Source organism: Tachypleus tridentatus, chromosome 6 (assembly GCF_004210375.1).
Source record: "Tachypleus tridentatus isolate NWPU-2018 chromosome 6, ASM421037v1, whole genome shotgun sequence".
Taxonomy (NCBI): domain Eukaryota; kingdom Metazoa; phylum Arthropoda; class Merostomata; order Xiphosura; family Limulidae; genus Tachypleus; species Tachypleus tridentatus.
Genome location: NC_134830.1, coordinates 13,718,086 through 13,790,174, shown reverse-complemented (window position 1 = coordinate 13,790,174; position 72,089 = coordinate 13,718,086). Strand labels below are relative to the sequence as shown.

Here is a 72,089-nt window from a genome sequence, read left to right as displayed (position 1 = left end):
ATATGCTCGCCCTTTCAACCGTGGAGGCATTATAAAGTGACGGTCAATCCCAATAATCGTTGGTAAAAGAGTAGCTAGTCTCAGAGTCGGTGATGAGTCGCAGTTGATGATGACTAGTTACCTTCTCTTGTCTTACACTGTTAAATAAAGAACGGCTAGCGTAGAAAATCCTCGTACATAACTTATCGTGGCGACCTAGCAACATGTCCTTACAAAACGCGTCGTCTGGTGGTACATTTTGGAAATATGACGTTTTATCTCCAATGTCATCACCCCTCATTCCTTACCCTCTCTGAGACAGATATTTACTGGGAGTCTGCATCCTTTGATGCCGATATACCAATATAACTAATACCGTTATATTTTTGTTACATTTTTATCTAATTTTGTTTATAACTTTTTCTAAAATGTCTTTTTTATCTCTAGTGCTGACAAGTATATTGTGTTTTGTTTCATAAATATCTTTATGATGAGGTTTCTAACACTTGACTGTTGGATTAGGTTTGTTGATGACACGACCTAAACAATGATGATCGTTTTAAATCTGCCTAGTTTATATTTCAGTTTGAAAAAAGATAATTGTTTAATATTTCTCAGAAGTACTTATTAAAATGAATACCAGTGAGACGATACTCACCCACTGAAACTATACTTAGACTCCATGCCTCTATATCAAATATCATGTAACCAATTTTCTCAAAAATTAGCAATTTAGCATACTTATATAGACAGAGCATTTCGAAAACGAATTGAAACATATAAAAACATTACTAATGATATATTTTATTGTGGTGTTATAAATAAACGTTCAATACAGAAAAAATACAATTAATCTTTTATCAATGTCCTAAAGTAAAACTAGTTAAAAACGTATCCATAAAACATAACTTTTTTCCTATTTTAATACGACTAAAACAATAATTTAAACGTATTCAAATATATAGAGCCTTTAAATGTTGACCCTCAATTAATACAAAATCCTTTGGGCATTTTAAACTTTTATTCTATTTTTTCATTTTATAATTTTATACAATTTTTCGACACGCATAGCAAATTGCATAACTCAGCAGATGGCGTATAACCTTTAGCACTTTTAACATTAGGGCTGTAACAAAACCATGTGAAAGTAACATTTCGATTTTCCTTAGGTGTGGGTAGTAAAAGAAAGATGTATTTGTCTGACCTTAATCTCTCCATAATTTGTTTGTTTGTTTTGGAATTTTGCGCAAAGCTACTCGAGGGCTATTTGCGCTAGCCGTCACTAATTTAGCATTGTATGACCAGAGGGAAGGCTGTTCGTCATCACCACCCACTACCAACTCTTGAGCCACTCTTTCACCAACGAATACTGGGATTGACCGTCACATTATAACGCCCCACGGCTGAAAGGGCGAGCATGTGTGGTGCGACGGGGATTCGAACCCACGACTCTCGGATTACAAGTCGAACGTCTTAACCCACCTGGCCAGGCCAGGCCAGGCCTTCTTCTCCACAGACTAGCACAAAATCTATGATTTCTGTAAGCTTTACTGTTGTAACTGCTTTGAAATATTGCCTTCCCTGAAATATATTCAAAATAGTGCACACCTAAATGACAGTCAAAATTTACGTTTACATTTACAGATTTAATTTCACCCAACATTGCCAAAACTTATAACTACCCACATAAATTTCTTCGGCAGAAAACAATTAGATTTGTTTGTTTGCAATTACACACAAAGTTACACGACTGGCTGTCTGTGTTACGCCCACCACGAGTATCGAAACACGGTTTCTAGTGTTTTAAGTCCGCAAACATACCATGGTGCCACTGGGGGGGAATGAGTTGCTTTACTACATAGAGTTTTATATGTTTTATAAATCTCTTCAAATTACGAGATAATTTATCACGTTTATTAATTAGTTATCCACAAAGAATAAATTAATTTAATGACATTGAAATGTCAAAAATTTATTCTTTATTTTGGGCCAAATCATGAAAAACAAGCAGTCGGACATTATGTAACATATATTTCACCTCTGTTAAATTCAGTGTAAATATCGAGAATATTAAAACTTACTGATGTTGTCACTTTGCAACAAAGATCTCATTAACCTATATTTAAACTGTTAGATACGAAATAATCAGAACAAACATAGAAAGTAGAAAGTGCACTCAGAAGTGTGAAATGTTCGTTTCTCTAAAGAAGTACGTTACTGGTCAACTCGAATAGATTTGTTCAGTGATTGGCTATAGTGAAGCAAATAATACGCTGTCTTACGAGATTGATTAGATGGGTCTAGGCGAGCTACTGGCGTGAATGCATTATATCATTCTGAGACGAAGAAGCATACGATGATGGGTAATTCTCGTTCAAAAACAATTTTTCCTGATGAAAACAACAAAACCAAACAGGAATGCTCCAGTCTGGTCTACCAAACGTTTCGTAAAATTAACTATTACTTTGGTTTCATGGGAGGGTGCTTCTTACTAGACTTAACACGGAGTGGTCGAGAAGACTTACGTTCGAAAAGATGCAGTTTTCTGACAATCTACTCGATGTTCCTATGGATATTTGGGCTATCTTACGGTGTTTATACAATATATTTATTCCAAATATCCTCTTTTGAGTTTACAAAATACATACGATTACTGAATTTTGTAACTTTCACATCCCTCCTGTTGAGTTCCACCTTTCTACTATAGTTTCATGGTATAAAGGAACTCATTGCAGTTTAATTTTGAAAAGATTGATTGTCCTGGAAAAAGAAATTAATTTTATTCCAAAGCAAAATCAAAAATACAGTATCTTTCAAACATTGTAATGTGGTTATATACTGTAATATGTCTTTCTTTCGTATTGCTTTCGGTAACAATCCGTTTTACCTTAACCCTTTGTTTAGTTTCCATCTCAGAAATATACCTATTATCTTTGCATTTTTGTCTTTCACTTACTTTTGATAGGATGGGAGCAGTTGTACAACATCTATATTATTTATTTTGCTTTTTTCTTAGCAATTTATTTGATTCATTGAATACACGCGTCCGAGAAATAATAAACACTAGAGATAGATCAGTTTCTTCGGAATTTGAAAATTTGAGAATACTTCATGTTAGGTTATGTGAGCTTGTGAAAGATACAGATGAATTTCTTTCTCCTGGCATACTTATTATGTTTTTCAACAGAATTTTGTTTTGTTGTGTTTCTGGAACATTGATGGCATACTCCCAAAAATATGGAATGATGATTCATCTGGTTACCTCTTTCATAGTTCTTTTCACTGGAATGTTCATCGCTTGCCTGTTTTCAGAAAATATGGAAAATAAGGTGAGATTAGTAAGATATACGTTAAACGAGAATATAACCATAGTTATGACGTTTTAATATTAAACTGATAAAATACTATAATGTTAATTTTAAATGTTTCTTCAAATTGAAAAATACCTTTATACTAGAGTGAAAATATTTACCTGTCTGAAAAAATATTATTAAAGTAAGTGTATGAATATTTATATCATTAAATATATGAGTGTAGACAAAACCTCACAAGTAACACGAACGCACTTTAAACACTAGAACAGTTTATTTCAGCAAGCACTGTAAACCTCAACTACATTTTCGTGTCAACAGCATGATAAAGGTCATCGTCAATGGCTACCAAAGTCTTATCAGGTGGTCAGTGGATTCCTGAAGATAGGTACTCTTGGGCCTTAAAACAAATTGTTAGTGTACCGTACATTTTAACCCAAACAAAAAAATAGAGATTCGTTTTTTTAATGTTGAATATTCTTCCGAACACCAAAATCTTCATGGATTCCTCATTACACCCGTTATTTACCACTTCTGTAAGAGGTTAGGATAAAGAGTCATTATCTACATTAGATATACTGAATCTAATATTTTCTACCGTACTATTGCCATATCATATTGTTTAGTTTCGGAAATATTACTTTACGTAAAGCTTTCGATCGCTTGGCTTAATTTTAAACCCGGCAACGTCGTTGCACCTATCATGTGCAAAAAAGTGAATTTAACTATTAGTTTGGTTTCTTATGTTTATGTTAAAATATATAAAATGTGGAAGACAGCTTCCACCACCATTTTGTATGGCATTGAAAACGTATTATACGACATTGGTTAAAGATCATATAAAATAAGGTTATCAGCTTTAATTTTTTTAAACTGTTTTGCTCTGACTGACCTTTAAGTGTTCTGTTATTCTCTGTAGGTGTCTCCAATAAATGTTGAATTATAGCTCTTGCCTGATTATGACAAAAAATCGTGTTTTATTTTTCTGTATACTAATTTGGGCAACCAGTTCTTCACAATTGTTCAAATTTTTCAGACAAAGCAGATTCATTTGAAATGTCTGCAGTAATTAAGTAAAATTGTTGGGAACTTCTATCTATGAAACTGGTTTAGTTTGAATTTCGCGTAAAGCTGCACGAGGGCTATCTGCGCTAGCCGTCCCTAATTTAGCAATGTAAGACTAGACTTAAGGCAGCTAGTCATCACTGCACACCGACAACTCTTAGGCTACTCTTTAGCAACGAAGAGTGAAATTGACTGCCACACTATAACGCCCCTGGAAGGGTAAGCATGTTTAGTGTGACAGGGATGGCAACCCGTGACCCTCGGATTACGAGTCGAGTGCCTTAAATACCTGTCCATGCCAGGCCGTCACAAAGAGAAAGAACAGTCTTCATGAATAATTCCTTTTTGTCCTGCATATCTAGCCCAGATTAAAACTTTGAAGCACGTATAAATTTTCCCGCATTTCATAACGTTACAAAAGAGACTGCAATTGTTTATATATCGCTTATATATATATATTTGTATGTGCATATTATAAATAAATAAATATATGTATTGCACTGGGACTAATTCATTTTAAATCCATTTTTGCTACGTTTTAAAGTCCAACGATGTCTAAACTTTTCCACTGGGTATAATATTGAGTTGAAATGAATGGTAGATATGGACTGTCTTCTATTAAAATTCCTCCTAAATTATGCATTTTGTGATTTATTTTTGTGTTTTGCTCTGAAGATGTGAATACAATTAAACTATATTGTAGTTGCATGTTATGCTGTTACTGTCTCATTGAATAGTAAAATTTGACTATAACTCTTTAACTGTACACACACACAGCTACCAAAGTTTCAAACACGTATATGCGGCAAAATGATGCAAACCACGAATGAAGGTTCAAAGTCTGAGTACAATCATAAAACCTGCTAATAACAGATTTAACACTTTGTAAACACTTTATAACAAGTGTAAGTGACTTGTCACAAGTCATCTTGTCATATGGGTTTGACGTACATTAAATGTGTAATACTCTTAAAAGCTGGTGCGAAAACCTTTTATGTTTATCTATCTCTTAGAAATGCATGGAAGTAGTTCTTTACTTGTTCATTTAATTGCCCAATAGATCAAATGCCACCAATATGTCTACATGTGTAATTTTCGTTAGGAACACTTTAGCTTAAACCCAGATATGAATATAAATTTATATATATATATATTGATAAAAAATGTGAATGTGTACTTTATTCCTTTAACATTTATGGTAGGTTTAATTGTACATTGGAACGACAATAATTACCATAGGGAAGAGAACCATACTCTCATTTTAATGACTTCATAGTTCCTGCTGGTCGTCCTTGCATTATTGAATTATTATTGTCATATAGTTTGAAATATGTTATTTTACTAAGATGATATGTAATTTTTGTACAGTAGCTTCCATGAGGTCGATAACGTTACCTATCTATTAGGATTAAAATATTAATAATTAGGACTTAACAGTAAACAGAAAGTAATGCAGACACGTTATAAACTTTTTAAGTTAAAATCTAACACTCTTATTTTTATATCAAATGGCATACAACTATTAAGTTTACCAATAATATAACTTTTTACACAAAATGAACAAATATCCCTGGTCACTTTCTACATTACAAAAAACACAGTAAATGTTCTACCGTATTCAAATATAGAAAATTCGATTTATATTTTCGTTCTTTCCATTACTTAAATGGTAACATTAAAGCTTAATATTCTGCAGCATTATGTGTTATAAACAAGTAATCATTGTAATTTCAAATAACCAGACAATAAATATCAGCTTCCATCACCTGTACAATATGGCACCTGTAATATTTCACGTATAATGTAAGGTTTTACTAATTACTCCACATTCGACCTCAATAAATATTTCAAGAAATATTATATTCACAAATAGATCACCTCCTAAGTACTATAAGAATCACCAATCCAAAATATTTTAAATAGTTTTCCTTATGTAATAAAAAGTAGCTAATGTTAACTAAACATTCTAGTGTAATATGAAGCATTTTAAACATATTTCCAAATAATTCTGTGAAAAGAACTTTAGGCCAGGTGGGTTACGGCGTTCGACGCGTAATCTGAGGGTCAAGGGTTCGAATCCGCTTCGCACCAAACATGCTCACCCTTTCAGCATAAGGGTGACGTTTTATGCATTATGGAATTCTTTCATGGCATATCATTATATGCCACAGATATAATGTGGCAATCAATCCTACTAATCTTTGGTAAAAGAGTAGCGCAAGATTTGGTGGTGGGCGGTGTGACTAGCTGCCTTTCCTTTAGTCTTACATTGTTCAATTATGGACGACTGTCGCAGATAGCCCTCATGTAGCTTTGCGCGAAATTCAAAACAAACAAATACCTCAGTTAACATACGGTTAATGTATCGAGAATGTTAAACCTTACTGATGTTGTTACTTCACAACAAAGAACTTATTAACTTATATATACGGTTAGTTACTAAATAATTAGGACAAGTATAGAACGATGACAATGTGATGTCTATTACCTTAAAATAAATGCTATTGATTTACTCGGCTAGACATGTTTTATGATTGGCTATAGCAAAGCAAAGTCTGCGCTGTCATACGTGATGACAGAAAAGGACTGACGCATGGTATTCCGTTGAATCCTAAGCACACTATATCACTCCTATTCGAAGTATAACATGGCGGACTCTTCTCATTTACCAACAATTTTCCTTAGTGAAAACAACAAAACCAAACGGGAATGCTTTAGTCTGGTTTACCAAAGTTTTCGAAGGATTAGCTGGTTTTTCCGTATCTTGGGATGGTACTCTTCAGCAGAGTTAACACAGAGCGGACCAGAAGATGTCCGTACAAAAAGATGTAATTTCATGGTAATCTACCCAGTGTTTCTATGGATACTTGTGTTGTCTTGTGGTATTTATATGCTCCCTTTATCTCAAGCCCCCTCTTCTAAATTTAATGAATTCTCACGTATACTCAACTATGTAAACTTTACAGTCTTTCTATCGAATTGTATGGTTTCTACTATGGTTTCATGGTATAAAGGACCACACTGCATTTCAATTGTGAAAAAGCTAATTGTCATGGAAAACGAAATTTGCTTCCTCAGAAAGCAAAAAATTAAAACTAAATATTTTTCGAACATAATAATGTTGTTTTTGTTCGTTATAGTCCCTTCTTACGTATTGTTTGTGGTTTTATTCAACCTGTATTTAAACTCTATGCTTAGTTTCGATTACCGGAGTATATCTTTGTTTATCACAAGTTTTATCCTTACTTATTTTCTTATAGGCTGGGGACAATACTATGTCACTTACGTTTCTTATTTTTCGTTTGTTTTCAGCAGTTTATTTGATTTTCTGAACGAAAGACTCCGAGACATAACAAACACTGTAGATGTAGCGGAATTTGAAAACTTGAGAATACTTCATGTTAGGTTATGTGAGCTTGTTAAAGATACAGATAAGTGTTTTTCTCCTGGCATACTTATTATGTTTTTCAATGGAATTTTGTTTTGTTGTATTTGTGGAACACTGATGGCATACTCCTCAAATAATGGAATGGTGATTGAACTGGTTACCTCTTTCATAGTTCTTTTCACTGGAATGTTCATCTCTTGCACGTTTTCAGAAAACATGCAAAATAAGGTAAGCATCACTAAGAAATACGTTAAATGATAAAATCATTGTAGTTGTGAGGTTTTACATTAAAGTTTAATGTTAATTTTAAACGTTTTGAAATAAATATGCAAAAACGACTCGTTTGGGTTGAGAAAATATTTTACATAGAAGAGCGAACAACGTTTTGTTCGGTTGGTCGAGATCTTTATATTATAGTCAAAATATTTATTTCTCTAAAAATATTATTATTAAAGTGCTTCATAAACTTCTATGCCAATAATTGCCACTATCCTATTAGTTGGAGTCGAGATGCCACTAAGAAAGGAGATTTCAAGCCTTAACTATAAATTGTTATTGAATACTAGTGTACCACACAGTTCGGCATAAATGAACAAAAAAATACCAAATGTTAACGTGGAACATTTCTCTTATCATCCAAAATTAATTACTTCTCGATACATCCAACATCACAGCCATTGTTCACTATTTAGATGAAAATCAAACAATGCAATTGGCCTGTCTGAAATCTCATCTTGAATCCATCGTAACCGCTCAGGGCGGTATATAACAACGAGTAAGTTGACGCTAATTAACATCACTTTTTATTAACACAAAACCTGTCCTCTATTGACCAAATCCTTTGGTTAATATCTCTTAAAGTAGAATGACATTTTTGCTGTTTTGATAAGATAGTATCAATAAATATGAGAACTGTTGTAAGGGTATATTTTTTCATCTAGGACGTTCTTGTATCATTTAATAATATGTAATACACTATGGCTAAAGAGTATTGGTTCTGTAGTTAGAGCTATTCAACCTCATAGCTTTCGATCGCTAGATTTAACAACAACTTCGCAACGTTGTTACCCCTATAAAGTAAAAAGAAATGAATTTTATTATTAGTTTTATTTCGTTTGTTTATGTAATAAAAAATGAAAGAAAAAGATATAGGAGACTACCTTTACCAACAATTTGTATGGTATTAAAAAGGTATTATACGAAATATAATATAACAATGCCAGGTGTGTTAAGGCGTTCAACTCGTAATCTGAGGGTCGCGGGTTCGAATCGCAATCGCACCAAACATGATTGCCCTTTCAGCCGTGGGATCGTTATAATTTGACGGTCAATCCCATTATTCGTTGGTAAAAAGAGTAGCCCAAGAGTTGGCGGTGGGTGGTGATGAATAGCTGCCTTCCTTCTAGTCTTACACTGCTACATTAGGGACGGCTAGAGCAAATAGCCCTCGAGTAGCTTTTAGCGGAATTCTAAAACAAACAAACAGCCCTCTTTTAACACGAATTGTGTTATCACCTTAATGTGTTATGCTTTTGTGCTGTGATCTTTGTGTGTGATCGTTTCCATGTGTGTATACAATAAATGTTGAATTATAGTTACTGTCTTGTTTTTGATTAAAAACATGTTTTATTTCTGTATTTTAATCAGGGCAGCCAGTTCTTCAAGATAGTTCAAACATTTAAGACAGAGCAGATTCCTTTGGAATCTTTGCAGCAAGTAAGTAAAATTGATAAGTTTCTAACATAATATCAGGATAAGCTAGAACACCTTAACATAAGAGAAGACAAAACATTATGATAATTATGATAGGGCAAAAGTTTTCGTAAAATCTTAGTATTACATTTCTAAAATCAAAATATATTACATGATATTTATATTCCTCCATCATTACTATTCAGTTTCATGGGAGAAATTTTGACTTTTCTTTGATATTCCAATGTCATCTGCTTTTCTGCACTTTAGATTACACGTATAAAATGTTCACGTATTGCTTTAATTATGAAGAAACACGCACTATTAATAGTATATTCTATTTAAACACACTTCATATTGTAACGTATGATAATATTAGACAGTAATACGGAATGAATCTGAAAACTGAATTATTTTTAATACCTAGAAATACTTGTGTAGGTCTAGTATAGAAAATGCGAAGACATTTATTGGTCATAAAATGAGAAATAAAATGAACAATAAAAAACATCTTAATGTAAAAGACGTTAATAGGAACTAGACTGTTAAAATACCAGTGGCATATTTTCCGCGTCACCATCTTTCCCGGACGTAAACCAGCCCGCGGAGAGTTTTTAAAAAATAGTGCTTTAGTCGTTATAAAAATATTTGAAACATGTATGACCAGTACTAGCACAACTATATAATTACTGCAGTTTAGGAAAAGCAGTGACACAAGATGTTATTTATGTTTTAGTTATGTTTTACGTATAGTTGTGATAAAACAAATCTCCCGGCCAGCACACACCACTGTAAAATACATATTTCAATCAGAAGATATTTACTTTCTTTCTAAAATACTATTATTCAACGTTCAAAAAGTCCCCACCTGGTACAGCGGTAAGTCTTCGGATTTACAACGCTAAAATCAGTGGTTTGATTCCCGTCGGTAGACTCAGCAGAAAGCCCAATGTGGCTTTGTTATAAAAAAAACGCACATATTCTAAAGATGGTTGGTATGGGTATTAAACCTTTAATTAAAATAAAGCACAGAACAACGGTTCGACCTGTCTTAGGTCAGCTGCAGGTTAACTATCGTTATTTGTTTTCTAAAACCTCCTTTTTTATAAATATGTTTACACTTTCATAATAAAACGTAGGTAGTTAGCAAAGTCAGTAATCAATGTAGATCAACCCCTTAAAGGATTACAATATACTTAGTTGACAAACTAAATAATAGATGAATGAATGAATAGATAGTAAGTTTGGAAATTCAAGCCCGTCGACATTGAAATAAATTATCTTCTATTTTGAGAAAAAACTATTCGAGTTTTTCACAGTTTTATTTAAGAACAGAAGCTAATTTAAAATTGTTATCTTTTTCTACTTGATGTCGTTTCGCTGTAAACTATGTTATTAACATTAGTAACAAAACATATTTCACGTTTCGCTTCAAACTGTCTCTTAATATCGGATAACTTTTTTTGTTTTATTTTTTCCTTGTTTAGACTTTAGGAGTATTATATGTTTTTATTTTTATTTTTTTTACAGATCATTGGGGCTATTATAACCTACACTGTTATCATGATCCAGACTGGAGGAATATAAATCATTAATTATAAAAATGAACAACTCACTTCAAGAACGATTCTTAAAATTTTGAAAATTCATAATTATTCAAAACAATTATTATAATTGTTCTTTTAGAAATTTACTATACATTTAAAATATAATATTACAGTATTCATTATATTAAGAGCAACAATTTGCACTCACTCATACTTAGAGTTACTTGTAATTAAGTCACAAAAAGAAAAAACATTTCTTTATACAAAATTGTTCCTTCTTCTCCTGTACGTTTAAATAATATTATACATTTCTGCAATGCATAATGTTTATACTGTTACAAATCTTACTGCAGTTTCTTAATATTGTATTTATTTATATTGGTGTTTATGTTTGCATACTGTAAAGAAAGAATTTGACTTATCGTTTTGATATTATTTTATGGCATATTTTAATTCACTGAAGTCTAAAAATTTCTTCTCATAATATTGTTGAGATCTAAAAATAGTATATCTTGACTGTCCTGTACTTAGATTATTGCTGACTTGTGTGATCTGTATTTGTTTTTACACGAAGATCTGAATAACAATAAAGTGTACTGTAGTTATATCTTACCTGTTTCGAGGTTTTCGTTATTTTCGTTACTAATTGTACTGAACACATTTCGTTAACACGATAACAGCTCTTTCATTACTTTAAATCTAAAAAATCTTTTGGGTATTATCTGATATCATAGTTTGATAATTATTTAAGTAAAATCAAAATATAGTCTCTCTGTCATTTAGACATTAAATACATGTCTATCGTACTTAATAATCAGACGTACGTCAAGCTAAACTTCTGTGAAACAAACTGTTAAATAGGAAATGTAAAGCGTAGTTAAAAGCACCAAATATGCTCGCCCTTTCAACCGTAGGAGCGTCATAATGTGACGGTTAATCCCACTATTCTTTGGTAAAAATCTGTGACATCAAAGTTTGTACATGATAACCTGATGTATTCTTGATTATTTTAGGGCACGTGGCATTACATAAACTTTGGCCTTTCAAATTCGTCCCCACCCCTTAAAAATTTGACATAAAGCTGAAATCATTAGTGTTTGTATTCCTACTGCCCGGCATGGCCAAGCAAGTTAAAACGTGCGACTCGTAAACAGAGTGTCGCGGGTTCGAATCTCGGTTGCACCAAATATGCTCGCCCTTTCAGCCGTGGGGGCGTTATAATGGTTACGGTCAATTCCACTATTCGTTGGTAAAAGAGTAGCTCAAGAGTTGGCGGTGGGTGGTGATGACTACTGCCTTCCCTCTAGTCTTACACTGTTAAATTAGGGACGGCTAGCACAGATAGCCCGCGAGTAGCTTTGTGCGAAATTCAAAAAAACAAAACAAACAAACAAAATTTGCATTTCTTTAAGAAAATGCACGTAAAAGGAAAATCATTTTATTTTTCTTGTCTATTAAACTTCAGATACTAATGTTTTTAACCCATTATTTCAACGTAAATACAATAATTTGCAAAAAAATCACGATGACAAAGAAAACAAATATTTCAAAATATGTATTATTTTCTACTTTTTTTACAATATTAAATCTCATAGATTTTTGTTAATATTCGGCTAATTTAAATAATAACAACACAGTGTTCTCGATAGCTACAACATTTGAATTTCTTTATAGACATAAATAATGTAACGAATTTAACGTTAAACTTTTATTTTAACACCTACGCTTGTTTCAATATCATTTTACATTTTTGCATATGACATAGGCCCGGCATGGCCATGTGGGTTAAGACGTTTGACTCGTAATCTGACGGTCGCGGGTTCGAATCCGCTTCGCACCAAACATGCTCGCCCTTTCAGCCGTGGGGCTTATAATGTGACGGTCAATTCCACTATTTGTTGGTAAGAGTAGCCCAAGAGTTGGCGGTGGGTGGTGATGACGAGCTGCCTTCCCTCTAGTCTTACACTGCTAAATTAGGAACAACTAGCACAGATATCCCTCGAGTAGCTTTGTGCGAAATTCCAAAACAAACAAACAAGTTAACTCGATTATCGTAAATATAGTATGGTAACCGGAAACTCCTAGATAGTGTAGAAGAATTCTTTATTTTAGGAGTTTCGCCCAAGAAAGGAGATAACAGTACTCTCAGAATTTAATTTTAAGACATTAATACATAATCAGTTGAATGAATCAGTTGTTACCTTCCTTAAAGCAGGATATGAAATAAACATCTAATGATATCATTAGATATTAATAACAGAAAAAAAGGAGAGAAGAGATTATTTTCCACCACTGTTTTTTGTTCAATTTTTACTCCTTTAAAATAACAAAAGAAACAATGAAGAAGGTGGTTCGTTATTCACCATGACTCTGTACAGTTTTTTACTTCTTTAACGGGTATACTCTGCTAATATTTCGCGTATTAACTGTGACTTTCGTGAATTGTGTACTAAATTAACAAATGATGTTGTTGTGGTGCCTATATTCATTACTTGTTAACTGAGGTTACTGAAGTATACGTAATTTACTTAGTAACTTAGGACTGGAGTATTTCGTTATTTATGTAGGGAAGGGCAAAAGGAGGCTAGTAGTTAACTATTGACGTGCCCGGACTGTGAATTAGATGATTTTAGTTTCGTTCCGCACGTGTTATCCATGGTTTTAGAAGCGGTGGTTGTCAAACAAGATATTGTGGTAGATACTGTTGATTAACTTCCTTTCCAACAGTCTATAAGTTCAAAACTAAAGAGGGTCATCTGAAGATTATCCTTTGTGTAGCTTTTCGTCAAATTTCGGGGAAAAACTATTGATTTTTATTTAGAAAATGTGATATTTCCGGTAAAGTAGTTTATTTAGCATTTGATTTACTTTTATGCTTGAATTTCGTTTTTATATTGCTCTCCCAATGGCACAGCGGCATGTCTGCGAACTAACACTGCTAAAAACCGTATTTCCATACCCGTGGTGGGCAGATCACAGATAGTCCATCGTGTAGTTTTGTGTTTAATACAAACAAAGAAACAATTCATTCTATTCCCTCACTTACAATGTTCGTCTGTCTATCACACTGTTAAAACTATGTACATTTAGTTAATAAACTGCAATTCAAAGATTCGCTTTAAGATAATATATATGTACAACAAAAATTCAATCTATTCTACCTTATCAAAATGTTACTTACGTACGACCATTCTATACGTGCATTTATTTTTTTTTGTTTTGCTATTAAACACAAACTTACACAATGTACTATTTGTAGCGTGCCCACAACGAGTCTCGAAACTGGTATTTAGTAGTGTGAGCGGCGTCAAAGTGAAGTTTTTTTAGTTGTTTTTCTTTTTTAAATCAGTTCTGATGATACAATGCTGACAGTTAAGTCTATTTGATTCTTATTGGTAACTAATATCAGATTTAGATTATACATTCATCCCAGTGTTTCATAAATTTTAAGCTGACTCTACCATTGAAAAAAAAAAGTATTAATTTCATTCGTAATTCATGGAAGCATTTCTGTCACAGATATATAAAGATATATGTATTTGCCCTCAAACTCTTTACCCAAACACATGTATAGCCATCAAGAGGCCATTTTTTTTTTCTGCAACACGCATGAAAAAAATAGCTTTGAGCTGTTTTTAACAGTTTGTTATATAAGCGTTGATAGAATACTTTCGAATAATTATTTACTACTAAACCAGCAAGATGGTCAATGATATGAAGAAATGAGGTTAACGTTAATATCCCTAAAAAAAAGTAGAAAATGTTTAATCTGTTTTGTTTGTGCCCCGAAGTTATAAATTCCAGAGGCACCAAAATTAGGCTGGATATAATTCTCTGTTAATTCTAGATAACCAATTTTTGAGGCCGTCAGTATAAAAACTTTCAAGGTACGTTACTTGTTACTATTATATCCTGTTTAGTTTTTTTTATTTTTATCATTTCATCCAAAATTATATCGAAGGCTATCTGCTCTAACTGTCCCAGATTTCCCAGTGACAAACAAGCAGGACGGCAGATGGTCATCGCCACCCACCGGCAATTCTTGGAGTACTATTTTACCAACGAACAGTGGTTTTACCGTCACATTATAACATCCCACAGATGAAAGGACAATCATGTTCGAGAAAAAGATTTAAATTGTGACAGATTCATTATTGTATATTTGCCTTAATATCAATGTTTGTTTTTGTTAAATATGTACTTCGAAATGCATGTAACTTATAGTGCTAGATGTGTGTTGCGAAATTCCCGCCTATTCGAGTGTAAGAATCAACAATATGTTTTACATTGTTGCCAACTGAAACTTTTAGAATCTCGCAGAGAGACAGTTTTCATATTGTTGGTTTGATACAGTTAGTATACTATAAACCTCGGAAGTGATAAATGCTTATTAATCTGGAAACTGTGTATATCTGACCAGGAAAGTCTATAGATTCCGAACATTACAAATCGTTTAACTTCAATAAATTAACTTCGGACACTGATATTCCTACAAGGACATTTTATAATTTCGTCGGGCAAAAATCAGCTTTTAAACGCCGTGAGGCCAGCTAACAATAAAGAGCCAGCTTAGCTGGCCATTAAGCGAAGTGTTACAATATTAAATCATAATTAATTCGCTTATCGTTAACTGTGGATAAAATATTTAGTTCTAGAACAGAGAAATGACTCAGTATTGTTTGTAAGTACATAACACTTTTGTATAATAAATAATTGTTTTATTCGTTATTGTAAATTGTATTGTCGCTGGCATATTTAAATATATTTGCGTTAAGAAGGAAAATTGTGTGTATCAATCTTGTTGGCAAATATCATAAATTTGATATATATCGAAATTTAATTAACTTCTAAATTAAAAGTAAAATTTCTGGCTATTTTAAATCATAATGCATAACATAATTTACAATACGCAACAGAATATATAACTGTCAGACTGTGAGTTAGCTGCCCTAACGACCAGGCAATCCTGTTTAAAAACTCAACAAATTCAAATTATTGACAAATTATTTCTTTTCATAACCTTTTCTTAAGGCCAAAACTATATTTGTATTATTTGAAATAGTTTCAGAATTACTTAATTAGAATATCTTCCACTTTATAAACAATAAGATGCAACGGTAACTTGACGGACTTTATTACAATATTTACCACGTGTCTTCATATTTTTAGGCTCGGCATGGCCAGGTGGTTAAGACGCTCGACTCGTGATCTGATGGTCACGGATTCGAATCCCTATCGCACCAAACATGGTTGCCCTTTCAGCCGTGGAGGCATTATATTGTGAAGGTCAATCCCACTATTCGTTGATAAAAGAGTAGCTCAAGAGTTGGCGGTGGATTGTTATCACTAACTGCCCCTCCTCTAGTCTTAGACCACTAAATTAGGGATGGATAGTCCTCGTGTAGCTTTGCGCTGAATTCAAAGACAAATAAAGTATTTTCATATAGTCTAGTTTTGAAAAGAGGCATGATATTGTAGGTAACACCTACTGTTTTCTTTTTCACACCCGACATTTTAGTTCTGCATAGATCAGTGTGTGAAGTTTAATAATTGATGTATTAGTAGATGTATAAGTTAACGATCTATAACTAAATAGACCTGTTATAAATTACACATAACTCACACTTATCATAAGTTTCAAATCTAAGTAGAATTTATTCGTGTAATGTATGTATTAACGATGTGATTAGCGCTCCGGCTAGCAGACGATAGATATTATATCAATGAAAAACTGTCGTTTTGGGCATCTTCACGCGGAAGATGAAAAAGCAAGCAAATAAACAAGCAGGGAGATTTTAAGTTTTGTATATAAATTGTCACGTAAAAACCAAGTCGAGAACTTTCCCGTTTGATTTATGTGTGATTTTTGTCTTCTCAGATTCTCAAAAAACTTTTTCTGTGAGTTATAAAACCCAAAATATGTTACTATTACAACCCAAATATAATTCTATACTTCTTTCAAAAATTGCTAAGTTTACTAGCCAACAATAACAAGTTTTTGCTAAACGATTCTGCGAAACATTGGTGTACTTATGGTAAAATTTAGTACCTTTTCTAATTATTTGAACTCACAACTATGTGTTTTGTAACGGATTTATTTTAATATCTGCGTTTGTTTCAGCTTGATGTACGTATATGACGTATATTGTTGGATGTGTATTATGCAAGTCCCGTCTATTCTCTAAATTTGTAGAAGATTCTCGAGAGTAAGTAACAATCAACAATATTTATTTTACGAACACGTTAGCGTTTCTTCGAACATTGTTGAACATTCGAGAATCTCGCCTTAAAACATATAAATCGACGCGCCGAGAGACAGTTGATTATTGTTTGTTCGTTACAGTCAACGTAAACGTTGAGAGTGGTTATCACGTAATTTGCAGTCTGCATATTAAAAAACAAAACTTTTGATCTAACGTCCTCAACATTCTTCACTCTGAATGCAAGTATTAAATAATCGACTTTCAAGTCCTTTTCCACTTTTTTTTATCTACTTGCTAGAATACATAAAAGGTAAATAATCTTTGGTACCTAGAGGTACCAATCTCAGCTCAACCGGTTTCTATATTTATAAAATATCCAACAATCTAAAGATGGGTTTAATTTATTGTAAATATGTTTATTAAGATATACAGAAGCGTTTAGATTTGTAATTTTACTAAGTTTAGCTAAAAGGAAAACATAACACGTAATTGTCCAACTCACTGAAAGCAACGTTACTTCAAATATTTTTTTAGTCAAACATTGGTATTTGAGTAGAGATTACAGTACGTGATCCAATACTCAATGTATAAAAACTAAAATTTAGTAAATCGATAAATGGGTTTAATATGTTATGGTAATATTTGACGTGTAGTAATTAAGCTTCTATTTGTTTGACCATAGTTATTTTTAAATTTCCCATTTCTACTAGCTGTCCCCCTCCAATGGTACAATGGTAAGTCAGAAGGATTACAGCTGTACAAACTAGATTTCGATACCCGAGATGAACACAGCACATATAGCCCATTATGTAACTTTGTACGTAACAACAAAACGGACATTACTTGATGACGAGAAACCCACTTGAAATAAAAATGTATCTCAGAATGGATGGTATGAGTATTAACACTTTTATTGATAAGGAGAGAACAGCGTTTCGACCTTTCTCGGTCATGTTCAAGTAAAGAGAGTTTGAATATGACTTTGTCGGACACACACCACCTTTACTAAATATCTAATACGTCTAATGCAATATGTCAAAATGCTATTTTGTGTCGGTGTCTAACTATTTGTCGGTGAGTAAATAATAATGGACAATCTTAGATTTTAATCAAGTTGTCTGGAAAAACTAAATATTGTCTTTGACATTTTGAGGTTTGGATTTTTTTTTCATGATAACTTTAGTTATAAAATGTGTTTATTTTTGTACAAAATTTTGTAAATAGTTATATTAGCATAGTCATCCTATAATTTGGAACGGATAAACTAGAAGGAAAACAGCTAGTCAACAACACTCACCGCCAACATTTGAACTACTTTTATCTGACTAAGTAGTGGAATGGGATTGTTACTTTTATAATGAGCCTACAGCCATAAAGGGCGTATCGTTTTTTTTTTTTGTGGCATAACACAATGTGATTTATAAGCTCTCTACCTCACAGTAAAAGAGCACTAACCGTTTAATCGCACCTGACTTATATTAAAGAGTCAACCTTTCATTAATAATGTTTTTCGTTTAATTTCAAAACATCATCAATATAGTTTATTTTAGGACCAAGAATCTGTTAAAGGTATTTGTAAAGTGTGTTGTTGTTGTTTTTCATGTATAACTGAGCAGAACTTGCAGTTTCCTTTTCGCATATGCGTATGGCTGTATGCTTCGATTTTTGATTAAATCCTTAGAACATAATTTGATATTATTCCTATCTGTTGGATACTTTTATGTACCATCAGGTGTCTTTTGTAGTAAACAGGAAAATAGTTTAAAAAAAAACAGGTTTGCTCGCTGTTTTAGCCCTTAGGAAAGAGGTTAAGAGGTTAAGACTCATGAGGTAACAGTGTGAGAGAACGTCTTGACTTGTTTTTATTTTGAATTGTAAAGTAGGTTACAGACGAGCAAAAGAAATATTTGAATGGTTTGCAAAAAAATATGAACATAAAAGCTAATGTTACGATGAACTATGGCACAGTATTTCATTTCACGGAGCAGATGGTTTATCTAAAGCGAAACACTACAGCAAGTAGATACATTCTAAACTGTGTCATAGGTCACTACGGTTAATTTTGCAGTCAGTGCAGCTCAAACCCTTGATAGGTGAACGCCGGTAAGTGTACTTGTTTAATCCCCGCACATTTTGCAAACCCAAGCACATCTTATTCAACTAATCTATTAAATTACCATAGTTGCTCATGGGTGAACAAGGTTTGACAGTTTTATTCAGAAAAAATGTTCTCCAGTGTTTTGGACATTTAAATACCTGTATATAGATGTATACATATGTATAATGAATTTCTTTTTAGGCTTGTAATAAATTAATATGTATGAGCTTTCCTAACTAGAAATAATAGAACTTAAACATGTAAAATAAAATTATTTGTTGTCAATAGTTTAGTTCTAAAACGTCTTGCATATATATTTTTTACTGTTATAATTTTTCAAGTTTCTATTTCCATCCAACACACGATTTTATCTCTCTGTTAAATGTATTTTATGTTATTATTATCAGATCTCTTCTAATTAGACAATCTTAGTTGGTTCCACGTTCTCCAAGTTTCTTTTAAATTATGTATATTACCTAATAACAGCTGCGTCCACAAATATTTTAACATTATCGAAAGGGGTCACACATAAAAATATCATATTTTGTTTTACGTGAGAATTAAATATACATTAAAGGAGAACACTTCCCTTTAGCCCACTCTTTAGAATTCAACAAATGACTAAAGTTTACATTAAGAATACAAGCATTTCTCTAGTATAAATACGTTAAATAGAAAATTTAGGGAGTTCGTGACTTACTAAAGTGAAATCACCTGTTGCCCTAGTGGCACAGTAACAGAATTACTTTCTTACAGCTTTACAAAAACGTATTATTATAGTTGTAAACACAGACACAAAAACATAGATCATATCCAAAGAAATGACAGATTATAGTTCTGCCTAAGGTGGACATGTCCTTATATTGCTAACAAAGTTTATTTGTTTTATTAAATTTCGCACAGATCTAGAGGTTTATCTGAGCTAACCGCTCCTAATTTTGAAGTGATAGACTGAAAAGAGTGTATATTTTCTTTGAGCAAAGCCACATCGGGCTATCTACTGAACCCACCGAGTGGAATCGAACACCTAATTATAGCGTTATAAATCTGTAGACTTATCGCTGTACTAGCGGGGTGTCTTGCGTTCACCTATCTTGTTAAATGGTCTAGAAATAATAACTAGTAATTGTAAAAAACAAAAACTCTACAAATTAAATTAGAAATGAAAATCTAGTTTTAAAACTAATCCAATAAGAGTTACGAAACAGTAGTTGTTAAACAAAATTACTTTAGTTTACAAAGCATCAGAAAAACACACACATCAACCCTTGCAGTTCTTATTTTACCAGCGGGTTACGTTTTCCAGAATGTACCTCCGAGCTCAAGTTCCTTTGTGTGAGGTGAATATCAACTCATGAATCAGTTGACTTATCAAACCAAAATTAACTCAGAGTATTTTTGAAGACAACCTTTTCATTCCAAGCATTATGTAAATGTCATACATTGCTCATTAATTAAATACCTGAATAAATCACTGAAGGACTGACTGTAAATTCTTGAAAACCGCAGCATTCTGTCACGTTTTATGGCTATACAAATCAGTTTCATTTTGTACCTAAAATTTCCTGCTTATATTACTGCTGTTTATAAAACAATTAGATAACAACGGATAACTTTGTTTGTTTGTTTTTGAATTTCGCACAAAGCTACTCGAGGGTTATCTGCGCTAGCCGTCCGCAATTTAGCAGTGAAAGACTAGAAGGAAAGCAGCTAGTCATCACAACCCACCGCCACCTCTTGGGCCACTCTTTTACCAACGAATAGTGGAATTGACCGTCACTTTATAACGCCCCCACGGCTGAAAGGGCGGGCATGTTTGGTGTGACGTTGATTCGAACCCGAGACTGTCAGATTACGAGTCGAATGCCTTAACCGACCTAGTCATGCCGGGCCGTCATCATGTGTTTTACTTTTACAGAATTACAGATTTCTTAACGCATTTTATGTTATAGTTTATTAGTTATACTTTGAAATATTACACTAGAAAGATACAATGTACGAGTTTTGTATATTGTTTTTATTATAATAAATAAATCTTACATTAGATATGTAAATCAACATTTTAATGTCGTTTCATTTTAATTTGTGTAGTGAAATCAATCATAAGTCTAACTTTAGAGATAAAAAATTACAAAAACTCTCCCGAAGTTTCTTAGTATGCTCATTCCTCCAATACTACGTCGTAATACCACTTCAATATGTCATACACTACTTACATCTATGTAAGTATGTTCAGTCATCCAATACTCCATCGTAGTACCACTTTAATACGTTATAGAGTAATTTCATCTGTGTAAGTATCCCTAACCGTCCAACACTACGTCGTAATACCACTTTAATAAGTTATAGAGTAGTTACATCTATGTAAGTATGCTCAGTCATCCAATACTCCATCGTAGTACCACTTTAATACGTTATTGAGTAGTTACATCTATGTAAGTATCCCTAACCGTCCAACACTATCGTCAGACCACTTCAATATGTCATACACTACTTACATCTATGTAAGTATGTTCATTCATTCAATACTCCATCGTAGTACCACTTTAATATCTTATGGAGTACTTACATCTATGTAAGTATCCTCAGTCCTCCAATATTCTGTCGTTAGACCACTTTAATATATTATACAGTAATTACATCTCTATACGTATGCTAATTTCTCCAATACTACATCGTGAGGCAACTTTATTATGTTAAACAGTACTTACATCTACGTAAGTATGCTCATTCTTCCAATACTACGTCGTGAAACCACTTTAATATGTTATACAGTATTTAAATCTGTGGTATGCTCATTTCTCCAATACTACGTCGTGAGACAAAGTTATTATGTTATACAGTACTTACACCTATGTAAGTATGCTCATTTCTCCAGTACTACATCGTAAGACCACTTTAATATGTTATACAGTACTCACATCTGTTTAACTATGCTCAGACCTGCTATACCACGTCGTAAGACCATTTTAATATGCTATGCAGTTCTTATATCTGTGCAAGTATGTTCATTCCTCCAATACTACGTCGTAAGACCACTTTAATGTGTGGTATAAACATCGCTTTAACTCATATAAATATATAATCGAAAATAGACACTGTTTATACAGAGAACGGAATAACTATTTCTTTTCTATGTTTATGTTAATCTTTTGTTTCTAAACAATCAATACTTAACAAATTATGTTTCTATCTTGAATCCAAATTTATTGTGTTTTTCCAAGTTTTTTCCCTCATTATTTTCTATTTGATAAATGCAAAACTATAAATATCTTGGACAGTTCCAATACAATCCACGAACTAAACCGTAACAATATTTTCGTTTCAACGGCACTGTGTATTATATTTATCTACAGTATACAAAATATAGGCATTCTTGTTGTGTTATTCATCAAGTATTTAATTAAGAACGATTGATATTCTAAGTAATGAGTTTCTATGTTTAGAATTAAGCAAAAAACTGCACAATGGGCTACCTGTGCTCTGCCCACCACGGATATCGAAACCCGGTCTCTAACGTTGTATGATCGGAGAAATACCGCTGGATGGTGAGAGGGGAGCTATGAAATGGAACTGGAATTTTCAACCTGGATGATACCTTATGTTCATATGTGCTCTTTGACCAGGTCGAAGGCATGGCTAGCTGTCCATATTTATCAATTAATGATTAGAGGGAGTGAAACCAACTAGCATCACCCTTCGTCGCAATAGGCTAAGTCCAGCTCTTTGAACCGAATTCGTTAGTATTTTTTAATTCTCTCATAAATGAAAGTGACACATTACTTCTCGAGCCTCAGGCTAACTGATTCCGAAATTGGCACCGAAACTATTAGATCACGAATGGCCAAATATTATATGAATGACATTTCAGAATTAGCTTACGATATAATACTATTTTACCCTTTGTTTTTCATTAAATATGTCATTACAAAGTATCTTTTTCCATTAAAGGGATTAATAAAGATAAAATATTTTGGCATTTTATAATACAAAGTAACAGATGCTCCTAATGTCCCATTACGACTGAATACAATTGAAATTTTCGAAGTGAAACATTATTTAAAACGGCTTTATATTGTTCAATTTTGTAAAGGGTATAACATAAACCAATCATTTTGTAGAACTGTTTGTGACGTAGATACTTCCATAATAACTGTTACTTTCATACGAAGAGTCGAGTTCTTTGTATATATAGCACGTTATCTCGCTTTAGTAGGTCAATCATTAACTCGATCTCGCTTACAAGTGTCTATATAACTTTAACGTCCCTTCGAAACACTTTATTCAGAGTAACATATTGTAACCGATAATTATTGACGTAATAGTGTAACGTAAATAACCTGATAACTGAAGACAAGATATCAGTTGATATGAGAAAGCTACAAAGATTTATTTGTGTTTTCGTGTTGTTGGCAATGGTGACAGGCGGACCACTTGACAAGAACAAAGTTGACTCAGTAGTTCGTAGTCAAACTGGCCAAGAAATGGACAGCAAAAATGGAATGCCCACTCAAAAAACATTAAATGCACGCATCTCACCATCACCAAGTGAAGAGGACAAAACGTTACATTCATGGATAAATTTAGAAAAGATGTTAGGCGAGGCGATAGCTAAGGTTGTTCTAAAGCTCTTTCCAACACTAATACGTGTAGGTTTACAAACGAAACTTTCTAACGAGTGTCGAAACAGCATGCTGAAGACTATTCTAGGAATACGACATTTAAAGCCGTGGGCATTCAAAAGTAAGTAGTATTAAGCTTCGTCATGTAAAATGTTCGTGATGAAACTAAACTGTTAATTATTACAAAATGTTAACATATTTCGTCGTCAACTCATTTCTTTATTTTGTTAGGTAGCACTGAGGAACAAGTCATCAATATATTTCACTACGTCGAAAATTATTTGTTTCAACAATATGCTCAGTGTACGCCGCTGGGATCGAATTCCGAATTCTTGATAGCAGGTTAAACGACGACGAAAAATATTACTATTACAAGTTTCTTGTTTTAACTTTAATGGTGTTGATATTAGGTGATTTATCCTGATGGGAACCAAAAACATAAAGGTCCATTATAAAATAAAATAAAACATATGTACATAAATATCAAATTAATTACTTGTAATCATTAATCATGTTTCATATTAAGTACTTCTAATTAAAGATAAAAACAAGGCACATTCGGTTACTTACATTATTTATATGTTAATTCTATCCTTCTTTCCTTTTGATTGAATACATTTATTATATCTTCATAACTTATTATATCTTCATAATTTATTATAGTTTCATAGAAACTATTAGTCTTTATTTCCAGATTATTCTGCATTCTATCTGACAAGTCAGAAAAAACACTCGATTTCTCTAAATGATATATCAATAACAGACCGTATTTCTTGCACAAATTTACCAGTTCCACGTGATTTCCTCTGTTAACAGACTCCAGTGACTCATCATGACATATAAATGATCATTTTTGTTCACCCAAATATCATGTCGATTAACTTTTTCAAAATGTCTCTATTCATATTCATATTTTTATTGAGCTAGGCCTAGAGTTGAGAATATATAAATGGAGGAATTTTCATATTTTATAATCGCCTTATGCGTATTATCTAAATTACCAAATCCGCTTGAGTTTCATGTCTCAAATTTGCTGTCAAATAACAAACACGACCAAAAGAAAAGCTTTTGTAAGTTACGACAAACAGTTGACCAAACGCACTGTTATGTTCTTCGTGAAAAAGGCTAATATAACATTCGAGATTTGTTTGTTTTTTTTGATACGTGAATGAATTTGAATTTTTTATTCAGAAAATTAATTATGTAAGAAGCATTTTATAGTTTAAAGAACATATCATGTAACAAAAAGTTTTTAGTTAGAAATAAAGCTTTTTCCAGTAAGATAAAAATTAAAATCAAATCAAAACAGGAAACGTTGTGTGAGATGTCCAGAACCTCCCCAACAGTGCTTTAATGCATTCAAGGTGATAACTGATCATGTACGGTATAGTAGAATGCTTTAATATGAATCATTATTTCGTTTTTAGCTGATACTTAAAAATTACATTTTTGTAATACATATTGAGAAAGCTCGTTTTCTGAATTTCTCGCAAAGCTATACGAGAGCTATCTGCGCTAGCCGTCCCTAATTTAGTAATGTAAGACTAGAGGGAAGTCAGCTAGTCATCGCCACCCCCCGTTACTTCTTGGGCTACTCTTTTACCAACAAATAGTGGGATTAACCATAATATTATAACTCCCCTACGGCTGAAAGAGCGAGCATGTTTGGTGCGACTTGGATTCGAACCCGTGACCCTCAGATTACGAGTCGAACGCCTTAACACACCTCGCCATGCCGGGTCCATTGAGAAAGTGTGGTTTCGCTTGCTTTCAGGGACCTCATGCCTTTGGTTAATATCTATATCACACAGAAGTCGTAAATGATTCTTGTCAGAAATCATAAGGTTAGCAAAACTCTTTGACAACTAATTGTATTATATACTCAATATAACTGATATGCTACCAACTGAAAACAAAGTAAACATTTAATAGCCATGCGCAGATTTCAACTGACAACAGTTGTATAAACTTAAAAATAGTATAACAAAAGAATTGTCTTAAAAATAAGAAAATACAAATAAAACAAATCTTTTGTAATCTGTATAAAAACACCTATGGTATCAGACATAAAAAAAAATAATTTTATTTTTTTTATAAAATATAACGTCAGTTATTGTTATTAATAATTTGTATATATACAATAATATTGCAATAATTTGACTGAAGAACGCGTTTAAGGAAAAATGCAAATGAACAGTTACACGATGAAATTACTTCTTTCTCATTTACTCACTTTGTACTTTCAACTCGTTGTCTTTCTTTTAATAATGTATGTTGATTTTTATTTCGTTTTTACTTATGTGTGTTACATTACTGGAATTAATCACTACAGAAAAGTGAATATTTGGAGAAAAAGAAATAACGATGTCACCACTGTAATGAGGATATTTAATTTGGAAAACATATGTCTTCTATTACACACAAATATTGTTTAATTCACAAAATCTATCATGTAAGATATTGTAAAAATAGCAACATATAAGTGTATTTATGCACGATTTCAAGCCTGTATATAACCTATTTTTTAAAGAAGGGTTGGATTTGCAGAGTGATGTAGCATCTGTTTATATATGGGATGATTTAGGAGTTTCAGTACCGCACATTTTAAAAACGTGATAACTAAATAATATTAAAAACGTAACAAAAAAGTGAAATACCATTTGCACAGGCTCGGCATGGCCAAGTGTGTGAAGACGTTCGACTCGTAATCCGAGGGTCGCCGGTTCGAATTCCCATCGCACCAAACATGCTCGCCCTTTCAGCCATGGGAGCGTTATAAGGTTTCGGTCAATCCCACTATTCGTTGGTAAAAGAGTAGCCCAAGCGTTGGCGGTGGGTGGTGATGACTAGCTGTCTTCCCTCTAGTCTTACATTGTTAAATTAGGAACGGTTAGCACAGATAGCCCTCGTGCAGCTTTGTGCAAAATTCAAAACAAAACCATTTGCGCATTTACGCATTTAAAATATATTTACTAAAGTAAGAAGGCAGAGGGGACTACGTCAAATAATAGTGTTTGTAAGTGGAATTTTGTGGCAAGCTTTAATAAACGTCTTTTTAATTGTGTAAATAAAATTCGATTTTTAAGAATTAAACAAATACAAATAATTCATATTAAATAATATATGTTTAATGTTTAAAAGTAAATCTTTCTATAAAAGCAAAGACAATTTCTGTTGCACCAATAACTTTCATTGAAAATAAGAGTATTTTAACAAACAAGTTTCACCGAGTATAAAAATATTTAAACAAAAAATTCCAATGAGTATAAGAATGTTTAAACAAACAAAGTTTTATAACAGAACATCACTCATGTTGTTTCAAAGGTAAAAGCTTCTACGGCTTATACGTGACGTGTTTTTCCAAAATCCTTTGTTTTCGACACCGTATTGGTGTACCACTGGCCTACATTTAGTTCTTATAAGGTGTCGTTTTATAAACATATGTTTATATATATATATTCTACAGAGCTTTAAGCTTATTTAGAGAAAAGAGATCGAGGTCATAGTTACATCACATATTTCTTTTTAATGGATTGTAGATGACTTACATGTACTTACATGTATCGTGTTAGAAAACAGATATTTTCACACATTCAACAACGGAGATCCATAGTGCTTATATTAATATAAAATAGAGATATCATAACTTTCGTATGCAGTTGGTAATGCAAACGTTATCATGGGTTATCATCAATGATACGTGCACCAAAATACAAATGTCTTAACTTATGAGGTTAAAAGTAAAATAATAATATATTTGTACATATTAATGCATATAAAACTAACTTTATAAATAAACCACTGTGTACGAACTCCGCATGAGTAAATAAACTGGTAGCTTTTTCAATTGAACAGTGTAAGTTTATAACTTTTAATACGCTCTTCAGGTTTCAATCATCATACTGATTACGTAAAGCAGAGTGTTGTCTGAAAGCTAATGTCGAACCCCTGCTGTTTCCTACTATGTTAGGGATCTTGCGACGTCTTAGAATGTAGAAACTAGGTAATCTGAAGATAACATAAGCAAAGCTGAGTTGAGCGCTGTTTATATCTACTAACGTTTCTCTAGTGAGAACTAACCACAGATGACTGTGCTGACAAATGACTGATGTCTCACTCCACGAATCAGTGTCGAGAAATAAGATTGTCGGGGACTTTTCCATCGCTGTCTTGGACACTCATGGGTTGATTCTTGTGTAAAAGTCAGTCTAAATGTTTATCACTTTTCTAAGGAAATCAAAATGCTCAACTAAAATCACTAAATTGCTTCAGAAACTATTACAATACTTCGGCAACTTCCACTGTCAGAAAACATGAAACCTTGAATGCCTGATATTTTTTTTCGTATTGTTACTTTACCGTCAGTAAATAAAATGAGGTGAAAAAAGATTCACTAAACCACATAACCACATCTATTAAATGATTTTAGATGGCACTTTAAAACCCCATTGAGACCGTCCATTTTTCCTTACTCCTGTTTGTGAAGTGTATTTGTATTCTTAACTGTGTATTGCACGAGGTCCAACTGTCCTCGAAAATTGTAGAACGTTCGCGTGCGTAAATATCAACAATACTTGCTTGAAGAAAGCGCGCGAGAATATTGTCGAAATTTCAACAAACTCGCGTGATTCCTGTATTTTTATACAGCTAGTCGAGGGATGGTAAAGAGAAGCGAATATTATTGTACAACTACAGTCAGTGTGCTATAAGTCTAAAATGCTATAATTATGAGTAACTTCTATTAATCGGAAAACTACAGAATTTGACAAGGAAAGTTGTAGATTTCGAACATTACAAACCGTTAAACTTCAGTGAATTACTTCGGACGTTATTATTTCTACAAGGGCATTAAATATCTTCGCTGGAAGGAGTCTGCTTGAACTTGGTGTGAGGCTGTCCAAGAAAAGACACCGTCAGCTTAGGCGAGGCGTAACAATATCAACTCAGAATTAATTTGCTCGTCGTTGACCTAGACCATCGGTAAAATATTTAGTTCTAGGCCAGTTATAAGACTCAGTATAGTTTGTAAAACTCTTGTACATAAACCATCATTTGTAAAAACTATTAGTAATAACCGTTATTTTAACTGCATTGTTTTTATGTTTGTATATTAAAATATATTTGTGTTAAAAGAAAGAAAATATGTTCATCGCTCTTGTTGGCAAATACTATAAATTTGAAACATATTAACAGTTAATTAACTACTAAGCTAAAATTTAAATTTCCGGTTATTTGAGATATTAATATGTAACGTACATAACGTAATAAATTGGAGACTCGTCAGAAACAAATAATAATACGTAGCACGTTAAATAGTTGCACAGTAAATGAAATTTATTACTAGCAAACCTAGCCCTAAAAATTACATTTTTAGGTAGCCTGTACCGCGTTTTTAATAAATTATGTTTGTTGTGCAACAATTTAACATTGTATGTGTTTTAATATTCTGTCTATACACAAGTGTCTCCTAACTTATTTAGTAAATATTTATTTTACGGGAGGTGGAAATGTCGTTATCAATTATTGACCTCCTAGAAAGGCGGCAACTATCATTACCTTGCGAAAGTTGAAGGAATTCTTGTCCTTACATTGCAGGTTAATAATGGTATAATTACACCTCAGAATTCAAAGGCTTAAGTTAAGTATGTATGGCCTGGCTTGGCCAAGCGCGTAAGGCGTGCGACTCGTAATCCGAGGGTCGCGGGTTCGCATCCCCGTCGCGCCAAACATGCTCGCCCTTTCGCCGTGGGGGCGTTATAATGTGACGGTCAATCAAACTATTTGTTGGTAGAAGAGTAGTCCGAGAGTTGACGGTGGGTGGCGATGACTAAGTGCCCTCCTTTCAGTCTCGCACTGCTAAATTAGTGACGGCTAGGGCAGGTAGTCCTCAACTGGTTTTGCGCGAAATTAAAAAAAAACAACAACAAAAACAAACAAACTGTATTTTCTATAATTCGTAAAACTGATATTTCATTATCTAACTTATTAGGCTCTTGGCGTTGACATAGTTCTCTTCTGTTGATTTTTTTACCCAGTGATTTAGCTATTTATCAGCAACATTTATTGAGCGGCTTTTTTTCTCGTGTAAGTTTTTATACTATTTAAACACTGAGGTTAGTAGAACAGGTTGCTTTTTCAGAGAATCGCATTTTTATATAAAGGGAAATATAATTTTATCAGAATTTAACTTATTTTCAGTATTTGTATTTTTATGTCCTTTGAATAAACTTAGTCCCTGTCTTGTCAGTGTCTTTTATTCATCCCTATCTTGTCAGTGTCTTTTATTCGTCCCTGTCTTGTCAGTGTCTTTTATTCGTCCTTGTCTTGTCAGTGTCTTTTTTATCGTCCCTGTCTTCAGTGTATTTTATTCGTCCCTATCTTTCAGTGTCTTTTTTCTCGTCCCTGTCTTTAGTGTCTTTTATTCGTCCTTGTCTTGTCAGTGTCTTTTTTTCGTCCCTCTCTTCAGTGTCTTTTATTCGTCCCTGTCTTGTCAGTGTCTTTTTTTTCGTCCCTGTCTTCAGTGTCTTTTATTCGTCCCTGTTTTGTCAGTGTCTTTTATTCGTTCCTTTCTCTTCTGTACACTTACTTACTCTTACTGCCATATTTGCCAGAGATACTCTATATGTTCCTGAATATGTATGTGTTCTTGGTTGTGCAGGATGTCATCACACTTTATGTCCAATGTCGACAGAGAAGCTACTTCTACACCTCAACATCGTCAATTCAGAACTTAGATTCAGATAATTCAGTTCTCTAATGTCAACTAACATATGTTCAATGAGTATAGCAAATATTCGTATAAGGTGGCCCATTGTATATATTTTAAATTATATAAAATATTTTGGTGGTCTCAAAGATTATTAACATAACAGGCACATGCAATAAATCACACGTAACTAATAGAAACTCGTGGATGTGGATTGTTTTAATACACTAAACCACACGATTAAGCTTTTATCTAACACATCTACAAAGATGTCAAGAAAGTCCATGCCTCTACCCAGGCCACGAAGTTGCCATCATTAGCTAAATATATAAATTATCTCATTCAGTTTTCACTCATAATCTAAGTCTGAAACCATATGCTATAGGGATAAGACGGTTTATCACAGCGAGAGATTACCATGGTGTAAACGATAGATTTTGTTCTTCTATCATATCCTAATTTCGACTCGCAATCCGAGGGTCGTGGGTTCGAATCCCCGTCACACCACACATGATCGCCCTTTCAGTTGTGGGGATGTTATAATGTGACGGTCAATCCTATTTTTCTTTGGTAAAAAAGAAGCCCAAATGTTGGCGGTTGGTGATCATGACTACCTGCCTTCCTTCTAGTCTTACACTGCTAAATTAGGTACGGTTACCGCAGATAGCCCTCGAGTAGCTTTGCGCGAAATTCAAAACAAATAAAATCATGTTCTAATTAATTTCATGCCCTCAACCAGTGAATACCACTTATCGAGCTGGATGAAATGACGAATATATCCATTGTTTTGTTAGTTAGCTAGAAATTGCCAATTGTTTCACTAGTAATTTAGCCTGACCACTTTAAACACGGTACAGGCATCTGGTGTCTCCTGATCTAATTACTGGTTTTCAAGATTTAAACTGTCTGAATTCTTCTTTTTGTCTTTGTAACATTACATTCACTTTATTACATTTTACCTAACTACTGGAACAGGGGTCCATAATACGCTTTCTTCAAAACCTTTCAGTATTTCCATACTGCTCACCTCTGTTGGTGGCACATATCTAATGAAACTGGATTATTAAATAGCTTTGCAAGTTAACTAATTCTTTCAGAAATCCAAGGTCCATTAAAGGGCAATAGTTTTGTTAGGCTTACAAGATAATTTTCATAACGAAAAAGTGTATTGAATATTTGACAAGGTGTCTGAAACCAATATCTCCTTTCTGGTAGCAAAATAATTACTTGCCAAAATGACCAGGTGGTTAAGGTGCTCGACTCATAATATGAGAGTCATGGGTTCGAATCCACCTCACACCAAACATGCTCGCCCTTTCAGCATTTGGAGATCATTTTCGTAAGGCACATGAGTTTCACAATGAACATTTGAACAAAAACAAGATGATTGTAAACTCCGGCTTATGAAACGTCAAGAGTGACAAATATAATGAATAACTAATCTTAAAGCTATAAATTCTCAACTAGAATCCATTCCTCCAATATTTTGAGGCAACTGGAGTGAACCAAGTTTAGTCAACCCTTGATCTTGGCCCGGCATGGCCAGGTGGTTAAGGCACTCGACTCGTGATCTGAGGGTCGCGAGTTTGATTCCCCGTCACACCAAACATGCTTGCTCGTCCTTTCAACCGTGGGGGCGTTATAATGTGATAGTCAATACAACTATGCGTTGGTAAAAGAGAATAGAGGGTTGACGATGGATGATGATGAATATCTGCCTTCCCCCTAGTCTTACACTGTCCCTGTCTTGTCAGTGTCTTTTTCTCGTCCCTGTCTTGTCAGTGTATTTTTGTCCGTCTCGTCAGTGTGTTTTATTCGTCCCTATCTTGTCAGTGTCTTTTCTCGTCCCTTTCTTCAGTGTCTTTTCTCGTCCCTTTTTTTAGTGTCTTTTATTCGTCCTTGTCTTGTCAGTATCTTTTTTCGTCCCTGTCTTGTCAGTATCTTTTATCGTCCCTGTCTTGTCAGCGTCTTTTTTTCGTCCCTGTCTTCAGTGTCTTTTATTCGTCCTTGTCTTGTTAGTGTCTGGCCCGGCATGGCCAACCGCGTAGGCGTGCTACTCGTAATCCGAGGGTCGCGGGTTCGCGCCAAACATGCTCGCCCTCCCAGCCGTGGGGGCGTTATAATGTGACAATAAATCCCATTATTCGTTGGTAAAAGAGTTGCCCAAGAGTTGGCGGTGGATGGTGATGACTAGCTGCCTTCCCTCTAGTCTTACACTGCTAAATTAGGGACGGCTAGCACAGATAGCCCTCGAGTAGCTTTGTGCGAAATTAAAAAAACAAAACAAAGAAAAACTTGTCAATGTCTGTTATTCGTCCCTGTCTTAGGGACGGTTAGCGTAGATGGCCCTCGAGTAGCTTTGCGCGAAATTCAAACAAATTTGCCAAAATACACAATACAATAGCCTACAATCTCATAGATAGTTGAACAAACTTGGTTTCTAGGAGATGACATTTTCTGTTATTTTTCTTGCGTAAATTGCCACACTAACAGTTAAAATCAATAACCAGTTTCGTCTCTGTAGTTTAAATCTGTTTCAGTTGCAACGTTACTATGTTTCATCCACCAGTTACTTTTTAAGTTCCATTTAGCAGCTTATAGGATGATCCTGCTAAAGAAAATGACGAGACACATGTCTTATTCCACAAGAGTGCGGGCGTGTTTTCTTAAAGCAAAGCTACATCGGGGTATCTGCCGTGTACACATAAGGGAATTAAACCTTTGATTTTAGCGTTGTAAATCCGTAGACCTACCGCTGTACTCCGCTATGGAATGTCTAAGATTACTGCCATCGAGCTGAAGGCTTAAACTAATGAAAAGCGACTAACATCTTTCATAATAAGAATACCAAGTATGTATCATTCGATTGTGTTATTCTGTTTTGGCAATGATTGTGGACAAACATTCTTATCAATGCATTGCCTGCTTATCCTTGGTCTGGCAGTTACTTTTCTATGCGATTATCTCTTACTTTAACTAAGGCGTCTCACGCCATAACACTTGTTAATTCGTAAGCAAATTATACAAAATAAAACTGTATATTGTAACTCAATCGGAATATTAAGCTTCAGTGTTCGTATAGCTACTGATATCGACAGTCTTATGTTTTTTGAAAGAAACGTGTTTTCAACTGGCTACTATTTGGTTCAGACATGCAACAATGTTATTGCCCTCCCTAGATGTTTTTTATGGCGCTGCTATACAAGCTTTACTTATACTCGTTTCGTTTTAGACTATTTTAATCGAATAGTGGGTTAGCACAATCACTCTTATAACTCACACGTACAGCTTCAAAGTGAGAAGCGCAGTTTTTTACATTCTTTATTGTGGTTGTAAAAGTACTTAAACCATGGATCCACAATCTGACACTCAAACCATTAGATCACGCTCAGACCTACCTTTAAGATTGGCAATATATATCGCTATATTAGCATCCCACGGAACATATGAAATGACGCCTGATTTATTTTAAAGATAAGCTATACATAATAATAATTGAATATGGTTTGGTTGGGTTTATCACAAAATGCAAATCTACACAACTGACAAACTGTGCTCTGCCTTCTATGGGTAACAAAATATGTAAACAGACAACAGAATCATTGGGGAGATGGGGGTGTCATTCAATATTCATTTCACTTCTATTAATTAATGCTCTTATTCCAGTAATTGATAGTGACATGTCATATCTACCCTCATCAGCATGGCCTGGTGGTTAGGACACTCAACTCACAACCTGTGGGTCGCAGGTTCGAGTTCTTTCGCCAAATATTCTCGTCATTTCATCAGTGAGAGTTATAATGTGACTATAAATCATGTTATGTTTTGTTAAAATTGTAGCCATAGGGTCGGTAATCGTCTGTGTTGAATATCAGCCCTCTCTTTAGCCTACCACTTAAAATTACAGACGGCTAGCGTTGATAGCATTCGAAGTTTTGTGTGAAATTTAGCAAACAAATGTTGTTGTTTTTTCAAATGTTCATCACAACTCATAAAATCGTATAAGCCGAGCACTCTCGAAAGATATATGTTTCTCTTCAAAGGGTGAATCAACTTTAACCGTTTACAAACTTTATTTTCTAATTTTATTTCCTTTAATACTGTTATTATAGTATATTATAGTGAACTGGTGTATGACTCTCTCTTCTTAGTTTCATTCTAGGACATAAAATATTAATTCTATGTATTTAATTTCAATTCTATCAGTATTATCATTATAGTATGTTATAGTGAACTGGTGTTTGACTCTCTTTCTTAGTATCATTCTAGAACCTAAAATATCAACTCCATGTATTTAATTTCAATTGTATTAATATTATCATTAAAGTTTGTTATAGTGAAGTGATGTTTGACTTTCAATCTCAGTATCATTCTAGAATATCACATTGTTTTATATTAATTTTCCAGTGCTCGATGCGTCAGGCAAACCAAGTGGTGGGCTTCTCAGTGGAACGCTGACATCATTTGGGTCTTACGATGAATGCATAAATGTCATTGTCAATGAATGGAACAAAATGTCGAACAAGTCTGAAGTGTATTTTAGAGGCCAATACTGCACTGTGGATGTCAGGCCACCACTCCCACCGAAACCTCATTACTATACAGTTCATCACAGATTGGAAATGTTCGAAAATTCATCAGACTCCTTCAAGGTAAGACAGAAAGTGAAATAAAAAATATTCACATAAATATATATATGTGTGAATATGAGTGAGAGAGAGATGGAAATATAAGCAAACAAATAGACCGTTTGATTGTACCAAATATGAAAATATTTCAGGTAAAATGAACTTGAAACTACGCCGTTTAAGGTGATTAAAACTGGACTTTGCTTCATTACGAATAAATGACAAATTATCACTGGTGGAAGAACCTCCACATCCCGAACGTACTTACTTTATTGGATTTATTTTCTAAAACCAACTTTTGTCTGTTGATTTTGCGTACTTTTGAATCTCTCCTCCAATAGTACAGTGGTATGTATGTGAACTTAAAACGGTAAAAATCGAGTTTTAATACCCGTGGTGAGCAAAGCACAGACATCCATTGTACTGCTTTGTGATTAATTACAGGCAAACAATAATTTTGAATATCATGAGTTAATGAACTGATAACAGTTGATATTAATCAAAAATTGTTATTTTTAGCTAATCACACAATTACTTCTGTCATATAAGATGGCATGTTTTATTTTCCAACAACATGTAAGATATGTTCTGGATTATTAAAACAAAAGAGAAGTTAGCTTAATAGGAGCTAAGAGGGTGTCCGTTTTATCAACTTTTGTTATTATTCTATCAGATCCTGACAGATGTCAGCAACAAGGCTCATGTTTTCTATTTTCTGTCACTACGGTTAGGACTCTGTATTCCCTCAACATGTTCAGCAAGAGATTTGGAACAATTTATTCAAAAACGTAAGTTTCGCTTGCAATAAACAATGTACGTTTTTATTATTACCTTCCTGTTACTATTGTAAAAGTTTCTTGTCGGTTTCTTCAGCCTTCAATATTACTTTGTTTTTTGCACTCGTTTTTTTAAGTGTTCTATTATATGCTTTATAAAATGTTAAGGTTGCACTCTGTTCATTCATATCAAAGTATTCATATCATTTAACTTTATGTTAGTCTGTTTCGAAACGTCATTACAACAAGAATGTTTAATTCATATTATTTATAAATAATCAGTCGACAGTAGTTTAAATTTATTATATTCAACTTTCCTATTATTTATAGAATGTATATCTATTCTATCACAATATTCCTAACTTACGTATTTTCAATTGCGTTCAAATGTTCAAACGTATGTACGAATGTTTTATGTAGAGGTTTAACTGCACGTTATAAGGCACATCTTTCATAGCCAATATTTTCGTTAGAACCACATCCTCCATCACTGATGACGGCCAGCATGAAGGTTATGCCTTATACCTATTACCCGACATATGGTAATTGTTATTGTAACAAGCTTCTTTAATGGGCCTTGAAACCAATCTTAGGCTTCACAACTTGTTAAACTTTCCACAGATTTTCAACTTCATATCGGTGTCAACTTCCAAAACAAAGACTCGGTAGCTGCACTCAGCTTCAAATCCTAGTTTATGATCTTTTGTAATGGTACTAAAAGACATGACTAGCTTCACTTTAAGGCCATATTCTCAGTATGCGAATAACGTATTGCTCCTGGTTTGTTTTGGTATTTTTCAAAAACACTCACTCTCTTGTACATTTCTTTTTTTATCTGTTTGGAAAATATTTAAAATTTTCCCCTGTTTAACAACTTTCGTGGTATTAACATTTTATCTCAAAACACTTTGACCACGTTTCATTCATAAGTGTAGACTTGACAGCTAGGTTCTGTCGAATGTTCGAGAATTGGCCGTGAAACTATATATATATAGTAACCAAAGATTATCGTGGAGCCAGCGCCAAAGCATGTACTTATGTTGTCACCCCACTGCACTGGCACATACTATTTTGTTAATACAATCCTCTAAAAATGAAACTTTGATGAAGAAGTACAAAGTAATTTTTACATTTTGTATTCACCTTTTAGGTTCTGAGATTCTTTAATCCAGCTACATTTATATTACTATACTGTATTTGAAAGCTTGTTTTAATTATTATAGTTTGAACTGAAAAATATATTATTATTTTTCTTTCATGTGGTATATAGTGGTAGAAGATTATGGATTTTTAGTTTCTGTTTCTCATTGTGAAATATATGAACCTATGCACGTCGACAACGCAGAACTTGCAGTAATGTAAGTACAAATAACGCGTGTTCTTCATATTATAGAATATTTATTGTTGTTATTTTCTGATCATCACATGTAATATTTCTACCTAACTGCATTTCAGTAATGATTTATATCTCGTTGTTTAATGCTGGCTTATTATGGTCGTGAAGTAAATATTTAAAAATGTAGCTTTACACGTATTAACAATATAATTAAATTTTTTCATAGATATATCAAATTAGTCAATGTTGTATTATGTTATTTGCTAAAATGTATGAAGTAATTTATTAAGCTCAAATATCCAATAAAATGTATCAATGAAAATGATCCGTAAATATCAAAATACAATATATCCCATTTATTTTAGTTCCGTGATAAGTCTCATGGCTTTTTTTGTCTTCGCCGCTTCGATCTTCGATATTCTTTGCCGATTTTGTTTGGGTCAGAAATCCAAAGAAAACAAAACTCCTCCAGGTACGATATGATTTGCGATCTGACTAGAAATATGTGAGAAATTATAATAGCTTTTACTTTTAAAGTTTTGAAAGAGCTCACTTGTAAAGCACATTTTTTAAGTTAGTAAATATGGCAAATAAAACTATGTTTAGGTTGTGCATCAATTACATTTTTGGTTTCTACAACTATTAACATGCAATTATGTTTTACATGATATTGAAACAAATTTCATTTCACACAACAGCAAAATAACCATGTTCGTGATATAAAACATACCACATCTTTTTATTTTTAAAAGTATGTTTGTTTTTATGTATAGTTAAGCGTGCCTGAAAAAAATGGAAATTGATAAACTTATATAACATTCACGTTTATATTCTTTTGTCATTTAATGTCTTCGAGTTGGTTTAGATACAAGTTGTTTCACACTTTTGTAAATAACGGCTTAATAATATTTGCATAGTAAATTAAACGGCGATTTATATCATCTTTGTATGTAGATTGTTCTTAAAATGTATGTGTAGATTATCGTTGAAACTTGCACATCTCGACGAGATGATCTTGTTACTTTTTAATCTGCACATAGATTATAATGCTAGTTTTACCTTTCATGTCTCATTAACTTTTAATCTGTACATAAATTATAATATTACTTTCTACTTTACGTCTTTTAATATCTAGATTACACGTAAATTAGCACTTTTACTTTTTTACCTCGTTAACTAATAATTATTTATTTCTTTGAGAATTCATCTATATTAGTATATTTCCTAAAGTAACAATATAATTTTTGTCTTCAGTTACGGAAGTTTATCAACGTGCACTCAAATTTTCCAATTAGCTAGTTTTTTTTATTGAAACAATTAATATTTAATTTAGGAACTATTACAAAAATTATTTTGGCCTTTTCTGCATACACCAACATCGGAAAGCTTTTGGACACCAGGACATCACTAGAAGGCCTACGATCTCTTCACGGAGTTCGGTTTGTTAGTATGATGTGGATTATCTGTGGTAATATCTTCCTCAGCATGAAGTATCAAATCTTTCGTGAGTGTTCCTCTTTCACTTTTACATTTGGAAAAACTAAGATGCCTATAAGGCGTTTTTTTCTCATAAATGCCTTTTGAAATGGTAATTCGTCATTCAGTAATATTTTGGTTTTTGTTTCGTATGCCGTTACAAACTCTCAGGTAAAATAATAAATATCAGTTTTCTTTAAGATTTCGTCGAAGAAACTTGCAAACGTAATTTCTTCGTAATTACTCAACTACAGCTTTAATTTTAAAATAAAGATATGAATTAATTTGAAGCTTATTTTTTGTTTGTTTGGTATAAACTAACAGGTTACCGGACACTTGTAAATTATAGACTGGATAACTTTGAAATTTATGTATTTTATTTACACTTACTAATTCACTTGCTAACTCAATTACTATGTTAGGCTTCAGAAATTCTGTATTAAAAAGTGTAGTTCTTGTATACAGCAGCCAAATTTAAAACTTTAAATTAAATATGTATTTTTGTTAAAGAGTGTTACATATTATAAATTATCCCAACGAATCTCCGATTTATTACGTATTACAATTTCAAATCGCCCAAAATTCTTATTTTAATTTAAAAGTTAATGAAAAGTCGGTGTGTATCAATTTTATGATACTTGCCTAAAATATTCATGCACATAATATTCTTACTTAATACAAATACAATTTAATATACAAACAACAATACATTTTATATTAACACTTATTACAAAAAGTTATTAAAAATTTTGATTTATATACAAAAAAATTAGAAAGTCACAAACAGCATTCATTTTTCCATCTGGTCTAGAATTGAATATTTTATCAACGGTCGAGGTCCACAAGGCACAAACTTCTTTTATATTGATATACTGATATGCTTTATTTGACGGACATGCTAGTAAACTCTATTCTTGTTTGGCGTAACGTGATATACAAGTTCACTTTTTACCGACGAAGAAATCCAATGTTTTTGTGAAAATATTAACGTCCGAAGTTAATTTTCTGAAGTTGAACGGTTCAAATCTATAAACGTTCTTGGTCAAATATCTGTAGTTTTCCGATTAATAAGCGTTAATCACAATTATAGCTTCCGATGCTTATAGTATTCTGACTCTAGCTAACCAACAATATATTTTGTTTTGTCTCTCGGTGAGCCGATTTACATGGTTTAAGGCGATGTTTTCGAATGTTCTACAATGTTCGAAAAAACGCTAGCGTTTTTGTAAAACAAATGTGTTTCATTCTTACTCTTGAGAATCTTCTACAAATTTAGAGAACAAACTGTACTTTCGCAATACACATCCCACAATGTGTCACATGTATAAAAAAAACTATACTGAAACAAACGTAGGCACTAAAGTATATGTACAACAGTTGACTAGTTAGAAGAGTTTGTACTTTTGTGAAGCTTAAAAAACTATTTTATTTAATAAATTTATTATGTTTCTTTTTTATGCTATTCTTTTTTGTTTTACCGTGTATTAGACGAACAAGCTTGTTTCCTCTTGTTTACCATAAAACATTATAAGGATATTGGTTAATTCTATCATAAATAAAGTTAGATGTTTCTTAACCATCATCTAAAGACATGTTTTTAAATTACCTGTGTTATTCATTAACACTAAGCGTTAACACTAAAGTAATGATTCATTACTTTTTTCTTCCTTGTTATCAGGTCCCTTAATTTTGTAGGGAGAGAAATGCAAAGAAGATTTTTTTTCTTCTTTTCTGCTTTAAATTAAACATAATAACAAATATCAAATTAGCGTGTTGATAAATCAATGGTGCGATTCCTGCAATCCAAGCGTCTTTTAGACTCAGTATTGTCGATTATTTGAAGAGAAATATGAATAGCATATTAGTTTTAAATAACGGTGTTTAACTGAAGATTAACAATTTAAAAAAAAAATTCAATGACTCAGTAGCTAACTGAAAAACTCTGAGTTACTGCGTTAGGCATTATGAGATTAATAATAAAATTAGTGTTTTAAAATACCTTGACACAAGAACATATATTTAAAGAAGAAATACACGTACACAAATATCATTAAGCACAGAGAAGCGATACAGGGAGTAAATAAAGAAATTAACAAACATTCCAATATCAGCACACTAAAGTCCTTTTTGACAAAATCCACCATATAGTTTGTATAGAATGCCGAGCATTTTATTGTTATTGTTGCACATAAAAGGCTCACAATAACAATAACAGTTAAATTCAGTGCAGGATATTTTTGTACGTATACGTTTCCAGGATTATTATGGTCGTCGAACTTTATATAAATTAGGTATTTTAACTGATCTAATACCGAGTTGATTTAATGAAATAAAAATGTTTTGAAAATTAAATTACTGATTCAGTAAGCATGGCCAGGGGGTTAAGGCTTTCGACTCGTAATCTGAGAGTAGAGGATTCGAATCCCCGTCGCACCCAACATGCTTATCCTTTCAGCCGTGGGGGCGTTATAATGTGACGGTCAATCTCACTATTCGTTGGTAAAAGAGTAGCCCAAGAGTTGGCGGTGGGTGGTGATGACTAGCTGCCTTCCCTCTAGTCTTACACTACTAAATTAAAAACGGCTAACGCAGATAGCCCTCGTGTAACTTTGCGCGAAATTCCAAAAAACAAACAAACAAATAAACAATCATAGCTGGCCAGTATCTCTCGTTGGTTTCCATTCATGTCACCACTTTCTGACTGCTCAAATAAAGTGCTAAGTCACGCGATGCATGATCTCCCAGATCCACTGTCCGACACGTTTATCTTTTTTCGTTACTGTACATCGATTTGGTTTATTAAAGTTTCGTAAATATAGAAACATTTGATAACGTAACATTAGATGTTTCTAACCAGTGTTCCTTCTAAGCTGCGCAGTCGTACAACAACCAATCAAGTACCACACACTTCAGAATTCCAGTCGTATACATCCTCAGTAGTCGTGAAGAGACTCAACATGTTGACGACCCTAATGACCAACTGGTAGTACTGCAAAGCTGCCTAATGATCCAATAGGATTGATGGTTCAAAATATCCCTCCCCAAGAAAACAAACAATGGTGGTGCATATTACCTTGATATTGGGGAACATGAAAAATTCATTCAAATTAGAGGGAACATTGCTTCCAAATTGGATGAGTAAGGCCGGTTGTGGTATAATGGTTGGAACGCACGGGTTGAATCGAATTACCCATGATTCAAGTTTCGTTGAAACAGCAACTCTCTTCTCATTCGTCACTGCATAAATGTTATAAAAGTAACAAGCGAATCCTACTGTTCCGTCAGATAATTGTCTTCCAAGACTTAGAGGTAGGTGTTGTTGATCAGTGTATATGTTTAAAACAGTAGACGGCTATGAACAGATGATTCATGTTTAGCATTGCGCGAAAATTCTGTATTGGATAATTTGGAGGGGTGGGGTGCTGACGAACTATTCCATCATGTACAGTGTATCTTATAATTGCTATCAGTAAACTGTTCCTACACAGATTTTTATAAAAATACCTCGTTGTTACATGTTTGTTTGTCTTTTAAATTTCGCGCAAAGCTACACGAGGGCTATCTGCGCTAGCCGTCCGTAATTTAGCAGTGTAAGACATGAGGGAAGGCAGCTAGTCATAATCACCCACCACCAACTCTTAGGCTACTCTTTTACCAACGAATAGTGGGATTGACCCTGACATTATAACAACCCTACGGCTGAAAGGGCGAGCATGTTTGGTGTGACGGCGATTCGAAACCGCGACCCTCGAATTACGAGTCGATCGCCCTAACCACCTGGCCATGTCGGGCCCCTCAAATTAGAACGCCTCCGCGGCTGAAAGGACAAACATGTTCTGTGAAGGGATATCGAGCCTAACGACTTACCCACCAACTCATACCAGGCTAACTTAAAAAGAGATAAAATTATAAGTTTGAAAGACGCTAAATTTCATCGCAGTGAAAAGATATAGTAGTATGTAGTAAGTTTTTATGTGTCATTTGGTTTTGAGTGAGAATGCGATTTGAAATGTTAATATCTGTATAAGAAATACAAGATGCTTATACGATGTATAAACATGTACATCTGTCTATAGAGAATTATCTAAATTACATTAGTCTATCTTATTGCCCTTCAGTGGCAGAGCGGGAAGTCTGCGGACTTAAACACTAGAAACATGGTTTCGATACTCGAGGTGGGCAGAGCACAGATAGCCCATTGCGTAGACTTGAGCTCAGTTTCAAACAAAAAACTATTTTATTCTGATGCGAAAAGGCGAAAACGATTATTTGATAGCAAACACATGCGTGATAAAATTCCCATCAGGTAACAGGTAAGAGTGACATACAATCAGCAACTACAGTAAAGATACTTGTTACTAGTTCTTTCTTTTCACTCAATGTTTATTATTACAATAAGCAAGAACGTGAAATGTTTGCCTTGATTCCTCAGTCACACATCTAGATCAAACTGTTAAATTTTGAGGATTTTATTAGCATCACTAAACAACAAATTATTATGAAAGTTCGGATGGATGTTTACTGGTTACTATATCTCGATAATATTACGTATTTACACCAAATCTAACATGTAATTTTATATGTAGGTCAACTTATCAGAGCTATAGCTGTTTCTGAAAGCTTTGCCTTCCAGCCGTTTTTAAATTGCACTTTAGCATTGGACACGTTCTTTTTTATCAGGTAAGTAACATAGCTACACGAATACTTTTATCAGGTATGTATCATATATAGATGAACACTTTTTATCACATATGTAATGTGCATAGAAAGGTACTTTTTAGCAGGTAAGTATCACACGTAGATGAATATTTTCTTATCTGATATGCACAATACAGTAAATATATTATATATCTTTTGCATACCATTGAAACTTTTATTAAAGTTATTTTTATTTTCATTCAAGAATATGAAAAAAATATTAAATTAAAGAAGTAATGAATAGCTTTAAAATGATGGATTACTGTTTATATATGTGTATCTAATAATGTGTTTTTATTGCAGTGGCTTCTTAGCAACATATACAGTATTGAGGCGAGAAACATCAATGAAAGTTTTTTCGAATCCACTGCTATTGTTTTTTCATCGTATCTACAGGTAAGAGTTTAGTTACGATAAATATCACTAGATGTCAGGTTGAAAACTTATTTGCTTTGTATGGAAAAATACGTGTTATGTAAGCAAAAGTACAATGTTATTATCATAAAATGCTTCTGTATCATAGCATAAAGTACTTAAAATATACTTTTACTTTTATTTTAGTTCTATAAAGAACTTCATATTTTGGGGTTGTTTTTTTTTTTAAATTAGAGTGTTTATTTATATAATAACAAAACGAAATGTACCCGTTATTTTCACATGTTAATAGGTTCAGTTTATAGTTAAAAAATGATAATTCTAAATGAACTTTAACAACGCCATTACTCTTTGGATCTTGAATTTTGAATAACTGGCACTGCTCGGTGTATTAGGTCAGGATTAGTTGTTGCGAAAATAAATAGCTTAAGTTCTTTCAACAATATGTGACGATTTTCACATTGTTAACGTTGGACAAAAAGTGAAAAACATTTTACTGTATTTTCTCACTATACGAACCACGCTGATAGTCAGTAAACGCAGTTAATGAATTCTTGCTCTATGATAAATTGATGATTCAATTATCTTGGACCTGGCATGGTTAGGTGGTTAAGGCACTTGACTCGTAATCTGAGGGTCGCAGGTTCGAATCCCCATCACACCAAACATGCTTGCCCTTCAGTCGTGGGGACGCTATAATATGACGTTCAATCCCACTATTCGTTGGTAAAAGAGTAGCTCAAGATTTGGCGGTGGGCGGTCATGACTGGCTGCCTTTCCTCTAGTCTTACACCGCTAAATTAGGGACGGCGAGCGCAGATAGCTCTCATATAGCTTTGCGCGAAATTCAAACTAAACCAATAATCTTGAGGTCACTTTCAAAATTAACCAAAAATTGAGTTAAAAAGGAAAAAAAATTGTTAATGGCAGATGTACCTTATCCTGTGTATTGTTATTCTTACACTTACAGACTGATACCTGCGCACATGGTTGTGGTGGCGCTGACGATTCTCTTTCCTCTTGTTGGAGGAGGGCCTGTATGGTCTGAAATCCTTGATCCCTTAATCACTAACTGTCGTGAACGTTGGTGGACGAATTTGCTGTTTGTCAACAACTTTGTTGTCAGTGCTGAATATAGGGTAAGATTTATCTAAATGTTTCTAAATGAGCAAATATTTGTCTTCTGATGAAACTTAAATGTCATTTACAGTATGCAGTGTTTAAGGAAAAATGGTCTGTGTTTGATATTTTCACTTGCCTAAGTTCTTATCTAATGTTTATATATCTCTGTTGCCATTATACGTTGCTACCAATTTTTGCGCTTATGTAATCAAAGAGTGATATTCCACTTCGCTTTTATAACGCATTCATGGCTCCAAAGTATGAAGCGTGATTTATTTAATTTAATTTTAATTATTTATTTCTGTAATATGCTACAGATCCACAGTATGGAAAACACTAAAAAGTAGGGTGCGCTTATATTTTTGGTGTATCTAATTTTTTCTTCTTTTTTGTCTTTACATCTAATATTTCTCCTCAACTACTTTTATAGTTGAAAGTGTGTGTTCTGTACTGGTACAGATATGTAGACGACACGATTGCGGGATTCACATCTACAGAACACACACTTAACTTTTTTTAATCACATTAACTCTGTACATCCCAACATTAACTTCACATGTGAACAGGAAGAAAGCCATTAAATATCATTTCTTAACCTAAAAATTACAAAACCCGATACACAATTTAATACAGAAATCCACCGAAAATTTTCCCATACTGGACTATACATTCCTTGGGACTCAGCACATGAAACAAAACAAAAACTCAACACACTAAGAAACCAAATAAACACAGCCATAAAACTATACTCACCAGATAAAATTAACGACGAATTAGACAAAATAAAACAATACTTCATCAACATCAATAAGTTTCCTCCACAAACCATATAAAACATTATACGCACACACCTAGACAAAAAGCAAAATCAACTAACAAAAGTAAATATACCCCACGAATTAAAAAATTCACGAAACCATATACTGCTGCATACCATATATTCCCGACATCAGCAGAAAAATAACCAACATTTGGCAAAAACTAGTAACTAAGTATAACATTCCAGTTAATATCAAATTTATTCAAAAACCAGGCACAAAACTGAGGTCTATACTATGTAAAACTACACTGCCAAATACCACACCAACATTATTTATAAAATACAATGTGATAACTGCCACGACTTCTGTATTGAGAAACAAGTAGAAAAATGGAAACCAGATTCAAAGAACACAAAAAGTCACCTTCACACGTTTGCGAACACTGCAAGTCAAATAAACACAACATAACCATAGAAAACACTCAAATACTAAATAAAGAAACAAACTTAAACAAACGCAAAATAAAAGAATTCTTATTTATACAACAACTCAAGCCCAAAATAAACCAATACAAAGGAACACCTTTATACCTTATTAAATATATAATATAATCAAACATCTTAGCACGCCCTCTACATTCCTATACTCAGTTACATAACCCCCTTCAAACATGTGGTTAGCCATCAGTCAGTTATCTCTTTCTTTCTATGTGAACCTGACGATGACCGAAGAAGGTCGAAACGTTGTTCACTCCTCCACATAAAAGAATTCTCAACCCAAACCAGCCGTTTTTACATATATTGTGTAGAAATCCTAGTTTTGGCATCGTCTTTTAGAACCCCATGATTCTGAAATAATAGATATCAGTTAACTCCACTTGGTATTTCAATCGTCAGAATGGAGTCGAATCTCTTTGTTCATAGCCCTATTCTGGGTTAAGAAGAAAGATCAGATTTTTTTTTGCTTGGATATACGACGTACTCATAGCTCCATAGTGTGGGAGGTGGTTTTTGTGACAGTAACGGTGCGCGATTAATGGACCCACAAATCAATAGCCCAGTCGCTAACCGCTGGCCACAATTAGTTGCCAGGCCAGAAACACTTAAATTTCGGGCATATTGAGCTGTGCCAAGCCAAGATTTAACATTCACTCTGAATACAGCTGTTCATTGCCACAAAAACGTGCTTTACACATTATGGCCATGAGGGCGCTACCATAGTTATGGTTAAATCTCAAGAGCTGGATGTTGTTGGCTAGTTACCTTCGATTTAGTTTATTATTTCAGAATTTTGAGCCGGTTGTGTGCAGACGCAGAAATTAAAAACAAACATACGCTATCATATAGTCATCTTTAACTTTTATAGAGCTGTTGATCAAAATGAGGAAAACAAGATTCGTAGACAGACAGTTTCTCACATTCTAAACATGGCCAAGCAAAACTAAATTAACTAAACTAATTATATGGAAAAAATTTGAAAGTTTATTTTTTTTTATAAAATGAAATACTTTAATATAAAATACATTACTTAGTCTCAGCTGTAGCTTAGTTATACATATAATGTTACTCGTGACTTAAATATTACATTGCGATTTTGGATAAAAACATCCTCGTAGTTTGTACTTAAACTACGATAATATATGTGAGGCTTTCTTCTCAACATATGCACAAAACATGAAGGAATTTTGTATCCTAGTCGCATGTTGCAATGTATGTGGCACAGCAGTTTGTTTGCGGACTTACAACGCTAGAAGACGGTTTTCGATACACGTGACATATAGTTCACTGTGTAGCTTTGTGCTTAATTACAAACAAACAAACTTCAGCTCTTTAAATAATTGAATTTGTTTAATACCATGATGTCCTGGTTTTTAATACATTATACGTAGAATAAACAAGTTATCAACTTTGAGCATTTAGTTAAGTTCTTAAATATGTATTTGCAACCGTTTAAACACAATTTTTATTTAGAAATGTAAAAACTAAAATCTAGTATCGAATAACTCGAATATTTCGGTAAACTCGACAATGTCTGATTTATTTCCATATTTGTGATGAAGTTTTTAACGAAACTTTTCTCATTGAGAAATTTACGTTAATTCATAATTTACATTCCGCATTGAAATACTATACTAATTTGCGATAAATTTTAGTGATAAATATGCGCAAAAATACAGTTTATTTCTAAAACATTTGAAAACGTTAAACTAAATTGTATTTTTAAAAACTAAATACATATATACGTGCAAATAGCTTTTAAACTAACTTTTTAACTGTTTTCGCAGTGTTTGGAGCATTCTTGGTACGTGTCTTGCGAAGCTCAGCTTTTACTTGTTGCAGTTGGCGTACTTTTACTCATCAAAAGGTATTCGTACTTTCAAATGTTTTAAGTTGTGTCTTAATATATTTCTCTATACCTTTCCAGCCACTTGGGCTAATAAATTACTTTAGTTTCCTTTAGTCGGTTTTTAAGTTTCCAGTTCTGATATGATTAATTATAATACTTTCTTTAAACATTTCCTCAGTGCTTAACATAACTCAAACGCCCGGCATGGCCAGGTGGTTAGGGCGCTCGACTCGTACTCTCAGGGTCGCAGGTTTGAATTCCCGTCGAACTAAACATGCTCGCCCTTTCATTCGTTGGGGCGTTATACAGCTACGGTCAATCCCACTGTATCGTAAGTAAAGGAGTATCTCAAGAGTTGACGGCGGGTGGTGATGACTAGATGCCTTCCCTCTAGTCTTACACTACTATATTAGGGACGGCTAGCATAGATAGCCCTCGTGTAGTATTGCGCGAAATTCAAAACGAACATGACTCAAGAAGGCATTGCTATGTGTTGTCACCTTTCACGACTTCAAAACGACGCGTAATCTTCACAATATTTTTCATGTATATGTGTTCAAAACAATGAAGGGCTGTGGCACAAGCAAATTATTAACTGAAAACATTATAATGCAGAGCGCTAAACAGCAACTAGCATACACGTGTTAATCTTTGTCTTTATTACAGGTTATTTGGATTAAAGTTTCAGTTCCGAAGAATAAAATAAAATAAACATCATATGTATTATATTCTATGTACATTAGCACTGAAGTCTATATGGTGGTGCACTAATTTCAACAAATTATTGGTATTTACATATACATCTATCTGTACGTTTCAGTGACATAATTTGTAATAAAAGTGAGTTACTAATTTGTTTAAAACTTTTGTCTTCTGGGTTTCTTTGTTTTGAATTTCGCACGAAGCTACACGAGGGCTATCTGCGCTAGCTGTCCCTAATTTAGCATTTAAAAACTGGAAAGAAGACAGCTAATCATCACTAGCCACCACCAACTCTTAACATACTCTTTTACCACTGAATAGTGGGAGGGAACGTCCTATAACAACGCCGCCATGGTTGAATGGGAAAGCATGTTTAAAATGACAGGGATTCGAACTCGCGACCCTCCGAGGGCAAGTCAAGAACCCTAACCACGTGGCAAACTTTTCTTTCAGTACTAATAAATAATTTATATTTATGTTATTTGTAAAACGCATTACTCCAAATCTTTCCTAAATAATAATTTGATAAAGACTAACAAGTTGCGTGGGGGCGTTATAACGTTACGATCAATCCCACTATTCATTGGTAAAAAGAGTAGCCCAAGAGTTGGCGGTGGGTGGTGATGACTAGCTGCCTTCCCTCTAGTCTTACACTGCTAAGTTAGGGACGGCTAGCACAGATAGCCCTCGAGTAGCTTTGTGCGAAATTCAAAAACAAAACAAACAAAACTCACAAGTTGTATATAAATTATGAATATTACGACTCATATGTAGCTATTATAATAGCCATGTTTAAAATGTAATAGCTAAACTGCCTTGTAGTTTGGACCTAAAAATAAATGACTAAACTTGATGTAATAGTAAAATAATTATGTGATCGATATTTCAATTAAATAATTATTTTTCTCTTGTAATTATTTTAACCTTTTTTTTCTTTACACTTTCCAATTACATTATGTTGCGTTTGCTTGTTAAACTATTTTAGCGCCATCTGCCGAAGGGATGTAAAGCATTTTCGAATTTTCATTAACACATTAGTCATTATAGTGTGTTAGCTTTTTTCGCGTCTTGTATTTTCCATACACAAAATGAAGAACGTTTACGGTCAGTTAAATAATGTATTTTGTACAGCAAAGGTTATAAGCAAAATACTTTTGTACTTCAATATATATAATGTGTTCTAGCGGTAACAGAAAGAAAAAATATTATGAACGAGATCTGTCTAGATTGGATCTGAAATGTGAGTTTTTCAATTTTAAGTGAGCTGCATAATTTAACATTCCGTCTGAAACTAGGCCTGAAGTCCTATGTAAAGAGTTGGACTTAGTTTTTTTGAAGTAAAAACGTTGAAATTGTACAAATATTTCAATTTTCGAAAAACAAATGCAAATCAGTGCATTTTAGACAATGAATTATTTTGATATCAATCATACTACTAAAACCTGTTATTCCAGAATTATCGCAATCGAGCAGGCGTTAAGGACATTGAAAATATGTGGAAAAACGAGAGTTGTAAAGACCTTGGAGCTGCACTCTTTGCAGTTTTGATTGTAATGAATTGTGGGATAATATCTCTGTCTAGAACTCGGAGGTGAATCCTGTGCAGTTTTTTTAATTGTAGTGAAGTGTGGGACAATACCTCTGTCCGGAACTCGGATGTGTACCCTGTACAGTTTTGATTGTAATGAATTGTGGGACAATATCTCTGTCTAGAAATCGGAGGTGTATCCTGTGCAGTTTGGATTATAGTGAAATGTGGGACAATATATCTGTCCAGAACTCAGAGGTGTACCCTGTGCAGTTTGGATTATAGTGAAATGTGGGACAATATATCTGTCCAGAACTCAGAGGTGTACCCTGTACAGTTTGGATTATAGTGAAATATGGGACAATATATCTGTCCAGAACTCAGAGGTGTACCCTGTGCAGTTGGATTATAGTGAAATGTGGGACAATATATCTGTCCAGAACTCAGAGGTGTACCCTGTGCAGCTTTGACTGTAGTGAGGTGTGGGATAATATCTGTGTCCAGGAGACTCGGAAGTTTAGCCTGTGAAATGTTTATTGTTTTGAAGTGTGGTCCAATACCTCTCTGTCCAGAACTCGAAGGTGTAGCTTGTGGAGTCTTCATTGTTTTGAAGTGTTAGACAATACTTGTATTGTCAACATCTGACTCGCACTGTTATGTTAAGATAGTCTAAGTATTCATGCACGCATTAACTATAAGGATATTAGTATAACGTAAATTTGACCCATGTGAAAAGTGTTGCAATATACGCGTATCTTACTTTTTTCTGATTAGGTTACCAAGATTTGGTGTTCTCGTCATAATAGGGTTAATAATATTGTGCATTACGATAACTGCAGTATTAACCGTTTACTACGTACTTCCACCGACGGTGTTGTTCGCTCAAGCTGATTTACGGTAAGCCTTGAGTAGCTTCATACTTTAAAGTGAATTCTACTCGATTGCAATGACATTTTATCCTACTATAGTTGTTATATTCACTTTCTATCAATAATCTGTAGTTTATATTAACAGTAAAACATTCTTAGAAAAAGAGGTTTCTGTAACCTGCATCTAGATAACTATAGAAATATACAGTTTCTATTTCATTCGTCGAATAAATCATGTTTTTGTTTTAGCGATTGTTTTCAAGGAATTTCGATCTTTTTTTTTTTCATAAAACACCGAACTGAAACTTCAAAAATACTTGTTTTATAACAAACGCTGGACTATCTGTTATTGGTTGAAAACCAGTTCTTAATAAAACACTTTATATACGTGTTTCTTTTGAAAGATGCTATTGGCAAATCTCCAGAAAGCACGTGAGAAAACGTGTAAGTGATTAACATACGATACTGAGTCACTTTGTTTTAGAACATTATTACTGAAGATAAAGATTTTGTTTTTGTTTTTTTTCAGGCAAAGACTTCAATTCGAGGATATTATGTATCATAAACCATATATCCATCTTGGGGCGTATTGTGTTGGCATGTATCTTGGGTACGCTATCGCCAAGCGTTCTCATATCATATTGAAACCGGTAGGAAAAGTTTGTTCTCCTTTCAACTATTTTTTTCAAAAGTAAAGAATAAAATATATATTAATATTGTTTTCCAGCTAGTAGAGTTCTCAGAATTTTAATAAACACGAAGCCCGATCAAGTATTCATACACAGTTCGATCAGCATTAAAATTATTTCACACGTCATTCGATTCTTTTAGGAAGGCACAATGGACAATGTTACTTGTTTCTGATTTCAAGTAGTAACATATTACTTAAGAGCAAATGAAATTTAAAATATTAGAAATTAAAGTGTAATGACAAAACGAGGTTTTACAATTTACCACAAAGCCTGGTATGGCCACATGGTTAGGGCGCTTGACTTGCAATCCGAGAGTCACGGGTTCGAATACCCATCCCCTCCCCAAACATGCTCCCCTTTCAGCCATGGTAGCGTTATTATGTGGCGGTCCAGCCCGCTGTCTGTTCGTAAAAGAATATCTCAAAAGTTGACGGTGAGTGGTAATAACTAGCTGCCTTTCATTTAGTCTTACTCTGCTAAATTAGGGACGGCTAACAAAAATATCCCTCGTGTACAATGCGTGAAATTCAAAAAACAACAAAAAAGTCCATATTTAAATGTTCATATTATCCAATCAATTGTTTGTTTTGTTTTTTTGAATTTCGCACAAAGCTACTCGAGGGCTATCTATGCTAGCCGTCCCTAATTTAGCAGTGTAACACTAGAGGGAAGGCAGCTAGTCATCACCACCCACCGCCAACTCTTGAGCTACTCTTTTACCAACGAATAGTGGGATTGACCATCACATTATAACGCTCCCACGGCTGAAAGGGCGAGCATGTTTGGCGCGATGGGGATGCGAACCCGCGACCTTCAGATTACGAGTCGCACGCCTTAACACTCTTGGCCATGCAGGGCCTATTATCCAATCAAAGAGACAAATGTTGATATTATAATTTCTTGTATATGTTATGATACATTCAGTATATGAATTTCTGGCTATCAAGTTTACTTAAAAAACAATGTTTTTATAACTCTATTTTGGATTATTTCTATGATTTTTTTTTTCTAAACAACATTTGAATACAACTGTACAACACAGTTATGTGAACATAATGTTTGGATATTTATTAGAATACTAGTTTTTCAGTGATTCTACAGTTCTTGAGAATTTGTCAATGACCTTTTCAGTATATCCTGGTGTTTGGCTGGATAGCAGCAGTCGCCTGTAATTTAGCTGTTGTATTTGGGGTTTACTATTGGAACGAAGGAAACGAAATAATAGAAGCTGTTGATGCTTTCATCTATGCTGCAACACACAGGACAGTCTGGGCTCTTGGGATTGGCTGGCTAACGTTTGTTTGTGTTACTGGGAATGGAGGTAAGTGAGATTAAGTGTTCATTATATTCAAATTACATTTTTAATTACAGTGTTTTCTGTGAAGTTTAGTTACAATGTAAGAAGCGAAGGATAATTGAGCACTTTAGATAAAAAAAATAACAAAAGTAATAACCTTTCTTCTCGTTTCGGAATCTAAATCAAAAGAAAACCACACTGACATTTATTTACGTCATTTGGCAGTATCCTGTGTAATAACAGAAGATTGATAATGATTCTAAAACCTCAGTCGGTGAGGTTTAAATGATAGACGTAAAAAGTATTGATCTAACCAAAACTAATAAGCAGTTACAATTAACAGAAATGTGTCTAAAATTGTACTCACCAAATGTGAATACATGATTTGTATTTGTTTTGTTTATGCAAGCTTTAATTGAAATATTAAACTAAAATAACATTTTCATAGTTTTGAACACTGACCAATATTCATCGATACTGGCAAGTTTCCAAATAAAAAAAACCACTCTTTTTACTTTATTTGCTTATTTCTTTATATCTGAAGGGATTGTCAACAAGATCTTGTCATGGCGAGCATGGATTCCTCTCGGCAGGATAACCTTTCTGACCTACCTCATTCACCCTCTGGTTCAAATGACGTTGGTAGCGCATGTGAAAGAGAGACTTCAGGCTGATCAATATGTCGCTGTAAGTCTTTCTTTCTCATTTAAATTGTATGAACTTACATAGTGGATAACAGCAGTGTATGATTTCAAAATTCGCATATTTTTGTGAGTTTGGAGAAGTTACTATTTAATCCCAGCCCAGGCAACCTTTTTGCCAGACCCAGAATCGGGCCGTTTGATTTGATCTGAACTTGAATGAATTACATTCATGTTCACATCTACCCAACTTTTTCTTTTCGAGACAGGTCCCGACCTTTCCTTCTTTCCACTACTACCTTTGCCTCCACCCAAAAGACCATTTAGTGAGACATTCCCCACCCAAAAAGTCAAGAATAATAACGATAATTAATTTATTAAAATAATAATAATAAAAAAAACCCCACCACTTAATCCTAATAACAATCCACGAAAGGGGACGAAGAGGAACTACAAAGTTCCTGAACACTAGTTGGAGAGAGAACTCTTCGGTTTCTCTCTCTAAACTGAACCCTGCCACGTTAGTTTAGTTTAGTTAGTTTTAGTTACTATTTAACTGTTAAAGGCCGCACGCACGTAAGTAGCATTTGAATTTTAGTTGTTGTTGTTTTGTTTACATTATATATTGAAATCAAACTTGTAGACAGAACCTAGTATCAGCGAATGCCAATATATTTATTTCATAAAATTATTTCGTCTTCTGCACGAAGGAAAAAATATTTGTCATTAAATTCTGAATGCAAAGTTTTATGTTAAAAATGTATAACTGTGTACACAATAAAGAAAATAATCTGAGGTAGTGTAAGTAATAATGAGAGGTTATTTGGTTACCTTACAGAACTGACATGACTTAATTAAATAAATAATATTAGTTGAAAAGATATTATTTTCTGAAAACATAAAGTACCTATTGTACCATCACGTTAGTACATTATATTATTACAGGTGTATCTGTTTAGTGTTTTAAAGTACCTATTGTAGCATCACTTAGTACATTATATGTATTTTATTACAGGTGTATTTGTTTAGTGGTTTACTCCTAGCTTCTCTGACCATGGCGTCGTTCCTGTCAGTTCTTGTAGACATGCCTTTTCGAGAACTCGAAAAAGTTGTTGTGTCCACGTTTAGAAAATGCTCAAAGTCCGAGCAACGAAAGGAATCCATTGGATCTATGAAATTAGGATCCAGGAAAATATCCACGAGAGATAAGGAAACATGGACCTGGCATCCTGAAGAGGTCATTAATAACCCAGTGATGGAGAATCAACACGTTGACTGACCTGAATAACTAAGTTTAAATGGAGATATTAAGTGTAAGAAAGTCATTGTAAAACTACTTTAAACTCTCAATTTGAAAGTGAACTCAGCAAATGATACCTTGTGCTATCCAAATTGCACAATGAGTTAGAACCTGCAAGTCAAGCAAGCCACTCTTAACGTATATGTTTATATGTACTTGTAGAAACGAACATAAAACGAAACATCGAGATTCTAACTGATGCACTTATGAGTGGACGACAAGAAAGGAGAAAATCATTTATCAAAACAATTTCATTAACTTATCATTTTCAAAAGAATAACGTTTGTAGATGGCTAGTTTATTACCTGAGCGTCAAATTGCATTATTTTTACTGATTCTAAGTTGTACTATACCTCATAGTTTGATTTAGCCACTTTTCCAGTCTCTGTGTTCTGACACCACATTATTTATCTATATTGAGTTCCAAACCGAAACGTAAACTCGTTGAATATTGAAATGTATTAAAGGAAGCATTAGAAAGAGGACAATACAATTTAAAATTTTGTTTACCTGAATAAAATTCCAGGTCACGATACGACTGTTATAAGTATGTTACATGAAATGTTTAAATAGATTCCAGCAAAATATTGTCCATTGGGAATTACCCTCTGTGAACAAAAAAAGTGACTACACCAAGAAACATTAGCTGGAAATTATGGATACAAGGCGTAAAATTTCTATTTGTTATTTAGCAACTTTAGATAATTTTGTGAAAGGGAATGACTCATGTTGCATCATAAATCTAAAAAAAAAAGTGTGTGTGCCTCGACTACTAGAAACGTTTAACTAAACCTCAAAGTAATCCAGGCTTTGATAGATGTTTAACTAAACCTCAAAGTAATCCAGGCTTTGATAGAGGTTTAACTAAACCTCAAAGTAGGCCAAGCTTTGATAGACGAGAAGTTAATTAGTTGATATTTTAAATAAACGGGTTGCAGTCGTTACTGATATTTCACTATCATATGCGGCATTTCTGCGGACAACCACCGCTATAAACCGAGTTTCGAAACCCGGCCCACTGTGTAGCTACGTGCTTAATTACAAACAACCAACTACTATAATATGCAATATTGATCAAAAATTTTCCATGGCACACATATATATATATATATATATATATAAAATTCCTCTCGAGCCACGTGGTTGCTATTTATTTTGAATACCGACCAATATCCGTATTTCAAAAGAGTTCAATTATTGTGATGAAATAGAACTGTTTAGTTTATGTAAGGTAATATAAAAAATAAACAACTCAGAAATACAGTTGGTAATATATCATTTTTCACAGAATCTCCTTCTGCTTATTTAGTTTAGTAGTCGTTGTTTTAAGTTAAGCACAAATCTACACAATGGGCTATCTGTGCTCTTGCTATGACGGGTATCGAAACCCGGTTTGAGTCTGCAGACATGATGCTGTGCCACTGGGAGACTTATAGAAATTGATGTTCAAACTTATAGTTCAGTCGTTTGTTACTAATCTGTCTCACAGTGGATCAGCAGTCCCTTTACACACTAGCAATGTTAAATTTCAAAGTTGGATTCAAACATGGTGGACAGATCGCAGACGGTCTACCTTTTAGCTATTAGTTAAAACAAAGAAACAAACAAGCAGTTGTTGATCGATTTTCTATATAAATAAATAAATTTCATGAAAGACTTAAGTTTGAAATTCCAAATAATACCACAATTTCGACTTTTTTATTTCAAGGATATAGAGCTATGTCTTTTATAAAATATTCTTGAAAAACACGAAAAATATTTTAAACAATCTAAGTTTCATTATTTCCTTGTAACATTGAAGTATTACATTTTCAACAGTTCCTTCGAATACTTAACAGTATTTAATATTTGTCTGTTGCTAAGCACAAATCCACACAATGGGCTATCCGTGCAGTGCCAACAACGGATATCAAAACCTGGTTTTTACCATTATCTTCGAACTTATTGCTGATCCACTGTAGGAGCATTTAATAACCAAATATATATACACACAACAAACTTTTCAAACTGTTAATTATGAAGTAAAATGTAAAAAAAAAAGATATGCCAGACACAAACAAAACGTTTTTTTAATATGTAGCTAGAGCGTTTTTATTTACAAGTTAATACGTTCCTACCATATGTTTTACATTTCTCATGACTACAGACAAATATATTTTGTTTCTCAATTAAGTAACTCAACAATGAGAATTTATTATACAACCTTTTTGTATTGAAAAAAATACTACTAAAGCATAAGTTATATTGTAATAATTTTAACGAAACACCGCCAAATTGAATATTGTTATTCTCTGATAGATGAGGTATGAGTAACATTTGTTCGAATGAATTTTAAAATACATTCCAAAACAATTATTATATAGATTTATTTTTTGATATAATGCATTAAAGTATCCTGCAAGTGCTTAGGAATGACACTAAAATGAATTATTTATATCTTCTGTGTGTAATTAAAACATAAAGCTAGGCAATGGGTCATCTGTGAAATAACACGATAATTGTTTATAATATTCATATTCAAGTTTGTACTGTGTTCAACAAATGTGTCTTACGGTACCCATAACTGTAATAAAGTGTGATTTTTGTAGATGCTGAACACACATAACTTCAACAGGGAAATACCATTTAATTTGCATTTATCCATCATGATTTGTTATTATTAGTGTGTTCAAATTATTTTTGAGAGTTTTAAATATATGTTAAATCTTAACTATTATTATTTAAACTGTATAATACAAAAAATAATTAACATATAGCAGTTTATATAAAACTATTCATTCACAATTAAATTTATGCTATTTTTTTATATTAGCATCCTACTACACTGTGTAGAGATGATGCAAGTGCCATCCCAACTATCTTCTTTGCACTATTTTTGAACGACTGATATTAGCCATACCTACATTTACTTTTTTGAAAATGTTTATCCTTTACTTATTTTCTTTAAGTAATGCAGTGTTTCAGTAGACATAAGAAGGTTGTATTTATAGCCATGTTCTAAATACAATGAGGCTTGAACTGTAATATTTATTATTTACCTATTATTGGTTAGTGATTCCTGTTTCACCTTGTACTCTTTTAACTTTTTAATGGTATATTTCTGTAAGAAAGCAAACTTCAAGAGGTAATTATACCATTGTTTTATATTAAGATTTCTTTTAAATGTACTACTACTTAATAATACTTATAAAAGCAGATACTCCATCTGAACAAATGTCACCCTTATTGAAACTGGTTGACATTGTTTTCATTCTTGAGTTATGTAATAAAAAGAGATGAAAGAAAAAACATTCAAACTTGCTTACACTCACAGAACTTGTGATTCAATTATTACACAGATACTGTAATAAAAGGAAACACTCTACAGTATTGTAAAGTTTTGATAACCTATTTAAAATATCTTTTCAATGAACAATTGAACTAACCCTACAGAGACAGTGCTACCACCAACTTGACATTCAGATGATGGTGAACTGAATATTAAAATCAGATACTTGACTGCATTAAATACACAATTACAATTAATGATTTTGTTTCAGCTACATTTACTATTTAAATTATTTGCAAGTAATACTTATTTATTTCTTAAATCTCATATACGTGTACGTACATCTAGATCTGTGTTGTCCAGTTAGTAATTCATGGGCCAAATCTCATATACATATATGTACATCTAGATCTGTGTTGTCCAGTTAGTAATTCATGAACCAAATCTCATATACATATACGTACATCTAGATCTGTGTTGTCCAGTTAGTAATTCATGGGCCAAATCTCATATACATATACGTACATCTAGATCTGTGTTGTCCAGTTAGTAATTCATGGGCCAAATCTCATATACATATACGTACATCTAGATCTGTGTTGTCCAGTTAGTAATTCATGGGCCAAATCTCATATACATATACGTACATCTAGATCTGTGTTGTCCAGTTCGTAATTCATGGGCCAAATCTCACATACATATACGTACATCTAGATCTGTGTTGTCCAGTTAGTAACTAATGGGCCAAATCTCATATACATATACGTACATCTAGATCTGTGTTGTCCAGTTAGTAATTCATGGGCCAAATCTCACATACATATACGTACATCTAGATCTGTGTTGTCCAGTTAGTAACTAATGGGCCAAATCTCACATACATATACGTACATCTAGATCTGTGTTGTCCAGTTAGTAATTCATGGGCCAAATCTCACATACATATACGTACATCTAGATCTGTGTTGTCCAGTTAGTAATTAATGGGCCAAATCTCACATACATATACGTACATCTAGATCTGTGTTGTCCAGTTAGTAATTAATGGGCCAAATCTCACATACATATACGTACATCTAGATCTGTGTTGTCCAGTTAGTAATTAATGGGCCAAATCTCACATACATATACGTACATCTAGATCTGTGTTGTCCAGTTAGTAATTAATGGGCCAAATCTCACATACATATACGTACATCTAGATCTGTGTTGTCCAGTTAGTAATTAATGGGCCAAATCTCACATACATATACGTACATCTAAATCTGTGTTGTCCAGTTAGTAATTAATGGGCCAAATCTCACATACATATACGTACATCTAGATCTGTGTTGTCCAGTTAGTAATTCATGGGCCAAATCTCACATACATATACGTACATCTAGATCTGTGTTGTCCAGTTAGTAATTCATGGGCCAAATCTCACATACATATACGTACATCTAGATCTGTGTTGTCCAGTTAGTAATTCATGGGCCAAATCTCACATACATATATGTACATCTAGATCTCTGTTGTCCAGTTAGTAATTAATGGGCCAAATCTCACATACATATACGTACATCTAGATCTGTGTTGTCCAGTTAGTAATTCATGGGCCAAATCTCACATACATATACGTACATCTAGATCTGTGTTGTCCAGTTAGTAATTCATGGGCCAACTCTCACATACATATACGTACATCTAGATCTGTGTTGTCCAGTTTGTAATTCATGGGCCAAATCTCACATACATATACGTACATCTAGATCTGTGTTGTCCAGTTAGTAATTAATGGGCCAAATCTCACATACATATACGTACATCTAGATCTGTGTTGTCCAGTTAGTAATTCATGGGCCAAATCTCACATACATATACGTACATCTAGATCTGTGTTGTCCAGTTAGTAATTCATGGGCCAAATCTCATACACATATACGTACATCTAGATCTGTGTTGTCCAGTTAGTAATTCATGGGCCAAATCTCATACACATATACGTACATCTAGATCTGTGTTGTCCAGTTAGTAATTCATGGGCCAAATCTCATACACATATATGTACATCTAGATCTGTGTTGTCCAGTTAGTAATTCATGGGCCAAATCTCATATACATATATGTACATCTAGATCTGTGTTGTCCAGTTAGTAATTCATGGGCCAAATCTCACATACATATACGTACATCTAGATCTGTGTTGTCCAGTTAGTAATTAATGGGCCAAATCTCACATACATATACGTACATCTAGATCTGTGTTGTCCAGTTAGTAATTAATGGGCCAAATCTCACATACATATACGTACATCTAGATCTGTGTTGTCCAGTTAGTAATTCATGGGCCAAATCTCACATACATATACGTACATCTAGATCTGTGTTGTCCAGTTAGTAATTCATGGGCCAACTCTCACATACATATACGTACATCTAGATCTGTGTTGTCCAGTTAGTAATTCATGGGCCAACTCTCACATACATATACGTACATCTAGATCTGTGTTGTCCAGTTAGTAATTCATGGGCCAAATCTCACATACATATACGTACATCTAGATCTGTGTTGTCCAGTTAGTAATTAATGGGCCAAATCTCACATACATATACGTACATCTAGATCTGTGTTGTCCAGTTAGTAATTCATGGGCCAAATCTCATACACATATACGTACATCTAGATCTGTGTTGTCCAGTTAGTAATTCATGGGCCAAATCTCACATACATATACGTACATCTAGATCTGTGTTGTCCAGTTAGTAATTAATGGGCCAAATCTCACATACATATACGTACATCTAGATCTGTGTTGTCCAGTTAGTAATTCATGGGCCAAATCTCATACACATATACGTACATCTAGATCTGTGTTGTCCAGTTAGTAATTCATGGGCCAAATCTCATATACATATATGTACATCTAGATCTGTGTTGTCCAGTTAGTAATTCATGGGCCAAATCTCATATACATATAATGCACATCTAGATCTGTGTTGTCCAGTTAGTAATTCATGGGCCAAATCTCATACACATATACGCACATCTAGATCTGTGTTGTCCAGTTAGTAATTCATGGGCCAAATCTCACATACATATACGCATATCTAGATCTGTGTTGTCCAGTTAGTAATTAATGGGCCAAATCTCACATACATATACGCATATCTAGATCTGTGTTGTCCAGTTAGTAATTCATGGGCCAAATCTCACATACATATACGCACATCTAGATCTGTGTTGTCCAGTTAGTAATTCATGGGCCAAATCTCATACACATATACGTACATCTAGATCTGTGTTGTCCAGTTAGTAATTCATGGGCCAAATCTCATATACATATACATACATCTAGATCGGTGTTGTCCAGTTAGTAATTCATGGGCCAAATCTCATATACATATATGTACATCTAGATCTGTGTTGTCCAGTTAGTAATTCGTGGGCCAAATCTAACCAACCAACCACAAGGCAGAAATGTAAATGAAACTGTTTTCCCTATTTATAAAGAAACTTTATCCAACTTGCACCACTTACTCTTTCACATTATTCCTCCTCCCCATACATTGTAGTGTACATGAGGCATGAACCAGGTGGACAAAATCAATTAACTATTTGTGACTATGATTGGCTATTCAGTTAGTACTGTGCACTCACTAGTTGGATTTTTTGTTTTTATTGCATGTGTTACACACTGTTCAATTTTTATCAGAAACCAAGTACTCTTGATTTTATTTTTAAAATTTGCAGCAATCCCCCTACCGCTTTTGTTTAAATTAAACAAATTAATATGTTTTAATAACCATAATAATGTTTTAATATAAAACATGTCCATTGTAATCAGAAATAATTAAGTAGCTAGTTAGCCAATTTATTCATTACATTGTTTGAATAGGATAAACATAAAGTCATCAGAATATTTTGTCATTACCAATCACATTCATTAAATTTAATTAAGCCTATCTGAATTCATATTTTGATTTGATGATCATAATGAAAAACTTTCATGTTTACACCTATCATAACATGAAAAATAGCATATCTATTAAAATCATTGTAATTTTAAACAAAAATTCAAAGTACCAACAAATGTAGAGCCAGAAAGTTATCCTAAGATTTATTTGAACATCACAACCTTTCCTCCAAACCAGTATCCAAATCAATTTACTATATTTACACTATTATAACATAACAGTTCAATTCATGCTCAACCAAATGATTTTTAAATTTTTCTGACAGCTGTTTTAAAAGTTGTGTTTGACTAGAAAATTATTGATCAAATCATTTTATATGTCTTCATAAAAGAAGTTAAAAACTATGTGGAAAAAATAGAGAAATGCTTGAAAATGAAAAAAAATGGATAATATACTTTCAAGGGAAAATACTTTTTCCTAAGAATGTATTATTATAAGGATGAGTAATAAAATTCTTATAATATTAAGTGCATTTTTTACAGGTAAAACTCCTATGTATGACAGTTTGAACATTTTTGGATTACGTGTTACATTACACAATTTTTTTTACAAAAATATGAATTTTATAACATTTTTGAAATAAGAATAAAAACTAACATACAAAATCAACTTAAAATCAGTGATGAATAAAATTAAAAAGGTCAAAGAAATTTTAACTTTAGGTCAAATAACTTAGGAGCACATTTGCTTGTTAATCCACAAAACTTTATTACACATGTATAGTAATACAAAAACTGTAAGAAGCTGAAATTATAATTAATAGAGTTTAGTGGATTAAACTATACATATTTCCACTGTATTACAACTACTGAATTCTTGTTAATAAAAATAAATATTTATTTCATGATATTTCCAAAACAAATTTTTATATAAAGTTCATGAACTTTTTATTCTAAAAGAAAAAGAATCAGAAATAAATTAATTTTAAAAAATGAAAATAATTTTATCTCCATAAATTAACATTAGATGTCAGTTAGTTAAATACATCTTATACTGTTCAAAAAAAGATACATTAAAAATTATTAAAAGGCATTTGACAAACAATACTGCCTTTCATAAAAAAAAGAAAGAAATGTCAGATCTTGCTAGATGGTGTTTATTATTTATTTCTCACAATTAATATATTTATATATTTTTCATCTGCAAAATTAAATAATTAGTAGTATTTATAATTATATTTAAAAAGAAAATTTCAAGTTTTGTCAAAATTCATACTTTAGGGTTTGTAATCAAAACTCCCATTTTAAATTTTTTTAAAGTTCTTACTTACACTCGTCATACTACTTGCATTTTCACCTATTTTGGACAGCATCGATACAAACAATATTTTTCCATGAGAAATCTAGCTTCTATACAATTAAAAATTCAATTCTGTAAAGAGTCTACGTTATAAGGGCCATAAATGTCCTAAAAAATCCTAATTTAGGTGAAAACAAATTTCTAAAGCAGGTTTTCCAATTGGTCCCTCAGGAAAAGCAGGGACAATAATAGGACAAAGTCTTCAAAAAGTAAAACCTTTGGAAAAGAGAATTTTGGTTTCATAAGGGACTTGTAAGAATATTCTTACACAATTGTCTACTTTTCAAAGCCATTAAAGTCTTAAAACAAATACTGAAACATAGGCAATGTAACCTGTCTTGTAGAGCAGTTTGCTGATGAGGTCTAAACTTCACCTTAGTCAGTTCTTTATGTTTATCTCTGTTCATGTTTGAAGAGTTGCAGTCTTTTGAAAAATATAGCTGAAACAGCAAAACTAGCATCTGTTAATGGCTGACGCCAATACAAAAGTTCACGACCATCTGATGCTGGAACCATGTTTCCTATGCAGTATTTTAGTGGGTTTTATCCCTCACTACTGTTAAAATGTAAAACTTGTTAAAGAAACTATCTCAAGCAACACTGTCATGGGTACATATATTGCAGAACATAACACCAAGTGCATATAAGTAAGACTAACAAGCATTTAGCTGTTAAAATTATCAGAGCCTAGCCTTATCAAGACATAATTGACAGAGATATAAACACTTTCCTACGTGAAAATCAAGCAACATGCAGCTGAAGCAATTTGGCAAAAGCTAGTGCAGCTAGAAAACTCAAAACATATTAAGCTAAAGGAATATTTAATCACATTTCAGTTACTCTTCATTAGAATGGAGGTTACGTCACTTACCAGAAAGCAGAGAAAACAATTTGCTCATCTTGTAAAATAAAATATGTGCCTCTGATGCCAAAAGTCTATAATCCATGCAAACCAAACATTATGCTATCTTAAGTTAATAATGGGAGAAGTTAGATTGTACGTATTTTTGGAAGAAGTTTTGTTTTTCAGATTTAGCTAAGCCAAAAATGTAATTTAAAAGTAGGAAAATATAATAAGTTTGCTGAGGAATAATGGAAAGTACAGAACCTCAAGAATCAGTGAAAAAAGTAGGAAAGTAAGAATCCTGGTAAAGTTTGGACACATTGTTAGAATATCTGGAAAAGGTCAAGGGGCAAAAATTGACCACTGCAACATTCCATTGAAATTCATACTGTTGTATTAGCTTAAAACTTATTGGTTATTGGCTGAGGAGGCCTTAAAAAGTTTGCTGTAGACTCCAGCTTCATAAAAGAATGAATTGAATTTTACAGAAATTAATAAAGCAATCAGACAAAATCAGTGACACAATGTTTCTGTTTCATACCATATGGAAGCATCTGGAATATGGAATATACCATATGGAATATCTGGTTGTTGTTTTTTAATGAATTTCTGAAAAACAAAACTGCATATCCAACATTAAGTAAGAGTTATGTAATTTTGAATTTGAAACAAAAACGTACTACAACAGTATATTTACACTTTTTAACACTTAAAGTGGTCAAAAAGTTAGCAGTTGGTGCTGCAATCTAGTTATCTTCCCTCTATTCAACATTTCAAATTAAGCAATAGTGGCAGATGTCCTTTCCAGCTTTACCACAATAAAACAGTAAGAACAAGTTTGGTAACAATACAAAGAAACTCCAAGACCCTCAATAGGTGTCGGTACTTTCATTATTATAATCTTTCTGAAAGGAAGATTCAAGTTTCCATTCTACTTTCTTCAGAAAAAAATCACATAGCCTCCTACAATGGTGGATCAACCTCAAAGTTTCTATAATTAAATTACTTTTCAGGTTAACCTTTCCTGGAAGGACCATGGGTCAAAGACCACGTCATCACATTTGTTGACTTGCATTCAACATTTTATTGTACTGCTATTTTATGAACTTATGTCAATAAATTTGGGATCAAATTATAGATTATAATTCAAACTTTAATATTATATGCAAGATTTTCATTTAAAAGTAAATATCAAAAGAACACACCTTAATACAGATGTTAGTCAGTCACATGGTATGTTGAATGCAGCACTGTTTAAAATTAGAAGTCTGTGATGTCAAAATATTAAGTCTATATACACTAGAATACAGGATAAGAATCTCCTATCTTTTATTTTGCCAGATGGCTTATGTACTGAATCAGAAACAGTGGTCCCTTTCACCTTTTTCCATTTTTGAAAATACTCTTATATACTCTTACTTCAATATATACAACATGTGAATAACCAATAGACAGCTTAGAATGTTCCCCTCGCAGTTTGCTGAGTTGTTTAAATCTGTGAAAACACTACCATATTCTTTTGATCCAATATTTAAAGAAATCTGATTGTGTCTTTAGTCTGCTCAAAGTTTAATATTTTTTTAAATCTAAATAACATCTTACATACTAGGCTAAATAAATTATAGTGGAATTCTATGGCATCAATATAGTTATTTATGAATTTTTGATTATTCAACTGTATATATCAAATCTAAAAAAAAGTTGTTTGATATCTTCCAAGTGCAAATTTTTAAAGGACAGAGCAACTTATGTCAAGCAGCAACCATGTCCAAAGGTCGTAGTAAGAAGAAAATTGTTTACTTTACTTCTTGATTTATTATTCTGTATTTTAAGAAAAATACATTTAATTATTTATTTCTAAACAATAGTAATCTATATACACATATAATGTATAATAATTGAAATGTGACTGTATGTTACCAAATACTAGTCCATCAAAATACATCCAAGAGAGGGAAGACTAACGGTCAGTTTTATGTTATTGCATACATAACACCACATGAATGCAATGGAAGGGCAATATAATAAAAACATTAATAAATATGGAGCATTACGAGACTTAGACCAAACATTCATATTTTGATGTTATAATAAGTAGTAATTCTAGCACGAAAAAAGAATAAGTACAAATTACTTGTAATCTTCACCAAAAATTCACCAAATTTAATGAAGATACACATCATGTATCAGAAGATATAGTTCAAATACTTAAGGTGTGCAAATATGTAAACAAACTCATTTATATTATACCAAGCCTGTCGCAAAAGAGTTAAACAATTATACTATCTTTTCAGTTATTCGACTAAGAATACACATTTAACAAAATGTTTTCTGTATCTTAACAATATTTTACGCTTTAGATACATCACAAATTATCATGGGCATTTCTTTCATTTTTAGCATATTAATGTTTACGTGCATTCAACAAAGTAAAATAACACAGCACAAATTACTGTAAAAATCCATTATTATTTAAAAATTAAAACATGTAACACATACACTTTCATATGTTCATTAGCATGTAGTTATCAAATGGCATACAAGTATAAACAAGCTGCCCTAAAATTGAATTGGATATTCTACTGATGCAGTTTCTACGCATTTGAAGTCACATTCAAAATCATATCAGTTTTACCAAATAGAACTAGTCGAGCCATGTCACCAAATGTCTTATCGTATGCCTTTATGTTGTTTTCATCAAACTTTTCTCTTCGATCACTGGGAACTAAGTAAGATTTATGCCTAATAAGAAGATGAATTGCGTGAAAATTTTGCCAGTCAGAACGACGAACGCCGTATAAGAAATGAGCAAGATCATGCACACCAAAATCATAAGGCACCCTATGCACTAGATCTGGTTGTCTCATTAGTATCATCTGTGTTGGTAGCTCACCAGCATTGTAGTACCATCTTTCAGGCTTGTAGTATTTGTAGGAATGATACCACACTTTTAAAAACCGAGCATTTTTGTGAGCTATAATCACTTGTGTTCCCAAATTCTGTTCTGGTGGCCATCCAATAGCCATTTCAAATTTTCGAAATGGATCCAGAGATTTCACAATGTAAACATCGCTGTCCAAAAATATGCCTCCCTCAGACATCAGTATTCGTAGTCGAGCAATATCCGAGGCATGGTAAACAGAACTCAACCTTTGACCAAAAATGTAAATAGGCTTCTGGATGAATTTGATTTCCAAACCTGGTAAGTCTTTTACCATTTCCCAATATTTACCCTTTAGAGTTTGGCAGTCACAGTGTATTAAAATTTTTTCTGGATGTTGATGAAGGAAAGCAGCTTTTATACTGATCACATCAACAAATTCTAACTCATGATTTTCTAATTTCACAAAGTGAACCACATTAGGTACTATGAAGTTACTAAAACCCGTCACATTGTCAGCACCACTGAAATCCACTATCTCACCAGCTAGAAAATTTCTAAAGGAAGCTGAGTGTATAACACCTGATAACCATACTACCACAAGCAGTAAGCAAAATAAAATTAGCAATACAGTGCAATTTCGAAATGTGCAGAATCGTCTATAAGTAGGCATTGGAAAACTATTAGCAAAATAGATAATATACAATAATATGAAATAACTTATTGAAGAGAACTCAAGACATAGACATACAGTGATGATTACAGTAAAAGTATATAAAAGTTTCTTAAATCACACAGAATAACCACTGAAAATACACTGATCACCATTCTGGTACAATAACTAAATCAGGGTTCCTTTGAAGAGGCTATAAGCATATCTTCATCACTGATAACTTCCTGTAACAAAAACGTTAAATACATAAATTATAAAGAATATCATTTTTCTTTCTTAAATAATAAAAACATTGTCATAATGCAGTAATATTAAACTCAATACAATGCAAAAAGTTGAAAATGATTTATATCTTAGAATAAACGTATATCGACTTGAAATACAGGAGAATGCGAAAGTTGGTTTATTTATGTTCTTCTGTTAAAGTAGTTTCAGATGTTAATTTCTGATATCACAACACTATTTTATAAAAAGATAATTTACACACTCTTATAAAATTAATAGAATCTTCTTCTCAGTATTAAAAAACATGACAGTAAAAACAAAATTTTATCCTTGTTATTGTTTGTTGTTGTTTTTTATATTGATTTGTATAGCCTACTAACTTCTTTATAATATAACAAAACTGTTAGAATAAGAAATCTTCAAGGAGATTTTTATTGCCAAAACAATGCAAATCAAAACAAAAAATGACAAGGAGTGAAATGTAAAAATATTATTAACATACAACCTATTATAGTATTACACATCTGACACTGAAAGTTCCAAACAAAATCAACAGTAGAGTTTCAGCAGACTCATGCACGAGTGAAATATGACAATTCAAATACAAGGCTAAAAAAATGTTAAGAACAAATCAAACACTTCATCTGATAAATGTACTTCAAAAACTAAAAGTTAATAATTAAAAAAAGAAACATTCTGAATATTAATAAATGACAAGTCTTACCAGAGTGTTTAACAACAGTAGTTATGATCCTCTCCAATTTTATGTGAAGCATTATGACTGTTTAAATGTCTAGCATTGCACACATTAGGCTTAGAAACATTTATGGTAATAATGCAAGGAAAAGGATAGGGAGGTACGATGTTTATTTTTATTACTCATTATTACACTGCACTGTGTACCACTATCAAAATAGATAGTTTTTTTTTTCATTCTATCAAATTGGTATTTAAATAACTTTAGTTCCATATATGTTTTTTTAGCAAATGGTTTTTTTTCTCATTCTTAGTTTCTTCACATGAAGCTTTAAGCTATGGGTTGCAGTCCAGGCTTCCAATACACAACTGCTGAAATTGACTTTCAATTAGAATACAAAAATGATAACTGTAATTGATTCACATGCACCAGGATGTTCAGCACTTTTTTAAAGAATTATCATTTATTAACAAATACCATATAAATATGTCAATGTAATATTTAATACAAAATACTGAAATTCAAATTAATAAACTACTTTTCAAATTCATTGAACTAAATTAATAATAAAAATCTTGTAAAGTTTTAATTATTTAGGTTTTGTGTAACTTTTTAAGTTATAGGAAATGAAAACTTTCTAAATTACATATATAGCTATGTACTTTTAATATGTTAATCACCTTCCAAATTGCAAGATAAATCCAATTTTTCAAAAACAATTTCCATAGTCCAGAAGCCACAAATTTTTGAAACTAGTAAGCAAACATACCATACATTTTCTACCTTTTTAACTTAAACTGAAATTTTCACAAAATGTTTTGTTTAATGGAAACCCATGTAGTTTTCACATAAACATAAGACCCAGAAAATCATTAACTTTGTTTCTCTATTTTTTTCTATAGATAATACCTGATCTGTCTGTAAAGATATTGCTGCTATGTTGACAATTGTGTGAGATCACTGACAGCAGTGTCCATCCTTGGTGGAGTAGACAATATTTTGAGGATACCTCCCTTAAACTAAATGGAAAAATCATGTGGCTTTTGATTGGTTGTTCTGTGACTATGTGACCTAGAGGGAACACCAGTCATAAGTTGTGCTTTTGTAATTGGCATATCTGTCATTTTAAATATGGTATCTAAGTGATTTGATCAACAGTTTTTCTTCCCTCAAGATATCTATTCATTGTTCAAATCATCCAAATGTCCAAACAACTATGCATACTTGCATAGTTTTAATATAAATAAAAATTCTTCATTTTCCATTAAACATCATATCTAGTCTATATATTAATTAAAAATTCAGTTTAGTCAATTTTAAAATTTATCCTCTGGTTATAAAATAAACCTACCACACATTCTGCAAATATCTGTTAGCTTGAGCCTACTATACCAATTAATACTATCCCAAAATGCAATAACCTCCAATTTTCAAAACAATCTACAAAAGAAGTCACGGTTCAATTCTTTGTCAAAGTAAAGAAATAATTATAATGAAACAAAATGAATACTGACAAGAATTTTGAAATGAACAACAAAATACTTCCTCAAAAATTACCATAACACAGGAAAACTAGGGTTGGTTGGCATTCATCGGCACAAAGCAACTGGGCTATCTGTGCCAAACAGCTATTGAAAAACATAAAAAGTAAAATTGTTACAAATGTAATAATAAATTGAGGTAAAACAAAACAATGACAAAAATTCAGTTAAAAGTTTTAAATAGAATGTACAAGGTCAATGGTTTGTAAAAAATTAAAAACACAAGTAGATTGGACAGTGTTACCATCACCAATGACATTGTCGAATGTCAGGGATAAATCCGTAGAAAAGGCGTCTCAAACAGTACTACTCTGCATGATCGTAATGATGGCATGTCAGTAAATGTGGGTTATTGTCACATGAGTCCAAGATAAAAAAAAACAGTGGGTTAAAAAATGTGATCAATGCATAGCCTAGCCAGGACAAATTCCTCCTTTCAATTCTTATAGAAACATGATGACCAAAGAACAACAGAAATTTTGATTTGGAAAAGCTTGTTACGATGTTACTCACTTCAAGGTGACTGCCAACTGGTGCAAGACCAAGCCTTCCATACAGAACCACAGTCCGTATATGGAATAGACATGGCTGTGATAATACCAGAGCAGATGGACTTAACTGCAGTATCAGCAAACTTGTTCCTGCAAATTTCAGCATGGCCAGATATAAAAAAAAATTGGATAGAAACAGAAAATAAAGAAAAATGGGCCATTTTTTTTAATATTGATGGTAACAGAGCGAGAACTAACACTAAATGATTCCAAGGCCAGTAGAAAACTCAAAATTGGTGTAAGTGGTGCAAATGGTGTACTGCATAGTTTCTATGTGACACAGGTTAAGAGAAATGACATAGAACTCGGAAGTAAACAGAGAAGTTGCAGAAGGGATCCTGTAACCAACCACTGAGCCACAATACACAATGGCAGATCCAACAGAGCCACCTAATTTTGAACCATATGTATAAACAGGAATGGAAGAATGGTTTGAAAGATGTTCAGCAAATGGATGATAATGATTCTTATTAGAGTATCTGTCTTTCTCAGATTACTCAAAGAAAGGTCACAGGTATGGATGGTAATAAGTCATGGCAGGATGGGCTGAGCAATGGAGACAGCAACATCATCCATGGATAGACCCAGTTCAGCCAACTGTGCCTAGATAAAAGAGCCAAAAGGAAGAATAGCAAACCATCTATTCCAAAACAGCAGAGCCCAGGATGAGATGCTATGATAAGGACTCAAGTTTTGAAGCATACTGCAAAAATAATTGTAAACTGTAAAGATTAAGAAGAGGTTTGTGGAATTCGATGTACAATCTCTGGACTGGAGAAGTGTGTGAAGCCCTAGATGATGAATGAAGTCCAGCATCGTCAAGGCCAAGGTCCTGACAGAACCATTGACCAAAGACCCATAGTACAACATCTCATAGTAAACATCATTAGATCTGAACAATGAAGAGCAAGTATGAAATGATCAACCCAAAAACAAAGAAGCAATCACTCAAGAACTGATGGCTAAGAAGGCTGGGGAAAAAACAGAAGTGCTAG

At 33.1% G+C, this 72,089-nt stretch overlaps 2 protein-coding genes across 20 annotated transcripts in view; one reads left to right on the top strand and one right to left on the bottom strand.

The window, feature by feature from the left end:
* The first annotated feature begins 19,105 nt into the window (after positions 1 to 19,105).
* LOC143251954 (nose resistant to fluoxetine protein 6-like) lies at positions 19,106 to 59,105 on the top strand. Of its 2 annotated transcripts, none has more exons than XM_076503326.1 (15): positions 19,106 to 19,288; positions 35,019 to 35,263; positions 35,913 to 36,027; positions 37,286 to 37,373; positions 37,717 to 37,823; positions 38,685 to 38,855; positions 43,414 to 43,507; positions 43,829 to 43,921; positions 44,871 to 45,039; positions 48,068 to 48,147; positions 51,134 to 51,256; positions 51,758 to 51,878; positions 53,052 to 53,241; positions 53,762 to 53,904; positions 54,874 to 59,105. In XM_076503326.1, the coding sequence occupies exons 2-15, from the start codon at positions 35,126 to 35,128 to the stop codon at positions 55,135 to 55,137; spliced, it is 1,896 nt and encodes a 631-aa protein (XP_076359441.1). In that variant the 5' UTR covers positions 19,106 to 19,288; positions 35,019 to 35,125; the 3' UTR covers positions 55,138 to 59,105. The 2 variants fall into 2 exon arrangements, with proteins under 2 accessions (XP_076359441.1, XP_076359440.1); XM_076503325.1 differs by lacking the exon at positions 19,106 to 19,288 and adding an exon at positions 23,498 to 24,026.
* A 7,870-nt stretch (positions 59,106 to 66,975) lies between these two features.
* The window catches only part of LOC143251955 (uncharacterized), a 13,174-nt gene continuing 8,060 nt past the window's right edge, over positions 66,976 to 72,089 (bottom strand). For 6 of the 18 annotated variants that reach the window (XM_076503333.1, XM_076503340.1, XM_076503331.1 and 3 more), the window contains 2 exons: positions 69,912 to 70,073; positions 66,976 to 68,304 (listed from right to left, as the gene is read on the bottom strand). In XM_076503333.1, the coding sequence (XP_076359448.1) occupies positions 67,121 to 68,080 (960 nt within the window). In that variant the 5' untranslated portion in view covers positions 68,081 to 68,304; positions 69,912 to 70,073 and the 3' untranslated portion in view covers positions 66,976 to 67,120. Of the gene's footprint in view, positions 68,305 to 69,029; positions 69,371 to 69,911; positions 70,074 to 70,559; positions 70,631 to 72,089 lie in introns of all 18 variants that reach the window. The other 12 variants (XM_076503338.1, XM_076503329.1, XM_076503332.1 and 9 more) reach the window with 6 other exon arrangements.

Bases quoted from the DNA above. Each gene is read 5' to 3' on its own strand.
- LOC143251954 (XM_076503325.1), top strand. From the start codon at position 23,654: ATGAGAAAGCTACAAAGATTTATTTGTGTTTTCGTGTTGTTGGCAATG. The intron at 37,374-37,716 runs GTAAGTACAAAT...CATTTATTTTAG, and splicing joins AACGCAGAACTTGCAGTAAT to TTCCGTGATAAGTCTCATGG. The intron at 43,922-44,870 runs GTAAGAGTTTAG...TTACACTTACAG, and splicing joins TTTTTTCATCGTATCTACAG to ACTGATACCTGCGCACATGG.